Here is a 72,089-nt window from a genome sequence, read left to right as displayed (position 1 = left end):
CAGAGATACTTACTGCCTTACTTTACATCCTGGCTTCAACATCATACCTCTGTAAACTTATATTACAATAAATACTTACTTGAAACTACCACCTCTGGACCCTTTTATCATTGTAACAGTAAGTTCAGGCAACCAATATGGTCCTTCTCTTCCTACTTATATACAGATACATCCATGGGCACAGGAGACAGCACCACGGACTTGGAGGAGACACAGAGCCAACTTAGGCCAGCAACTGAGGAGTCGGAGGGACCTAGTTGCACGTAGGGTGAGGGGAGCCACAACAAGGACTGCAACACCACCACCCTGCTGGACAACCTCGCCAACCTCGGACTCAAGCAACTGGTGAGCACCACTACACCAGACACACGCTTGACTCCGTCTTTTCCTCCAGCAAGGACGTCTCCTTCAGTCACTCCACCGGACTCCGCTGGACAGACCACAGGTGCGTCCACTTCAGCTTCAGAAGGACCACGACCCACCACCACCCGCAACAGGTTCTCCGCAGGAGCTGGAACAAGATCACCCCCAACCAGCTCTCCACATCCCTGAACCTGAATCCTCCCGCCAGCTCAACGGACCCCAACCAGGCAGCCAACAACCTCACACAGTGGATCACCAACTGCGCTGATGACCTCGCACCCCTGAAAAACTATCCCAGTAGACCTGGCAGCAAGAAGGCTTCCTGGTTCAACGACGAGCTCATGAACTCCAAGAAGAACTGCCGCACCCTCGAGAAAGCCTGGCGCAAAGACCCGACTACAGACAACATGACCACCCTCAAGCACGCCACCCGCAAACACCACCAGTTGATCCACGCCACCAAGAAGACAGCATTCAAGCAACGACTAGACAACAACGCACACAACAGCAAAGAAATCTTCAACATCGTCAAAGAGCTCTCGAACCCCAACGCCGGAATCAACAACATCACCCCCTCTCAAGAACTCTGTGACTCACTCGCCTCGTTCTTCCACAGCAAGATCGCCGACATACACAACAGCTTCGGCACACAGCCCATGCACCCAACCACCGAACCGACGCCTCCCACCACCACCCTCCGCGCCTGGACCCCGGTCAGAACCGAAGACACCATCCACACGATGAACACCATCCACTCCGGATCACCAACCGACCCATGCCCCCACCACATCTTCAACAAGGCCGCCTCCGTCATCGCACCCCAACTCCGAGACATCATCAACTGCTCCTTCAACACCGCCACCTTCCCGGTGAGCTGGAAGCATGCCAAACTCAGCACCCTCCTGAAGAAACCATCAGCTGACCCCACCGACCTCAAGAACTACCGCCCCATCTCGCTCCTCCCGTTATCTGCTATAGTCATGGAGAAGACCGACAGCTTGCCACCTTCCTCGAGACGAACGGATCCCTCGACCCCTCGCAGTCCGGCTTCCGAGCCAACCACAGCACCGAGACCGCCCTCATTGCAGCCACTGATGACATCCGAGACCTGCTCGACAACAGGGAAACAGCTGCCCTCATCCTCCTGGACCTCTCCGCAGCATTTGACACTGTCTGCCACCGCACCCTAGTACAATGCCTCAGCAACATCGGAATACAAGAGAAGGATCTGGAGTGGATCATCTCGTTCCTCGCCGGAAGAACCCAGAGAGTCCGCCTCCCCCGTTCAGATCCGAGGCCACCGAAGTCATCTGCATCGTACCACAAGCATCATCACTCAGCCCCACCCTCTTCAACATCTACATGAGCCCCCTCGCGGCCATCGCATGCCAACACAACCTCAACATTATCTCCTACGCCTACGACACTCAGCTGATCCTCTCCCTCACCAACGACCCAGCCACCGCCAGAACCAACCTACACGAAGGGATGAAGGAAGTGGCTGAGTGGATGAAGAACAGCCTCTTGAAACTCAACTCAGACAAGACGGAAGTCCTCATCTTGGGACCATCTTCCTCCACCTGGGAGGACTCCTGGTGACCCCCTGCCCTGGGCAGCGCACCCAAACCAACGGATCACGCACACAACCTGGGCTTCATCCTGGACTCCTCCCTCTCGATGACCAGAAAAGTCAACGCCGTCTCGTCCTCGTGCTTCAACATCCTACGCATGCTCCGGAAGATCTTCCGATGGATCGCCACCGAAACCAGGAAGACGGTCACACAGGCACTCGTCACCAGTCGACTGGACTACGGAAACAACCTCTACACCGGAACCACCGCCAAACTACAAAAGAGACTCCAACTGATCCAGAACGCCTCCGCACGACTCATCCTGGACATCCCCCGCCACAGCCACATCTCCGGACACCTGAGAGACCTGCACTGGCTCCCCGTCAACAAGAGAATCAAGTTCCGTTCCGTCTCCTCACCCACGCACACAAGGCCCTCCACGACCTGGGCCCCAGGTACCTCAACAACCGCCTGACCTTCTACACTCCGACCCACCAGCTTCGTTCGACCAACCACGCCCTCGCCGCCGTTCCACGCATCCGTAGAGCCACCATGGGAGGAAGATCCTTCTCCTACCTGGCAGCCAAGACATGGAACTCCCTCCCCATCCACCTCCGTCAGACCCAAGACCACCTCTCCTTCAGGAGGCAACTCAAGACCTGGCTCTTCGAGCAGTAGCAGACCCCCCTCCCCCAAGCGCCTTGAGACCCTCCGGGTGAGTAGCGCGCTATATAAATTTTTTGATTGATTGATTGATTGACCGAGGTGTCCTCAGCACCATCCACCTCAGCTGGGCTGAGCTGCACAAACACATCACAGGCTCACTCAGGACATTGGCATGACATCCCTGTACACTTATATTTAGCTGAAGTTGTTGATGAGCTGTTTTAAGACGTCATCCTCATCATCATCATCACTGGCCTCGTGACCCAGGCCAGGATCCTCCACAGGTGGTGGATGTTGGTCGTCGTCGTCCTGGATGAGAGGCACCTCCTTCCGTACTGCCATGTTGTGTAGCATGCAGTAGACAATGATGATTTTACACACCTTTGCAGGCTCATATGGGAGGGCCCCTCCGGTCTTGTCCAGGCAGCGGAAGCAGCTTTTCAGGAGACCAAAGGTATGCTCGATGACTCACCTGGTTCTGCCATGTGCCTGATTGTAGCGCATCTGGGATGCTGTCACAGGGTTCAACAGGGGTGTCAGCAACCATGGCATGTTGGTGTATCCAGAGTAATCTACATACAAAGAATCAAACATAAGTTGAGTATAGTAAGGGGGTGGGAGACAACATTGCAAAACACACACATTGGTAAACTACACACCAACAAGCCAGGCACGCTGGTTTGGCATCTGTGACATCTTCAATGGTATGCGACTCCTCCTCATGATGTAGTCTTTGTGGGCTGAACCAGGGAAACGTGCACACACATGTGTAATCACCATGTCCGCCAGGCATACCACAAGAGCATTGATAGAGTGATAATGTTTCCGGTTGCAGTAGGTTTGTTCCTGTGCCCGTGGTGGTATCACAGCCACATGTGTGCCATTGATTGAGCTAATTGCGTTTGGCATCCTACCCAGTCCTCAGAAGGGATCCTTGACCTCTGCAAGTTCACCAGGTGTAGGAAACTTGATGTAGGAGTCCAGGTGAATCAATATTCCCTCCAAGACATCTCGTAGCACACGGCTGAACATAGTTTGTGACATACCACCAACACTAGCCACAGTGTGTTGTAAGGTACCGGTGGCAAAGAAGTGCAGGCTGCCATCACCTTTACCTTTGGTGTCAGTGCTGTCGAGTATGTGCGGACAGGTATCAGATTTGGTGCCAACTGCTCTGCCAAGTCATCAATCATGCTCCTGGTGAAGCAGTAACATCGGATGCTGTTGCATTCCACCATGGTCTCGAGGTCAAGGAACCATCTATGGACTGCTGTACAGAGATGGCTAAAGTACAGAGATGGCTAAAGTAACATTATACATGCAGCTACCCATGTAGCACAAACCTTGTAAAACAGTCAAATTATACATCATAGCTATTCACAATTGAATAAGGTGTGTGCGGTTGGTTATGGACACATATGTCACCTTCATGGCCATCACCTCACATATCATTGACACATGTGTGCATGAGTTCCTTGTGGTGCAATGGCACATCATTGGGCTGTGGCACAGTACCCATGGTTTACAGTCATATTACAAACACAAAACACAGTCACAAGTGAGGACTGATGTTTCACAGGCATCACAACTCCATGTCAAGGAGATAGCCATTGTCCCTGTATTACCACATCTGCACTGGAAACACATGTTGTATCATGGACATCCCACAACCAATTATGAGTCCCACAGTATGTGGCCCCTGTGGACCCTGCAGGCCATACATGGACGCCCCTCAGACACATACACAGCATAAATGTGGATGCACAAGGCACATGGTGGACCTGTCTCACATTGGGCACATGGAACAACAAACATAAGAGACACAACATGCCCACACAGACTTTGTGTGTAGGTCATGATTGTAGCCATGGGTCTGGCTGTGACGTACATGACATGCAACCATGTGTGCATGTTGTGTGTGACAGGTCATACACATCTCCAAACTGGTACTGTGTCCATGACTCATGCACATAAGCCAAAACTTTGAAATTACTTTTGTGAGGTGCACCACACCAAAACAAATCTGTCCCCATTAACTCCTGCCCAGCCTGGGAGTGCCTACACCTAAGATCGATTCAAGTATACAAATGTTGCCCCCCCCCCGCACACACTGGTGATACAGCCCTACATGCCATGGGATACAGGGTGGGACAATGTGGTGTTGAAGGTGTGGCCATTGCACTTAAATCTGTGTGAACACTGTCTGCAAGTCACACCTAAGGGATCCGACGTGGCTGACCTGTATGCAGATGCGCCATACATGCATGTACCGAGTTGTGCACACACCTTGTCCATTGACTATACGATGCGTATGCATTACAGTCAACCGCATCGGATCACATTGATGCCAATGAGCAATGCGTGCGTACGGCTCGGTTCATGCATGTAGGATGCATATGCAATCTGACCCGACGCGGGTGATTTCTGAGCAGACGTTTCATACAGGCATGGACCGAGCTGTGCGCATGCATAGCCCATAGAATCGTATCAAGACGGATGCGTCTTGTTTAAAAAATAAGCGTTGGATAGTCATTTTACCGAGCCGGGCGCAGTCATTGGCAATGGGCTGTCATGGAGACAGACGTGAATTCAAAAAACACTTGAGTCTTGGGCTGGAAATACAGTTGGATGCGTACAACAATATTGCAATCCTAGGGCATTCTGAAGGTGAGTGATTTGAATGATGCGAAAGATGTGTAGGAGTCCTTCATTTCCATGGATTGGACAGATTAGATCAGTGAAGGTCAATGTCACAGAATATGCCTCTGCAGCACAGATTTAAGGCTGCCAGGCCCCCAGGGACCTCACTTGCCTGCACTACATGCTACTGGACCACTTTCCACAATCCACTGCTGCTGCTGTCTGTGCTTCCTCTGGATCCTGCAATGGCACGTACTTTGGAGAAGGCCCCAGCATTCACTGAGGAGGAGAACCAGGCCCTGCTGGATGGGGTCCTCCCAGAGTACAGCAAGCTGTATAGGACACCAGGGGAGCAGGATAGTGTGCATTCCACTGCCTATCATTTCATGCAAGTTGTCTGACTAAGTAATGGAAGCTTGCACAGCAGTGTGAGGCATATGCACTGGGTACTTTCAGCTACCTATTGATGCAGGTACATGTGTTGAACAGGTGTCCTGCTGCAGTAGTGCAGTAGTGCAGGCCTTACTGTCCTAGCCAATGTCACCATGTCAGACCTGCAGCAGAAATGCACATTTCTATGGGTGCACTACCTGTGTACCTCTTTTGGCTTTGTGATGACTACATGTATTTTCAATTGTATGCAGCACAATTATGTGGCATGTGTGGTAATGTCATCTTCACTTTGTCATCCTCACAGGTTGATTCCCACCAGAAGCAGGAAATCTGGCTGACCATCACCCGGGCAGTCAGATCAGTGGGGTCTACAAGCGCTAGATCCGCAACAGCCAGAAGAGGTGGCAGGACCTACATGGCTGGACCCGGAGGATCGCGAGGGTCCAGCTGAAGATGTTGCCTCCTCTCTGTAGGGGCGGAAACGGGACCCTGACCCCCCACATGCTGCGGATCCTGCCGGTGGTCTTCCCGGATTTGGATGGGCAACTGAAGGCCAAACAGCAGCAAGGAGGGGGTAAGCCCATGCCTGATTTGTGAACATGTCTGACATGTTATGTGCAGTGTTTTGGCCTGGTCATACTCCCACATTAAGTTGGTCTTGGAATCCAGGACTTGTGTCCCTCTATTGTTTAAGTGACACTCCTCACCTGATCCACAGTTGTGCCCTCTACAGTCTGTGACTATTTTCAACTTGGGCACTGTGTCGTCCCTTAAATGAGCTATTATGATGGTCCTGCACAGCACATGTTACTGTGACTCTGATGTGTGCGTCGTGGGTGGGTCTCATCTTTGCACTATGCTTGGTCTCTGACATGTGTTCTGTGTGTGCCTTTCGTAAGTGTTCAAATTGCTGGTCTGTGTCACAACATGTGTGTGGGGTTCTTAAGACATACCCATGCAGCAGGTGAGTCCATGTAGTGTCCTCAGAGCTATGTAGTGGACGTATGTCACACTGGCCCAGACACCTGTCCACTGTCCATGCCAATACACTGTATTTGGTTTACCTGCTTTGTCATGCCCACACCACGGCACAGTGAGTCTCTGTACTCACACTCACGTGTAAGGACCTACTGGTTGTGGTTCCTGAAATGTGCCATCAGGTGCCTGACACAATATCATTGTAGTGTGGCTTCCTATTTTGTGACAACTGGTGTGTTGAGGATTTTAGTGTGACCAGGAAATCTGAGTTGCGACAATGGGGATGATACCTGTGCAACATATAGGGGTGTGGTCAGTTGAATGACCACAATGCTGTTTGCTAGAGTGACTTTCACACGGCTATGTGTCATTGGCAGCAGCCTGTGTGTTGCTCATGTTCAGGTAGTTGTGTTTGCAGGCACTCATATGTCAGATTTAAGTGATGTAGGATCATCATAGTGCAAGAACAGTGTGTGGCAGGGGACAGACTGGTACACTTGTCAGCTGCAGAGTCTGGTATGGGCATGACCTATGAATGTGACACAGTGCAGACTGATGTTGTCTGAATGCATTGCCCCATGACATGTGACAGTGAAGACTGACCATGCATGTGTGTGCCAGGGCATTGACTTGCTAAGAGGGATCCTACATTGGAGTCTGAGGTGCTCCATGCACACCATTGTGTCATTTACTATCAGGACATTAGGACATCATTGTGTGTTGTGCTGCTAGGCATCACAAGATTGTGAAATTTGAGTGTGGCCATACATTCATCCAGACACCTGTACTGAGTGATTGGCATTTGATGTGATGTATGTTAATAGTGATGTACTTGTACATGGTCATTTGCATGTACAACAACTGTGTATGTGGTGCATTTGTGTGCACTTTGAGATATTAACAGCCAGCATGCAACAGACATATGGGTACCTGTCCAGGAGGGATTTGGGTGCCATGGTTGATGTTCAGACTGGGTATTGAATGATGTACCCCTGTGTGTGCATTTTTAGTAAAGATCAGCTAAGGATGCCAGTGCATGACGGTAATGTTCTGTATTGACAGTGTTGTGGGCATGTAAGTGTTGTATGGTTATTTCTCTATCCTCTTTCTTCCCCTGCTCTCTGGTCTGTTGTATGGTTATTTCTCTATCCTCTTTCTTCCCCTGGTCTCTGGTCTGTCTTGGTGGAATGTTGTACATGTCATAGAATGTTGGATGGGTTAACAGATTCAGTTGGTGACTGAAGGCTGAGCTGCCAGGAGGACAGCTCCTGGTGGGGCGTATTTACAGAGATACTTACTGCCTTAGTTTATATCCTGGCTTCAACATCATACCTCTGTAAACTTATATTACAATAAATACTTACTTGAAACTACCACCTCTGGACCCTTTTATCATTGTAACAGTAAGTTCAGGCAACTAATGCGGTCCTTCTCTTCCTACTTATATGCAGATACATCCACGGGCACAGGAGACAGCACCACGGACCTGGGGGAGCCTCAGAGCCAGCTTGGGCCAGCAACTGAGGAGTCGGAGGGACCTAGTGGCACGTAGGGTGAGGGGAGCCACACTGAGGTGTCCTTAGCACCATCCACCTCAGCTGAGGACCACAGCAGCTTGGAGGAGGACTCCCTTGTGGGGGCGGGTGTAAGCAGCCAGGAAACAACAGAGGGTGAGGCTGTCACCGCCACCATCACCATCACCACCGTCCCCTCGGCTCCCATCCCAGAGGTCCGTGGCAGCTCCCGTGTTCGGGAGCATGTCTCCTTCTTGCCAGGCACTGCACCCCCTGCCCCATTGTCCCCTGCTGCCCTGAGTGTAGAGTCTGTGGACCTACTTAAATTGATCCATATAGGGCAGATATCAATGCTGAGTGTCCTCCATGCACACACCGACCGGTCTGTTGACACAACTGGTGTCGTTCATGGAGGGCATCTCATCTGACATGTCTGCCCTACAGAGGACCAGTCAGTCCATGGCCTCCTCACTGACAGCAGCAGTATCCATCCCACAGCAGTCCCTGACCCCTTCAGCCTCAGCCCAAACAACTCCTTCTAGCACCCTACCTGTCCTGAGCACACGCACATCTGCACGGTCACCCAAACTGACAGACACAGACAGCACACAATCACCCACACATAAGTCTAAACGTGCACGCAAGCAAAGTCAGGGAACTGATTCCACACACACAGGAGATGTGGCTCAGACATACACACAGGCATCCACAAGCACTCCACAGTCCTCCGATACCTCTCCCTCCAAGAGCCCTACACTTGCCTCACCTGCAACCCCATCTCCTAAGAAGCTCTTCCTGTGTGACCTAAGCCTCTTCCCCTCAGATCCAGCATATCCAGACTACAGGGGGAAGGAGAAGTCCCCACACACAGGGAAGAGTGCCCCTCACACCCATACACCCTCCCCCAGGTGCAGGCAGACTGAGGCCCCCTCCTGCAAGTCACCCCGTAGCCGGAAGAGCAAGACTGCACCACCACCACCCAGCTCCACTGCAGTCTCCTTCCTCCATCCCTCAGGTCAGCAGACCACAGGTTCCCCTGCCACACCCTGTCCCAGGTTCCCCCACCCACAGATACGTCATCCCCAAATTGCTCAGACCCTCCCCCCTGCCACTTGCTCTTCCACTGACACCACCACCAGTCTGTCTGTAGCTGCGACTACTGAAGGAAGCGTGCCACCCCCAGCTGTCCTGCCAACCACACCTGCACCCCTTTCCACTCGCATGGTGTTATTCACTGCAGTGGAGTCCACGCCCACCCAGTCTGACATGGGAACTGCAGTGGGGACCATGTCCACTAAACCTGACCTGCCCACTACAGTGGTTCCAGTACCCACCCCATCAGACATGTGCCCACGGTTGTGATGGCACAACCCATGTCAGACCCCTCCACTGCAGTTGCCACAGACTCTCCTGCACCCAGCACCCCTTCCCAACATCCTGCTGAGCCCTGATCCTGTCCCTGCGGTGCCTGGCCTGCCCAATGTATGCCCCTCAGATTGGATGTCCCCCAGTCCTTATCAGTGCAGGCAAGCAATGGGTGACAGGTGCCACTCACACCATCGTTGGACTTTTGATTTTAAAATGGACATTGGAGTACATTTCTTTATTTATTTTCCATTCCAGATGGAAGATTGCTGAATAAAGCATTATTTGTTCTCCTTTTGCATTTGATTTAGCTGTAGATTTTGTTGCTGGTGTTTACCCTGACCTTGGTGTGAAGATGCAGGATTTACAAATGTCTGTTACTGTGGTGTTGATGTGGTGTACTCCATGTGGCCCATGAGATGAGTTTTATGTTCATGTTGGTATCCATGTCATCCTTTGCAGCTGAGTGGGGGTCTAATGATTTGGCACAGGGATGGTAACATTTCATTGGCATGGCCACATCTGTGGCTTGCACGCATGCACATATGATGTGCTTCACAATGTCCAATTTGACACTTACACTGTAAGTAAGTAAGTAATATTTGTATTTGTATATGATTAATTAAAATCTTTACACAATTGAAAAGTGTCCATAGTTATTGTTGCTTAAACGTAACAAAAATTAGGGTGCATAAAATTACAGTGATATTTACAGTTATAGGGTTAGCATCATAGGATTAAAAAGTTCATCTAGCATGGTTAAGTCTCTTTCTTATTAGGTCAAAGAACTTCACAACTTGACAGTTCAATTTAGTGTCGCTAGTAGAAAAGCACAATATGGCTGCCTGTCTGCAGGTCCGGACGGCATAAAGGTTAAAAAAAGGGACGTAAGAGATTGAACCTCAGGTCCTTTATGCTGGGACAGATGCAAATCACATGAATTATGTCTTCCTTGCCGGTTTTGCACATGCGACACTGATGTGAAGAGTTATTTCTCTCCCAAGGTGGAAGATGTGGAAGTATGGGAATTACATTACACTTACACTGACTGTTGTGCCATCTGAACTGTACATGCAGGTGTGGACATCATTGGTGTAAAGTCAACTGTGTCCTCTGTGCAACTGGGTAGACATATATATTGTCTATGTGCAGGTGACTTAAGGGGCAATACCGTACCCAGATGTATGTCACAAGTGCCTACATTGGGTGGTAGATGAAGGTTAACTGTACAGGTGTTGTGCCGACATGCCCGGAAATCATACATACTGTTTGGCACGTGCTGCTATGTCCATGATGACACCTACCTTGTGGTCACTGTGATGATGTGTGACTTTCAACCTTTGCAACAATGCTCACGTTTAGCTGCACTTTGTGTCCACACATTTTATATTGGATGTACACACTGATGGTGTGTTTTCACACATTGGCCTAGTGCTATTTCAATGCTTGACTTGTGTAGCCCACAAGGTTTACTTCACACATGTGATGTTAGGTACTTTGTGTGTCATGAATCAGGATCCCTGTTGGGGCTATTTGACAGGCACTACACACTGTTGACATGATGTTGTTGTGAAATGTATTTGGCTGATATGCCTGTGAATCATGTTTGATGGATGTGTGTCACATCTTCCTCCCTCAGGGTGGGTGGCATCAGTGATAGGCAACATAACACATATGGGTGGGGTGGCATCAGTGATAGGTAACATGGCCCTATGGGTGGGTGAGGCAGTGGTGATACACAACATGCCCCTATGGGTGGGGTGGCATCAGTGATAGGCAACATAACACATATGAGTAGGTGAGGCAGTGTTGATACACAACATGCCCCTATGGGTGGGGTGGCATTAGAGTGATAGGCAACATAACACATATGGGTGGGTGAGGCAGTAGTGAAACACAACATGCCCCTATAGGGGGGGGGGGGGTGGCATCAGTGATAGGTACCAATTTACAAGAGGGGTGCCAGGCTGTTCCTAAAGGAGTGCTAGTTTGGTTGGAGACAGGTTAGGGCTGCTGTAGGGCAACGTGGGGTACCTACAAATGGGCATCCATTTTGTTGGATGTAGTGGCCTCACACACCCTTGCGAGTGTCATGCTTCATCATCGGCAATGCTCCTCGTTGGCTCGGCGGTGCAATACCCAACGGGCAACACCTCAAAGAGGGGCTCTTTGGCAGAGATCTTTTTCCAACTGCCGTATAGGTGAAGTGCGGGTGTGGGGCCAGGAAAGTGTAGACGTGAAAGTGGTTTAAAATGGGGGCAAGGGTACCAGGATCAATTTTATTCTGGAGGTCCCTTGGGTCCAATTAAAATTTAAACAAGGACTAGACTTGTAGGGAGATAATGTACCCTAATGCAAGGCTAACCTGGTATGTGACTGGGTCGATATGTTTCTCGCCAAATAGTCAAATTGACTGGCGATTCATCAGGACCAGTGTCTAACTATATTGTTTAAAAGACAACTATATACAGTATGGCTGTTCCACTATTTTGCATTGTCAAAATAAGGGGAAATCGTGTACCTGTGTTGCGCTCTGTATTCCTGGATAGGGGAAAAAAGGAGAAAGCAATTCACACAGTGTGAAATCACCTGTAACAAGGTAGGTGACCTGATAGCACTCAGTGTTCCATGCCTGTGATTGTGTTAAAAAAACGATGGATTTGGGCCCAGATCTTTTGACTGGGTGAATGTGTGACATTGATCCACATTCGGTCCATCACTTGTTGTTTTTGCAATTGCCGCCCTAAGTGCGCTGGGGATGCCCAGACGTGGGTCCCAGGCACTCCACACCACTTGGAGTCAAGCTAGCCGGGCTGATGAGAGGTGTTACCTCGAAACCGGTCCGGTCCTCGGATGCTTGATTCCGTTCTGGGAAGGACATGGCTTTTGTAGTTCGGACTGGACTGTTCCCATGGGGCAACAGGGTCAGAGCTGATTTGCATATCGCCATTGTCTAACCCAGGGTGGTGTGGAGTGGAAAAAAAAACGATGGATTTGGGCCCAGATCTTTTGACTGGGTGAATGTGTGACATTGATCCACATTCGGTCCATCACTTGTTGTTTTTGCAATTGCCGCCCTAAGTGCGCTGGGGATGCCCAGACGTGGGTCCCAGGCACTCCACACCACTTGGAGTCAAGCTAGCCGGGCTGATGAGAGGTGTTACCTCGAAACCGGTCCGGTCCTCGGATGCTTGATTCCGTTCTGGGAAGGACATGGCTTTTGTAGTTCGGACTGGACTGTTCCCATGGGGCAACAGGGTCAGAGCTGATTTGCATATCGCCATTGTCTAACCCAGGGTGGTGTGGAGTGAAAAAAAACGATGGATTTGGGCCCAGATCTTTTGACTGGGTGAATGTGTGACATTGATCCACATTCGGTCCATCACTTGTTGTTTTTGCAATTGCCGCCCTAAGTGCGCTGGGGATGCCCAGACGTGGGTCCCAGGCACTCCACACCACTTGGAGTCAAGCTAGCCGGGCTGATGAGAGGTGTTACCTCGAAACCGGTCCGGTCCTCGGATGCTTGATTCCGTTCTGGGAAGGACATGGCTTTTGTAGTTCGGACTGGACTGTTCCCATGGGGCAACAGGGTCAGAGCTGATTTGCATATCGCCATTGTCTAACCCAGGGTGGTGTGGAGTGAAAAAAAACGATGGATTTGGGCCCAGATCTTTTGACTGGGTGAATGTGTGACATTGATCCACATTCGGTCCATCACTTGTTGTTTTTGCAATTGCCGCCCTAAGTGCGCTGGGGATGCCCAGACGTGGGTCCCAGGCACTCCACACCACTTGGAGTCAAGCTAGCCGGGCTGATGAGAGGTGTTACCTCGAAACCGGTCCGGTCCTCGGATGCTTGATTCCGTTCTGGGAAGGACATGGCTTTTGTAGTTCGGACTGGACTGTTCCCATGGGGCAACAGGGTCAGAGCTGATTTGCATATCGCCATTGTCTAACCCAGGGTGGTGTGGAGTGAAAAAAAACGATGGATTTGGGCCCAGATCTTTTGACTGGGTGAATGTGTGACATTGATCCACATTCGGTCCATCACTTGTTGTTTTTGCAATTGCCGCCCTAAGTGCGCTGGGGATGCCCAGACGTGGGTCCCAGGCACTCCACACCACTTGGAGTCAAGCTAGCCGGGCTGATGAGAGGTGTTACCTCGAAACCGGTCCGGTCCTCGGATGCTTGATTCCGTTCTGGGAAGGACATGGCTTTTGTAGTTCGGACTGGACTGTTCCCATGGGGCAACAGGGTCAGAGCTGATTTGCATATCGCCATTGTCTAACCCAGGGTGGTGTGGAGTGAAAAAAAACGATGGATTTGGGCCCAGATCTTTTGACTGGGTGAATGTGTGACATTGATCCACATTCGGTCCATCACTTGTTGTTTTTGCAATTGCCGCCCTAAGTGCGCTGGGGATGCCCAGACGTGGGTCCCAGGCACTCCACACCACTTGGAGTCAAGCTAGCCGGGCTGATGAGAGGTGTTACCTCGAAACCGGTCCGGTCCTCGGATGCTTGATTCCGTTCTGGGAAGGACATGGCTTTTGTAGTTCGGACTGGACTGTTCCCATGGGGCAACAGGGTCAGAGCTGATTTGCATATCGCCATTGTCTAACCCAGGGTGGTGTGGAGTGAAAAAAAACGATGGATTTGGGCCCAGATCTTTTGACTGGGTGAATGTGTGACATTGATCCACATTCGGTCCATCACTTGTTGTTTTTGCAATTGCCGCCCTAAGTGCGCTGGGGATGCCCAGACGTGGGTCCCAGGCACTCCACACCACTTGGAGTCAAGCTAGCCGGGCTGATGAGAGGTGTTACCTCGAAACCGGTCCGGTCCTCGGATGCTTGATTCCGTTCTGGGAAGGACATGGCTTTTGTAGTTCGGACTGGACTGTTCCCATGGGGCAACAGGGTCAGAGCTGATTTGCATATCGCCATTGTCTAACCCAGGGTGGTGTGGAGTGAAAAAAAACGATGGATTTGGGCCCAGATCTTTTGACTGGGTGAATGTGTGACATTGATCCACATTCGGTCCATCACTTGTTGTTTTTGCAATTGCCGCCCTAAGTGCGCTGGGGATGCCCAGACGTGGGTCCCAGGCACTCCACACCACTTGGAGTCAAGCTAGCCGGGCTGATGAGAGGTGTTACCTCGAAACCGGTCCGGTCCTCGGATGCTTGATTCCGTTCTGGGAAGGACATGGCTTTTGTAGTTCGGACTGGACTGTTCCCATGGGGCAACAGGGTCAGAGCTGATTTGCATATCGCCATTGTCTAACCCAGGGTGGTGTGGAGTGAAAAAAAACGATGGATTTGGGCCCAGATCTTTTGACTGGGTGAATGTGTGACATTGATCCACATTCGGTCCATCACTTGTTGTTTTTGCAATTGCCGCCCTAAGTGCGCTGGGGATGCCCAGACGTGGGTCCCAGGCACTCCACACCACTTGGAGTCAAGCTAGCCGGGCTGATGAGAGGTGTTACCTCGAAACCGGTCCGGTCCTCGGATGCTTGATTCCGTTCTGGGAAGGACATGGCTTTTGTAGTTCGGACTGGACTGTTCCCATGGGGCAACAGGGTCAGAGCTGATTTGCATATCGCCATTGTCTAACCCAGGGTGGTGTGGAGTGAAAAAAAACGATGGATTTGGGCCCAGATCTTTTGACTGGGTGAATGTGTGACATTGATCCACATTCGGTCCATCACTTGTTGTTTTTGCAATTGCCGCCCTAAGTGCGCTGGGGATGCCCAGACGTGGGTCCCAGGCACTCCACACCACTTGGAGTCAAGCTAGCCGGGCTGATGAGAGGTGTTACCTCGAAACCGGTCCGGTCCTCGGATGCTTGATTCCGTTCTGGGAAGGACATGGCTTTTGTAGTTCGGACTGGACTGTTCCCATGGGGCAACAGGGTCAGAGCTGATTTGCATATCGCCATTGTCTAACCCAGGGTGGTGTGGAGTGAAAAAAAACGATGGATTTGGGCCCAGATCTTTTGACTGGGTGAATGTGTGACATTGATCCACATTCGGTCCATCACTTGTTGTTTTTGTGATTGTGTTACTAGCATGTGATTAAAACAATCATAAGTCATCCATGGTGAGCACAGTGCACAGCATGCTCATGTGGAAAGACATCATTAAAAAACATCATTAAAAAACGACGCAGCAGTATTCAGCTAACAATGTAAGTTATTATGGGCACTCACCTATCAGGTAGTGGTATGCTACAACAACAGTACCCGGCGGGTAGAACAGCGGGTGAACCTCATAGTGAACAGGCTGGTTGATACACAACTGGCATTAGTCTTATTTCAAAGTTGGACATCTTGCATATGTATATTTACTGTATCAAAATCAGGGTCACACTCGCTGCTACACTGTGTTATAATATCAGTAGACTTGTCCCTTCGGATAGCAGAGGTGTTAGGAACAATGTAGAGTTATAGCGGCTATTAGAGGCTTGGAACTGAGGAGTCTCTTGTCTTTGGACCCAGTTCACTCCTTATGATGAGCCTCCATGTTAATGCATGGTGCCAAAAACCACCTACAACCACATACAGACATTCAGTCACATTGATTGAATTAAAACATATCACACTCTCGCAGTATTCTAGAGTCAGCAAGATGTATCAAATGCCGACCCTGCCATGAGCCTCAGATGCCCTCTCAGTAGTACTTAGTGCCTGGTCTCACCCGAACATTTGACTCATCATTCGTGCGGTTGATAACAGTTCCCAATCGTACTAGTATCTAGGTTTAGGCAAAAATTGTCAGGTCATCTGGTTATTATGCGATGACAAATACCCACTGGGAAAGGGGTGCTGGTCTAAAGCGCCCGGCTGCAGATCGTGCGCCGCGGTGCTGCTGCCTTAATACTGCCTTGCTAGCAACCGCGTATGTCGGTAAAGTAATCACAATTTTGCCGACCGGCCAACTCGGGTGCTGTCGGGCGCCTGGCATAAAGAGGAGACTTACTTTCCTTATCCCGCGTCTTCTTGGTTAGACCTACCCCTCACCGCCGGACCCGGGTAGATGGGCTCTTGCTCGCCTGTGCCTATTTTGTAAAGAGTCATCCACGTGACCGGGGGCGTGTTTGCTTGTTCCGGGGCAGAGACGGCGCTCACCCGGAAGTGGTAGTTGTTGTCACTTATGGCGGCCATTTCTCAGTCGTGCTTGAGAGACCTGATGTATAGCACTTCGCAATGGGGACCGATAAGTGTTTATTCAAAAAATTGAAATAAAGTTAAACCGGACCTCTTGTAATAGGAACCCCATGGCGGCCATCAATCAATGATGTTTTTAGGCTGGGATATTTGTGGTAAAGGTGCTGTCCCTGGTGTACCGAAACGGACCCCCTATGTCTTTGAGTGTCTGTTAGGTCTAATCTATAGCTCCCCAGAAGGTTCCCAGAATACTCAGAGGGGAAGCTGTTGCTGGTTCAAGGAAGTGAGATGAACTGATCATGGAGTATCAACCATCCACGTAGATTGGGGTTGGTTTTTAATCGTGATAGCTTTATGTCACATAGATGTGATGTGGGTGGGACGGTAAGGCACAATGTATGGGTAGTTCATGCTCAGGCTTGAAGATGAGTTTGTATCAGGTGCTATCGACCCTGTTTCACAGACCGGACCAGGGGATATCCTCGTTAAGGCCCGTGGTATCCGTGGACAATCAATGGATCCACCTTTGTTCTTTGTAGAACAAGCTTTGTTTAGTGGAGCCTGCATTTGCTTCCAGTACCAGCCACTTAATGGAGTCAGCGCTGTGGCTGGATTCCAAAAAATGCTTGCACATCTTTGTGTTGTCCTTTTTGCAGCGAAAGTTACTGCGATGTTCCGCCAAACGTGTCTTGATTGGGCGTGTGGTCATGCCTACATAGTATAGGTTGCAGGGGCACATTATGAGGTAGCTACATTTAGCAGTGTTACAGTTGGTGTGGCCTCGTAGTTCCCACAGAAAGGTTGGGGTCAGTTGAATGGATTTGTATGTACCTGTGAATGGACACACGCTACAGGACCCGCAAGCGCAATGACCCGTAACCGGTGGTAGATTCCACAATGTGCGTTGGCTACCCAGTCTAGGTTTCTTAGGTCTTGTGTGTATCAAGATGTCCTATACATTTTGTGACCTTCTGAAGGCGAACCGTGGGAGATCAAAGTTCATGTACCCGGTGTTCAAGATTTGCCAATGGCGTTTGAGTGCCTTTTTGACTGCGTTGGACGCTGGTGTGCATCAGTGATAGGTAACATGCCCCTATGGGTGGGTGAGGCATTGGTGATACACAACATGCGCCTATGGGTGGGGTGGCATCAGTGATAGGCAACATAACACATATGGGTGGGGTGGCATCAGTGATAGGCAAAATAATACATATGGGTGGGTGAGGCAGTGGTGATACACAACATGCCTCTGTGTGTGGGGTGGCATCAGTGATAGGTAACATGCCCCTATGGGTGGTTGAGGCATTGGTGATACACAACATGCGCCTATGGGTGGGGTGGCATCAGTGATAGGCAACATAACACATATGGGTGGGGTGGCATCAGTGATAGGCAACATAACACATATGGGTGGGTGAGGCAGTGGTGATACACAACATGCCCCTATGGGGGGGGGGTAGTTTAAACAGTAAATTACCTGGTATCCTTGTCATTTAAACTTTTTTTTAACATTCAACAAACCACACTATATTTTTTTAGTGATTGGGTTATTTATTCACCCTGTTTCTTTCAAATTTTCATCATTGTTTTCTAAGGAATCTGGCCTTCACATAGCTACACAACCAGTTTGAAAACATATACAACAAACATTTACATATACATTATATATACACAATTTACATTTATATATACAAAAAAAATCACATTTTGCCCAATGAGCAAAACTTTTACAATACTTTTTACAATACGACCACATAAAACAAACCAATGTGGAACAAAGATTCAATTTTTTTTGTAACACAAAAAATGGGGAAGAATTTTTTTTTATAAAATTAAACGCTATGGGTGGGGTGGCATCAGTGATAGGCAACATTACACATATGGGTGGGTGAGGCAGTGGTGATACACAACATGCCCCTTTGGGTGGGGTGGCATCAGTGATAGGCAACATAACACATATGGGTGGGTGAGGCAGTGGTGATGCACAACATGCCAATATGGGTGGGGTGGCATCAGTGATAGGCAACATAAAACATATGGGTGGTGAGGCAGTGGTAAAACAGAACATGCCCCTATGGGTGGGGTGGCATCAGTGATAGGTAACATGCCCCTATGGGTGGGTGAGGTAGTGGTGATACACAACATGCTCCTATGAGTGGGGTCAGGATAATTAAAGATTTAATGTTGTCTCAAAGATGCCAAAATCAGGGCGCCCGGAGCGATCTGTGTTAATCAGAAGGGACTCACATTCTCAGTTCTATGTATTTTTAAGTTGAGGAAGGCTGCACAAGTTGTGCGCTGTACGGAGGAAACGGGCCACAGTCTGCTTTAAAACGGCTGGGCGGGAATCAATCTCGCTGTCAGTTGCAACCTTCCAAGGTCAGAGTCCATGATTCTTCATGTCTGCCGGTCAGAACCTGACCGGCAGACATGAAGAATCATGGACTCTGACCTTGGAAGGTTGCAACTGACAGCGAGATTGATTCCCGCCCAGCCGTTTTAAAGCAGACTGTGGCCAGTTTCCTCCGTACAGCGCACAACTTGTGCAGCCTTCCTCAACTTAAAAATACATAGAACTGAGAATGTGAGTCCCTTCTGATTAACACAGATCGCTCCGGGCGCCCTGATTTTGGCATCTTTGAGACAACATTCAGAATAAATCCAGTGGTCTGTCCACTTCTCTCGACGCAGCCAATGTGTTGGCTGAGAAGGTACATCTTTACCCAGTCCTCGTCCTGAGGAGAACCTAGACTAAACAAGGTTCGAAATGCGTTGACCCCCCAGCCTGTGTCAAGAATAAAGGGTGCAGCTAGGGACAAACTCATACCACATTTGTGGGCCCTATCTGTAATTTCTTACAACTCACTATTCACAGGTGTTGTGTGACAGGCAGGCTATTCCACCTTAGTTCCGTCCTGTTCACAGGTTTTGTTATCAAAGGACTGGCTTATTTCTTTATTGAAATGTAAAAAAAGTGTTTAACTTGCAATTATGTGCTATTGATTCCGTATCTCAGACAATAGCTGGTGTCATCATAATAATTTGATTATATGTGTTTTTCATTTTTTCATTGCTTCCTTAATTGTATGTTGCCTTGATTGTGACATTGTTGTATATATTTGTATATATTCTTTCATGTTTTTGTATCAACTGTTGTGATGGAGTGTCTATTCGATGCCATTGTTTTCATGAAATAATACAAAAGCTTTTTTCAAAAAATACTTTAGTTGTTGGGTAATAATTAAACCCTTGGTTGCACAGCACTCTTTGGCTGTGTAGTTCCATAACTATCCTGATCAGCCATCTGGTTCTGTTTCTTGATTATTGAGGTCCAGGTTGATCAGTAGTAGGACCCCACACCTCTATTTGTATATTGCCTATGAGTGGGGTGGCAGCAGTGATAGGGAACCTAACACATAGGGGTGGGGTGACATCAGTGATAGGTAACATGCCCCTATGGGTGGGTGAGGCAGTGGTGATACACAACATGCCCCAATGGGTGGTGTGGCATCCGTGATAGATAACATGCCTCTATGGGTGGGGTGGCATCAGTGAGAGGTAACATGCCCCATATGGGTGGAATGGCAGTAATGGTGGCCATGGGTTCCCTAAGGAGGCATGGTACTGGTAGACACGGTCTGGACCCCCTGAATTAGTTTGTAGGGTGGGTGTCCGACTTACCGTCTGCGCCGTCGGCGTCTGTTCCTGATCCGGTCATATATGTACAGGACTGGTATGACCTGCGCGATTGGATTCAGGCTCTGTCTCGATCCGTTGCTGGCTGCTCCAGTTGGGATCCGTGGAATGAGTTAATAGTGCGAATCGGAGTTGATATACAGCTCTTCCTGGTGTTGTGACGTACTGTACATGGCGACCTGTCCGGAACATAGGAACTGCGCATCGTACTTGACCCGCCGGAAGTAGCAGTGTTTAGGTTGCCGTGCAGCGCGAAATGGGTGTTTCCGGGTCAGGCTTGGACGGAGATTGATGATGGAGTCGGAGCGTGCGGATTGGTTGGCATTGTGGCACTTTTCCGCACCGTACTTCCTCGCCCGGACGGTCTCGCTCCTGGTACGGTTCGGCCGTAAGGTAAGGGCTACTGACATGTTTTGGAGGGCTGACCGACCGGGATCAGAATCGACCCCTAAATAGGATGAGTTAGGGAAATGACTAAGGAGAAGTTTATGGATGGAGAAACTAATACAAAGCACATATCCTCATAAGAGTAGACCGATTTGCAATTTATCTGGGGCACATTTATCAACCTTTTACCCAATACAATGCATCAAGTCACCTTGCTGTGCTGCATGAAAGGGCAGGAATGTACTGTGTTTAAACGAGGTTCACTGACAGAATATCGACTACAAAACTAAAGATGTAAAAAATATTGAGGTAAAAAGACAGAATACAAAAATATTGACTACCTATACTTAGATAGGTAAGTAAACGAATATTGGGAAAAGATATTGTTTACAATAACATAGTTGTATTAAATATCAATTTTGAAATATACATATAATTTAAAATAATAAAATAAACAAAAATTAAATACTAACTTTAATTTATAAAAAAATGTATGTGTATTTTAACATATACAAGAAAGAAAATTCCTTTTAAAAATGGACACACACACACATACATAAATATATATATACATATATATACATATATATATATATATATTTATATATAGTTATACATATATAAAAATATAAACAAATATTTTAAATAATAATATAATTTAAAAAATCTTAAGTAGCATAATATTTTTGAAAATATATGTAAACATATTTAAATATCCCAAAATTATAAAATATTAAAAAAGGGAACCAATTTAATTTAAAATAAAAATTAAACAGCTTACATATTTTACAATTTAATTAAAAATAAGTTACAAGCAAAAAATATTGCAAATTCTAATTCTAATTAATCAAACACATAATTATATAAATTACAACATAAAAAAAATATTAAAAATTAAAATAAATACATATACATTTCCCACCACACTAAAAAGAGAAGGAATTCTACTAAACGAATATAAAATAATGACTCCTACCTAACACAACACAACAATAACAAAATACTTTAAACCACACAAACATAAGATTTACTGTTGTAACTACAATAAATATAAAATTACATAAAATATAACATTACAAAATACAACAATTTACTGTTCCCACTAACTTAACACAACAATATAATGTATAATTAACAAAAAATAACAATTCCCAGTCCACGAAAGGGTAAAATTTACTATTCCCACTCCATCCAGTACAACAGTAGGGAAAGTTTTGGATTGCGGAGGGGTAAAAATTACCAATCCCACTCCAGTGAGTGCAACAGTAGGGAAAGTGTTGGAATGCGTAGGGATCAAATTAACTATTGCTACTCCAAAAAGTGCAACAGTAGGGAAAATGTTGGATAGCGGAGGGCTAACATTTACAAATCCCATTCCAGTCAGTTCAACATTAAAAACTAAATATCTTCAACAAAATAAAAATATTTTTTAAAAAGTAAATACATATATATAATATGTTTAATAAATAAATACAAATATATTTAATATTAAATATTTAAAAAAATAAAAACGTATTATAATGTTAAATGCATATCACAAATACCTACAAATATTTTTATAAATTAACTACAAAAATAATTTTCATACAAATAAATATTTTTATTTAGAAATTATTTATTAACAAAACAATTAATTATTATAGAAATTTCAATTCTATTCAATTCAAACTTTATTTCGGTCTTTAGACCATAAAAGACACATATGAAAAGCATTCCCATTATATATTTCTCTAACAGTTGATTTTGGCACAAGGTGGAGCATTTAACACAACTACATGATCCATTCTAATTATACAGTTTAAGAAAGCGAAATAGCTACATAAATACAGTAAATATTTTAAAAACATAAAATACTAGACGGAATAAGACCAATTAAAATCCATCTGTCGCCATCCATACAATTTGTTCAACAATTTCCAAGTTATTTGATATCTCCGCCAGGTATGGACATAGAAAAGATATCTCATCACTGGGTTATCACAATCTTTTAAAGTGCAAGTACAAAGTGTGTGAGATGTTTGCTGAGAAGGTGCATACTTGGCTATTACAATCTCAAACCCTTTTGAACTCTTATGATGTTCACATGAAATAGAAATCTACTTACACCAAAAACCACCAATTGTGTGGTATCTGTCCTCAATATACGCTCAGCCTCTCTGCAATGTCTAATGTTCAGATTTTTGCAGAGAGGTTTAATTCATTTTCTCCTCGGGATGTCGTATTGAGGGCAAAAGAATAGTATGTGCAAGTCATTTTCCTTGGCCTCATTTGCACATAACATACACTTCTCATAGTTAACATCATCGCGCTTACTACCCCATCTAGATTTCTTGGCATTTGTTTGTAAGACCCCATATCTGAATTTCAGAAAAAGAGATTTCACAAGTTGGGGTCGTACCTCATCTAGAAATGGTTCAAACTGGGCTATATCTTTAAATAAAAGAAATGTTGATGTTAAGGAACCCAGACTAGAGTCATGTAGCAGGTTATCATTAATATAAGCCCATAAATTTAGTTTAGTTACTTCCCACCCTATCACACCACAAAACTCACAACTGCATCTACAAAATTATTTACACTATTAATATCAATATTCAACAAATTAATATGAATTAAATCAATATTGAATATTAATTTAAAAAAATCTTGCCACAAATAAAATACAAGGAGCAGTACGTAAAGTTAATAAAATATGCTCTGAAATGGTGGAATCACAGCAGTTGAGGAATGGGTAGTGGAAGCAGTGGTTTGCATTATGACAGTGGAGAAACAACAGAATACACAGGAATCTCAGTTGGTGGGTATGATGTGGAAGTTGGAGGATGTCGAGAATCACCAACAAAGAAACAACCTATGGTTTCTCTTCCTGGCAGAGAACTTGGAGGGAATTGACATCAGGTCTTATATGCTAGACTGATGAAAGGAGCATTCCCTGACCTAGCCCACTGGGACTGGGAAACTGAAGTACAGAGGGTACCTCAATTTCCCTTAATGCCCAAGAAAAAACAGCGTCAACAGACAGCGAAGCCCAGAGCTATTTTGGTAATTTTCTTTTACGACATGCGATCTCTGATAAGGCTAGACCAGAATCAAAATGTATGTCCATATGATGGGCATACATTTTTGTCGGTCCAGATTTCTGTCAGGTGACAGTTGAGAGAATGTGGCGTCTACGGCAACTGTTTTCTCCTTTTCAACAACTTGGTTGTGAGGCCTTCTTGCTAAGTCCCGCCTGCCTCAAGGTCGTATTTAAAGGATGAACACAGACATTTCTGTCAGAGATTAAAACACAAGAATATCTGAAAGAGATCACGGTTGAGGCTAGACTGGGTTAAAAGCCTTTGGAAGCTTCATTTTCTGCTTTGGATATGGGATTCTGGCGAGGGTTCTTGAGAGGGTGTATTGGGTTGACATGTCTTTTTTTCCTCTTTGTCTCTCTCTCTTTTTCAAATTCGCTACAAATGGATTGGCTGGGTCAGAGCCAATGGGGCGGTATGCTGACAGGTGGGATAATTAGAGTCAGGATAAACCCTCTTGCTTGCGGTAGGGGGATGGTTGGTGATGGGGGGTGTTCCTGGGAGGCTGTGGGGGGTGGGGTGCATCCAAGCAACTTGTAGGATTTTTTGTGTTTGGACAGATGGAGGTCAAGATATATCGCACAATGATAGATGAGTAGGTTAAGAAAAGCCTCAAATAATATCTGTGTGTTACTTAATTTTGGAAAAAAACAAAGGGTGAATCTAAATTTACAATATTTAAAAGCAGATATTTTCTGTATGCAGGAAACACACATCGAGGGGGCGCAAAACATTTGCTGCAAATTTTAAGGGTATCACATTATATCTAGGACCCTGCAAGGAAACCACACTTGTGGTGTGGCGATTTTTGTACAAATGGGTAGGTTTCGATTCTCTAGAGCTAAGGCAGATAGTTATGATAGACAGGCTGTTGTAGAATGCCATTGTTTTGGAGGCTCTTTTACATTGTGCTATATATATGGACCTGTCACGGATGATTCATCGCTAGTAGGTTGGCACTGTGTTGAATTAATGGGGTGGACGCTCCCATTGGTGATCTGTGGGGACTTCAATATTAACATCAATGGAGAGGGCTGAGGGCAGGCACTGCAGCCTATCAAGGATGTAAACCTAAGGTTTTACGGTCTCTGACTCAGCTCACTGCCCACGGGCTTTTGGATGTGTGGGCTGAAAAGGAGCCAGCAGATCCCGGTTAAAAATACTACTCTGCCTCCCATCAGGTGCATGTTCACCTTGATAAAAAAATGTATATCGAGGGGTCTAGTACAAGCCTCTCGAATATTTAAATATCCTCAGGGGATGTCTGATCACAAGCCCGAAGTCTTAGATTTAGATATACAATCCATTCCATATCGGACTAGGGGTAGTACATTTGAGAGGGCTCTGTACTGATGATGTTATGTAAATCACATAAAGAAGTGGACCCCAATTTTTATGGCCGAAAATATTGGGAGTGCCCCTATAGGTATAACTTGCAATGCATTTAAAGCAGGGGTCTGAGCGGAAACCTTGAGATTTATCTGAACTAGGCAGAATAATGAGAAGCAACACCTTCAGTAACTTTATCAGGCCTTATTGGTGGCTAAGAAAGGCTTGGTAGAAGCTGCCTCTAGTGGACTAGGCACCGAAGATGCTCAGTTACGCGTGGTAATCAAGCCAAAGCTGCAATAGTGAATATTTCAGCTAAGAAAGCCGCAGACAACTATACAGTCTGCAAAAATAAACGTTACCATTTCGTGCCAGACAGCGACCTTTGGGGACATCAAGCAAATTTGAGATATTGACCTAGGACTTATCTATAATATAGGGGGGATACGGTCTGCATTTCAGAAATATTATCAACAACTATATGCTGAGAAGGCCGTAGAACCAGGGGAGATAAGGTCATATTTGGAGTATGATATCCTGGAAACATTAAATGGAGAGGATTTTGAGTTCCTAGAACAACCCATTTTGATAAAAGAAATCACAGTGGTCATTTCTGGATTAGCGCCCAGGAAGGTAGTTGGGACCGATTTTATTTGTGGAGAATTTTATACAATTCTTGCCACCAGTCATAATAAATATATATTTGAGGTATTTCTGGCTATCCAAAAGGGCACCCCCTCCCCTTCCGCCAACAAAGTGGTGTTTCCTAAAAAGGGTACATCTGTGTTGGAGCTGGGCTCATATCGACCTATCACTTTAATCAACTCTGATACCAAAATCTAGGCTAAAATCCCCATCAAGCGTTTATCTGGTATAGTTAAAATGATTGTGGGGGGCGTGGCTTAGCCAGCGACCGAGATGGCCGCGCTGGGCTGAAGCTCTCCGGCAAAAAGTAATCATCCGGCGATCCAGCGTATAGGAGGCGGCCACTGATGCTTTCATAAACAGTACCAGACCAGCGCAACACCAGCCGGAGCAATCCTGTCCCAGAAACCGTCCCAAATGACCTTGATATTGGAGCAGGTGGTCCGGGGGAGACGCGAGGCTGAAACACCCAAGATGGCGACCAGACTTGCGGAGCAGTCCTAGAGTTCCATCGGCCGGCTGCCGATTCGGTGGCATAGTAGAAGCGGGACACATCATGCGCTTCCCCCGCCCATGCCTCATCACAGTGGGGAGCAGTGATTACGCGTCTGTTGACCCCCGCTGGGCCGCCGCCCGGCTGCCTGACTGCCGATCGGAGCTGCACCGGAGGGGGAGGAGAGCTGCGGTGAGGTGCCGGTCATTAATTCCAGTGGCAATACACGGTGAGCAATAATTGCACCTGCGGGCCCCCAGGACGCCTTGGGGACAGCGACGCTCGGTTGGTGGCTTCCCCCCCATTACCAACCACCTCATTCACCATCTACAGCGTGCACGGCTGGGGTACCCAGGATAGCGGCCTGCTGGGTGGAACAGATATCACGATCCATCAGTCAGCTGTCGGATCGATGGAACGGGCAGAGCAGTTTGCACCCTATGCTTCTACTGCCCGTGCCTCTACACAGCGGGAGGGGACCCTTACAGATCAATCGAGCCCCCGCCGAGCCGCCGCCCTGCTGCCTGAACGCCATCCGGAGCTGCGCTGGGGAGAGAGGGAGACCCGCGAGGGGGCGCCGGACAATATTCTGAGCGGCAGCGAATAGTGAGTCACAATTGCACTTACGCACCCTAGGGGCAATTTGGGAGCGGCGTCAGTCGATGGGTGATCTCCTCCCCTGGTGCTAACTGCTGCATGCATCATTTATGCCGAGCAGGTTGCCTGCACTGTTTGAACCATGCGCCCTACAAAAGCGGGCTCCCACTACCTCTGGCATACCTAGTGCGCACCCCATCAGCCTGCGGGCGGACAGCCCCGCGCAACACCAGCCTTTCTCCTAGACTGCCATAACTCTATTACCAACCTGTGCCTACAACAACGGGCTATATATTTTTTGACCTCCTACCTGCTCAGACCATGGCATGCCACTACCACTCGGGGCACTAGCTGGTACCGGAACAGCAACTGGTCTCCCTACGGACAATCACGGGTCCTAGGACACTTGCCCCCCTGCATAGCCTGACCCAGACTGGTGCGGCATGGGCCACAAGGATCTGAAGCAAGGCCAGCTCTCATTTGAGAGACCAGTGGATACGAGCAAGAATCCAACGGCCACCATGGAGGCGGGCGCCCCAGCCCCCCTGCATCAATGGAGGATGCTGGCCAGCTAGGTTCCTTACTGCAGGAGATGCGAGCGGGATTCAAGGCGCTAGACGTCCGTTTCAACGCCTTGGACAAACATATGGCCAACCTCAGGGTTAAGATCCAAGTCCATGACCAATGCCTGGACATGGTGGAATCTCACACATCCGACCTGGAGGACGACATGGCTCAATCCCTAAAGAGAGTCGACAGGATGGAAAGAATACTGAAAGAAGTGGTGATTAAAAAGGAGGACTTGGAAGCCAGGAGTCGACGCAACACCATACGCCTCGTAGGCGTGCCAGAATCCACACCGATTGGACGAATGGACACTCTGGTGGAAACCATACTGCTATATCTTTTTGGGAGTGAAGCGTTCACCCCCAGTTTTGTAGTGGAGCGCGCCCACAGATCGCTCGGCCCCAGACCTAACCATGGCCTTCCGCCAAGACCCATCATTGCCAAGATAATGAACTTTAGAGATAGAGACACTGTTTTGTGGATGGCCAGAGAAAAGGGAGAATTCTCTTGGCAAGGCTCCAAGTTGTCACTGTACCCAGACTTCACCACTATGGTTCAAGATGCTAGGAGAAAATTCCAAGGAGCTAAAGCTACCCTCAGGAAGCTAGGGTTGAAATATGGCATGTTATATCCCGCCAGGTTAAGAGTAGAAGTAAATGGCCGTTCTTGTGAATTTGAAACCCCGACGGAGGCGCAGGAATTCTGCAGCACCTACGAACTTAACAACAAAGGCTCGCCTGACGCCGTCGCCTCACCCCTCCCCCCCCCCGCCCCCCCAGAGTGGGTCTGATGCCAGTGCGGACCTGTTCTCCACATCGGGACTCAGCTGAATGTCCGGACTCTGTATTTTCCCACCTCAACGGATCCTTTGTAACATCCTGTGCTAAGTAGTTTATTGTTTATTGATTACTAGATTGCTGGATAGCGAACGTCCCCTTATTTGGTGTACACCTATAGATTGTGTTTCTAATGTTCACATGTACCCTGTAGGAATAGTTTTACAGACTTGTCAATTGTATTGGGCACTGTGGGGTTATGCTGGTAAATGGGTATTGCCTTTCCGATTTGGTGGGGAGGCTGGGTTGGGGGAGGTGGGAAGGGAATTGAGATTTATGCATTGAACTGAGTTTGTGATTTACCTCCTAACAGGCCAGTTTGTCAGATACAGGTATTGGTTATTCTTCCTCTTTACAAACCTTATGCAGGTATGGTACAGATAGGTTGCAACAGAGGCCCCTCTGGCATTACTCTGGTAACGTGGAACGTCCGGGGTTTGAACGATACCCGTAAAAGACGGCAGGTTCTACATTACTTGATTAGAGACAAAGTAGACAGGAGACCCATCTTCCTATTCATGACCGGTCCCGCTTTGCATCCTCATGGGGTCCAAACTGCTACTTCACCAACTATAGCAACTATGCCAGGGTCACTGCTATCCTCATACATAAGCGACTCCCCTTCAGGTGTCATTCAGTTCTCTATGACGACTCTGGAAGATTCGTCATTGTAGAGGGCACACTTTTTCATTATAAAATTTCCTTAGGTTCTGTCTATGGCCCTAATATCGATTCCCCTGATTTCTTCCATGCTCTCCATGCAAAGCTGCTACAGTTGGGCACCACACCCCTGTTAGTTGGAGGGGACTTTAACTTTACGTTCGATCCGATAGCAGACAGCACGTCGCTGGCACCTGACCCGAAACCGAAAGCGCCAAAGCCCTACATTCTATGTGCGACCGCCTCACATTGCTAGACATGGGCAGAGTCCGCGATCCTATCCACACCACCCACACACACTACACTGGTGCAAGTAATACTTTGACGCGGCTTGATTACTGGTTGGCCACCCCCGAGTTCTCCAGGTGGTTCCACAACATACAAACTTTACCTAGATCTTATTCAGATCACTCCCCGGTGCTGCTGAGGCTGCTTGTCCCCCGCCAAGAAGGGTATGAAACGATTCAGAAAAGGGGGTGTTGATGAACAGAGTGTCTGAATTAAGCAGACCCCTCTTACCCAGTCCAAAGATCAGGGCTTGATCCATCACCGTTATTTATCTCACTGCACCATCCCAGCTCAGAACCTGGCTATATGCAAATCAGTCTGTCCCTGGCCCAGTGCATCATGGGAACAGGGCAGACTAAACTACCAAGCCAATTCTTCACCAGAAAGGAGACAAGCTACCGGGGACCGGTTTCTGGCATTTCAGCCGTCTTCGGCCCGGCTTGCTTGAATCCTGATGGTGCAGTGAGAAAGGGACTCATGTCTGAGTATACCCTGCCACACCTATAGTGGCCAAAAACGATTCAGAAAAGGGGGTGTTGATGAACAGAGTGTCTGAATTAAGCAGACCACTCTTACCCAGTCCAAAGATCAGGGCTTGATCCATCACCGTTATTTATCTCACTGCACCATCCCAGCTCAGAACCTGGCTATATGCAAATCAGTCTGTCCCTGGCCCAGTGCATCATGGGAACAGGGCAGACTAAACTACCAAGCCAATTCTTCACCAGAAAGGAGACAAGCTACCCGGGACCGGTTTCTGGCATTTCAGCCATCTTCGGCCCGGCTTGCTTGAATCCTGATGGTGCAGTGAGAAAGGGACTCATGTCTGAGTATACCCTGCCACACCTATAGTGGCCAAAAACGATTCGGAAAAGGGGGTGTTGATGAACAGAGTGTCTGAATTAAGCAGACCACTCTTACCCAGTCCAAAGATCGGGGCTTGATCCATCACCGTTATTTATCTCACTGCACCATCCCAGCTCAGAACCTGGCTATATGCAAATCAGTCTGTCCCTGGCCCAGTGCATCATGGGAACAGGGCAGACTAAACTACCAAGCCAATTCTTCACCAGAAAGGAGACAAGCTACCGGGGACCGGTTTCTGGCATTTCAGCCGTCTTCGGCCCGGCTTGCTTGAATCCTGATGGTGCAGTGAGAAAGGGACTCATGTCTGAGTATACCCTGCCACACCTATAGTGGCCAAAAACGATTCAGAAAAGGGGGTGTTGATGAACAGAGTGTCTGAATTAAGCAGACCACTCTTACCCAGTCCAAAGATCAGGGCTTGATCCATCACCGTTATTTATCTCACTGCACCATCCCAGCTCAGAACCTGGCTATATGCAAATCAGTCTGTCCCTGGCCCAGTGCATCATGGGAACAGGGCAGACTAAACTACCAAGCCAATTCTTCACCAGAAAGGAGACAAGCTACCGGGGACCGGTTTCTGGCATTTCAGCCGTCTTCGGCCCGGCTTGCTTGAATCCTGATGGTGCAGTGTGAAAGGGACTCATGTCTGAGTATACCCTGCCACACCTATAGTGGCCAAAAACGATTCAGAAAAGGGGGTGTTGATGAACAGAGTGTCTGAATTAAGCAGACCACTCTTACCCAGTCCAAAGATCAGGGCTTGATCCATCACCGTTATTTATCTCACTGCACCATCCCAGCTCAGAACCTGGCTATATGCAAATCAGTCTGTCCCTGGCCCAGTGCATCATGGGAACAGGGCAGACTAAACTACCAAGCCAATTCTTCACCAGAAAGGAGACAAGCTACCGGGGACCGGTTTCTGGCATTTCAGCCGTCTTCGGCCCGGCTTGCTTGAATCCTGATGGTGCAGTGAGAAAGGGACTCATGTCTGAGTATACCCTGCCACACCTATAGTGGCCAAAAACGATTCAGAAAAGGGGGTGTTGATGAACAGAGTGTCTGAATTAAGCAGACCACTCTTACCCAGTCCAAAGATCAGGGCTTGATCCATCACCGTTATTTATCTCACTGCACCATCCCAGCTCAGAACCTGGCTATATGCAAATCAGTCTGTCCCTGGCCCAGTGCATCATGGGAACAGGGCAGACTAAACTACCAAGCCAATTCTTCACCAGAAAGGAGACAAGCTACCGGGGACCGGTTTCTGGCATTTCAGCCGTCTTCGGCCCGGCTTGCTTGAATCCTGATGGTGCAGTGAGAAAGGGACTCATGTCTGAGTATACCCTGCCACACCTATAGTGGCCAAAAACGATTCAGAAAAGTGGGTGTTGATGAACAGAGTGTCTGAATTAAGCAGACCACTCTTACCCAGTCCAAAGATCAGGGCTTGATCAATCACCGTTATTTATCTCACTGCACCATCCCAGCTCAGAACCTGGCTATATGCAAATCAGTCTGTCCCTGGCCCAGTGCATCATGGGAACAGGGCAGACTAAACTACCAAGCCAATTCTTCACCAGAAAGGAGACAAGCTACCGGGGACCGGTTTCTGGCATTTCAGCCGTCTTCGGCCCGGCTTGTTTCCTTCCCAGTCTAAGAATTGCCTTTTGTAGTTTGGTTTGCCCTGTTCCGATCATGCACTGGGACAGGAACAGACTAATTTGCATACAGCCAGGTTCTGAAACTGGGATGGTGCAGTGAGCTAAAAAACGGTGTTGGATCTAGCCCTGATCTCTTGACTGGGTGAGAGCTTTCTGCTTAATTCAGAGACTCTGTCCCTCACCACCCCTTGTTGTAAATATTTTTGTCCACCCTAAGCGTGGAAGGGTATTCTCAGATGTGAGACCCTTGCTCATTGCACCATCAGGATTCAAGCAAACCGGGCCGAAGACGGCTGTAATGCCAGAAACCGGTCCCCGGGAGCTTGTTTCCTTCCCAGTGTAAGAATTGGCTTTTGTAGTTTGGTTTGCCCTGTTCCGATCATGCACTGGGACAGGAACAGACTAATTTGCATACAGCCAGGTTCTGAAACTGGGATGGTGCAGTGAGCTAAAAAACGGTGTTGGATCTAGCCCTGATCTCTTGACTGGGTGAGAGCTTTCTGCTTAATTCAGAGACTCTGTCCCTCACCACCCCTTGTTGTAAATATTTTTGTCCACCCTAAGCGTGGAAGGGTATTCTCAGATGTGAGACCCTTGCTCATTGCACCATCAGGATTCAAGCAAACCGGGCCGAAGATGGGTGTAATGCCAGAAACCGGTCCCCAGGAGCTTGTTTCCTTCCCAGTGTAAGAATTGGCTTTTGTAGTTTGGTTTGCCCTGTTCCCATCATGCACTGGGACAGGAACAGACTCATTTGCATACAGCCAGGTTCTGAAACTGGGATGGTGCAGTGAGCTAAAAAACGGTGTTGGATCTAGCCCTGATCTCTTGACTGGGTGAGAGCTTTCTGCTTAATTCAGAGACTCTGTCCCTCACCACCCCTTGTTGTAAATAAGAAGGGTATGAAAGACATTGGAGGTTTCCGTCTCGGGCTCGGGGCGATGAACTATTTAGGAAGGAGCTCTCTATGGCCATAGAGGACTACTTTGTAGGTCATTTGGCCGAGATATCTGGACGGCGGAACCCCTGCTCCACGGAGACAGCGTATTTGAATTAAGACTAGCCAGCACCCACCTGGGTCATTTACTGCCGATGGAGGACGGCACATAGACTTGGACCCCATGAAGAAGAATCCTCATTATACCTAGATACCTGCGCATTAGAACCCCATTCTAGGAACTACTTCGGTTACATTGAAGACTATAAAACCTACTTACCTTTGGAAACAACGGGACGTACATTAAAAGACAGTTTTGTCTATCTGAACCAGAGGCGCTGGCTGGAGGGATGTTCTGCCCTACCCAAAACCTGCCTGAGAATTGTGAGCCTTGAAAGAAGAAAACATTACGTTGAAGCGCTGGTAAACAAAAGGCGTGGATCGATCTGAAGGTTCACCCACTATAAATTATCCCTGATTCCCTCCTGACATCCTTTAACTGGCTGAATTAGACACATATACAGATTGTGTCTTCTCTCCTGTGCCCCCTCCCAGTATACTGCCCTTTGCCCTGACGAAGGTGTGGCCCCATTGGCCTTCCACCGAAACGCGCGTCGGCTTATGTCCCCAGGAAAATGACTATTGTCCCTTTTACATCAGGACCTGTAGTCAGAACCACCCCCCTGGACTAAAACATCCCGATTTGTACAATACGTGAAACCATCTTTGTGTTGTATTCGCCAGGACTAGATGAATGGATGTAGCATGAGTGGTGAATGAGATCAAATAGAATAGGTTGGTTGGTGATTGAAGTGAGTGAGCCTGAATGTGTGTTGTGTGGCCGTTACTGGGCAGGATAGAATTTTTCTTATTTATTGCTTGCTTATCCATGTCTATTTTACTGATGATCTATTTTGTACATATGAGACTTTAAAAGAAACTTTATATTTATATCACTGTTATTCTTTATATGGAAAAAAATTATAATAAAAAAAGAAATATATTTTCAAATATGAATTGTTTTGTTTATCCTTGATTTGACCATGTGATTGTGTTGTGTTATGTCAACCCCTAGGCTAATCACCCCTTTACCTACACCTGTTGGACCCCTTTGTTAGGGCCTTTATATCCTAAGGCAGGGTTTTCGTTCTTTCTATTTGTATTGGTCTTTCCCCCCATTACCTGCCTATATCCTAAAGATACCCTTGGGGAACCCCCTTCTGTGTCTATTGACTACTTTGACATAAACATGGGTTCCCTGGACTCCGAAGCGACACTTTGGGAGGGGTTTAAGGCTTACATAAGGGGATATGTATTTCAAAAAGTGCTGGGTACTCCGAGATTTGCGCAACACACTCTCCCGATTGGGAACTGAACTAGCTATGTTAGATGCAACACAGAGGGTGGCTGCAGACCCGGGGTATGCTGTGAAGAGGTCGTCTCTTCTCCTTGAATATAGGACAGTAGCAGATAAGGAAATGTTATACATGGGAAACTACCATAGTGCCAAGGTTTATGGAGAAGGGGACCGCCCTGGCCGGTTCCTAGCCCAGATGCTCAGACCCCCCTATGTGAAATCCTATGTTGCAGAGCTACACTCCGCCTCTGGTGCCAAGCTTACGGACCCCCTGTTGATTCAGAAGGAGTTTCTATCCTATTTTAAATCGCTATACACTACCAAGCTAGGACCTGACCACACTGAACAAGAGAAATATCTCTCAGAAGTAGCGTTAGTTTATCTAGAGAAATTTATGCAGGATTTCTTGGCGGAACCCATAACAACTGAGGCCAGTAACACCCTGAACACGTCTACGCCCCCCTGGACTGGACGGATTTACGACTGAATTTTACAAAGCTTACAGAGACTTGTTGACCCCACACTTATTAGATGTTTATGCTGAAGCCCTGGAGATACAAAAACTCCCCCCCACCCTGAGAGAAGCCATTATTATATTACTTCCGAAACCCAGTAGAGATCCCTTACAATGTAGTTCATATCGCCCACTATCATTGTTGAACTTAGATTATAAAATACTTGCTATGGCCCTGGCCTGTCGCCTCTCCTTGCTCATCGAATCTATAACCTCCCCCGCCCAGTCGGGGTTCATCCCACACCGCTCCACCGCTTTTAATCTCAGAACTCTGTTTAATAAACTGCACAGACTAGACCCGGAAATGCCTGCAGCGGCTGTCCTACTAGATACCGAAAAAGCTTTTGACTCACTGGAATGGCCCTACTTTCTTTCCATAATGCGGCGCATGGGAATGCCCCAGGGATTTACATCTAATACTATATACACAGCTCATGGCTAGATTCCCCCTTAACGGCACTCTCTCTGCCCCTTTGCTTTAACATGCGGCACGCGGCAGGGTTCCTTCTCTCCCCCATATTGTTTATTTTAGCGATGGACCCCTTGATGAGGTACTTCCAAGAAAAACATCTCCACAGGGGTTTGGTATTTAGAACAGGTCCATTATTAGTCTCCTTATACGCAGATGATACCATCCTTTACGTTCACAACCCCCACACGAATCTCGATCCACTATTAGGGAAATCCTCCGATTTGGCACTTTCTCCGGCTTGGGAATCAATTGGTGAAAATCTGTTATTTTCCCTCTCACAACAGGGACACCTCACTGGACCCCAGAATTCCCGTTAGATTGGTACACCGACTCAGTGAAGTACTTAGGGATCCATATCCACCACGACACTGAACAGATAATACGCCGTAACTACGGGGTAGCAATATCACAGCTGGAAACAAGAATTGACTCCTGGCTCAAGCTTCCGCTTTCCATGGCAGGACGCATAGCTTTGATAAAAATTGTAGTATTACCCACATTTTTATACTTATTTCACAACATTCCAATCCCTCACCAACAATGTCTTTGGTACTCTACAGTCCCTATTGATAAAACTGGTTTGGGGGGGGCAGGACGCCCAGGGTGTCATGGCAAGTAATGGCTCTTCCCTACGATCGGGGTGGATTTGTAGTTCCCGATTTACACTTATATTACCTTGCAGCGCAGTGTAGTTTGGCACATGCATAGTATCACCCTGACGCTAGGATCACCTACCTCCGTTCTGAATCTGATTTCGTTCTCCCTGATACACTTGCCTCCATTTTACCAACCGGTATCCCTAAAGATTCGAAAGATATACGACCTGTCTTCACCACCAGTTGGGCTTGGCTCAAGCTACGCAGGATCACCACACACAATCACTGAATTCCTCTTCCATACCCCTCCCAAATACCCACTTATTACCCATAACCAGCGAACAATTAGTGCAGAAAACCTGTGACAAATTCAGCATCCACAAAATGGGAGATATCTTCCCCGCGGGACATGTTTTTGACTTGGAGGATATGTCCACGTTTGCGGACACTACGTTTATGGACAAATTTGTCCTGACTAGACTACGCGCAACATTATGTAGCAAGTTTCCACACTATCCACTGTAACCCCCCTCTTTTCCCCCTCTTACACTGGTGATAGACAGTGTCAAGGGTCTCCACCTTATATCCCAATTATACGGGGCTTGCTCTGACATGATGCCGGTGGACGACTCTAGGGTGCGCTCTGCATGGGAGGCGGACTTGGGCAGTTCGATCACAAACGAGCAATGGCTGGACTGCTGTAAAGTCAACAAGACTGTATCCTTGAATAGCAAACACAAATTGATGCACTTCTTACGTAGACTCTATGCTACACCCGCTCGCACGCACAGGATAGACCCCTCCAGACCGCACTTCTGCCAGCGTTGCCAAGCCCCACAGGCTGACTTCTCACACCTGGCCTGGAGCTCTCCCCGAGTATACGATTTCTGGGTGGAAGTCCATAGACTTTTAAGCACATTGATTCAGATCCCAGTGAAGCCTCTCCCCGAGATAGCATTGCTGGGGTATGTGGTACAAATTCCTCTGAAGGTTCGCAGATATGCTGTCATCTCCTTACTCTTGGCAAAAAGGGAGGTTGCAATCTGCTGGGGTAGCAAAAGAGCGCCAAAGCCATCTGGGTGGCTCCAAAGCTTAGCGACCTGTTCCACAAAAAGCAACATGTATGCCAATACTATACCGGCGCCCTCCAGGCCTAAAGATATATGGGGACCATTTCGAGATTTCCTAGCTTCGCAGCAGCAAAACCCTCCTACTCAGCAGGGACAGGGCTTGGAACCAATGGGGATGGGATGAGGGAAATACTGTATTTTTAAACAAAAAACGTTTCTGTGTATACTGTTCATAGTAGGATAACAGGAGCTGAAAAAATTATTGGAACAAGACGATCAGATGGCGGGTTGGGAAGGGTTTCCACTGATTGTACCCCCGCCACGCCAACTACTGCAGTCTTAGAATGTAATGATTATACTATGGTTGATGTTGCACCGATATGCCATACCTTGCTGACCGTAATGGAAATAACAATGTTGAAATGTAATTTGTATATGAACTGCAAATTGAACTCTGTGCTCTGCTTCCTTTTTCTCAAAAATTGCTATATAAAGTTAAAAAAAAATTGTTAAAATGATTGTTTCCCTGGTACAACTCAGATTTATTCCCAAGATGGGAACAACAGATCACATTTGGTGGGTAATTACCCTATTTAATGTGGCTAAGCTCTCAGGAGACCCTAAGGCATTAATACTTCTAGATACCGAGAAGGCATTCGATAGGGTTTCCATTATATGGTGCATTCCTGTCTTTTCCTTGCACTGGTGTACAATGTGCTGCCTAGCACCATTGCAGGCATCCTTGCACGATTATGAAAGGGTGCCAGCATTGTTTTTGTGGGTTTTGGTGTAGGTGGGACACCTTCCTGCACAAAAATAAAGCTCAGAATTAATTTTCCTCTTTCTATGAGTGCTGCAGAATGCAAGGAAATAACAAGGAGAAATAAAGATTTTTCTTCTCATTACGCCTCGCCTGGGGATTAATTCCTAGGTCTACCAGTAATGTGGCAAAATCCATGGGAGGATGCGTGGGAACACCAATGGAAAACCACCCTGGGGCAGAGTGAAACAATGCAGCAATTTGCACTGCATAGTGTTACTCGAGATTCATCTTACCATGCAGTGTGACACAAGTTGGCCTTGCATGGCTTGATAAATCTGACTTAGTTGATGCTTCACCCTGGCCTCCCTCTTGCATGGTCTGTCTATCTATCTATCTATCTATCTATCTATCTATCTATCTATCTATCTATCTATCTATCTATCTATCTATCTATCTATCTATCTATCTATCTATCTATCTATCTATCTATCTATCTATCTATTTCTCTAATGAAAGTTAAAATGACATTATAGTTAAGTTTTAAAATAATATAAACTAACATTTAAAAAACATAAATAACTGTCTATAACTTGCACTCGCCATACACTGCTTATGACCTCACATATTACATCATGCATGACATGTTAAATCACATTATTGATGACATCTCTGATGACATAACTGATAATGCAATAACCATTTACATCATAGAGTTACTGAATGTAAGCGCGCAGCTCCATAGCATTGAAATAGTTTAATCCTTGAAGTCAATTTTAAAAATTGTTCTTATTGAAAGTTATATGATGCACCATTTACAAATCACTAACGTTTGTTGCAGTGCTCTCAGTTTAACAAGGTAAAGTATCAGTACACATGATGTCCGTTGTACAGTTATGATTGAAAATAGGTTTTTGGTTTAAAGCCGAAGCCCGTTCCAAAAATTTGTGAGATAGGCCAAAGCTGCTATTAACAATAGATTATCCACCAGTGAATATTTTGCCACATTCCCATGTTAAATAGATGCAATGTGGTGGTATACACAAATTCTATTTATTTAGGGTGTTTATAAAGTGTGGAAGGTTTCTTTCCATAACTTTGCTAAAGATTGTCATACATTGCAGATTGTAGAACAATATACAACTTAGGTGTATCCCATTTGGATGTGGTTTATCTTATAATGGTGCTGTTAACATGGCTCTATGTTGTTATGCTACTGTGCCGATCTTAGGAATGTGTGCAATATATTATACTAAGCAATGGGAGGTCCATAAGGCCTCGCAGAAGGTGATTTTTTAGTGCTAAATGTACACCTTACAAACTTGTGACTTAAATGAGGAGTTCATATGAAGTCTTTAATTGGGTAACCTCTTTAAGGTGAATAAAAAATTGTGCTGGATTACCTCAAGTCCACAAACCGTATAGGACGGTGTCGCAATGATTGCATGATGTCAATAGTAATGTCCTCAATGATGTAATTTGAGATGCCATCAGTGATGTCATCAATTAAGCCATTTTCCATTTCATGATTGATGTACTATGTGAGGTCATAAGCAGTGCATAGCTGGGCCCCGGTAGGATTTCCCACCTGACCCCATTCTTGGCCTGATCCAGTCGAACAGGCCGCGACCACGCTGCGCCCACAACCTAGTAGTGACATCCCAGCCCACCACCAATCCATTAGACAGGTGACCTGCCTCTAAGACGCTCAGACGGAGGTCTCCCCCTTACTGCACCATTGGTATTCGATCCAGACAACCTGCTGGACCACAGCCTAGATCATCTTGGAAGCCACGCCAAGCCTATCAACACCCCCCCCTTCCTCCCCCAAGTCCCACTGGTTTTGTCCTAAAGAAGACCCGCAGCCGAGGTCTCAAACACCCCTAGAGCACTAGGGTCGAAACGTCGACGGTTTACCATATTTGGCCTGTACCTCCCCCACCCTAATCTTATCCCCTTTTTAATTGATGTGGACAGGCGCATATTACAGCGGATAGCTTCCGCCCCCCTTTTTTGTGTAAATACTATTATTGTACATTATAATTATTACCTCTCCTTTCCTTCCTTCTCAAAATCACGAGAGCACCCCTTTTTCTTTTTCTGACTGTACTCTGACAGTCCTGTGCGCCGTATATATTTGTTTTATGATGATGTAAATAAATATACAAAATTTTGGTATAACAAGAATACAGAGTGTGGCTAAAATCCATCTTTCCTGTTTAGCTTAAATTGCTATTTTTGGGTACTGTTTTACATTGCATTCAATGTGTTTATAAATAATATCAATGCTAATATATCTCCCTCCCTTTGCTTGAATCAATGTGCTTGAATTTAATCGCACAAATAAGACATAATTTATACTTATATATTTTTGTTTGAATCAATATCGAGGACCACCTTGTTTTATATATTACCTATACCCAGGTCCTTTGATTCTGTGGGTGACACCCCATTGATTTAATGATGTTGTCAGCATAGGACACAACTGAGAAACCACAAGATTTGATGAGCTTAGCCATTGAAGTAACATAAAGGCTGAAAAGGGAAAGGCTTAGTTAGGAGCCCTGTGGTACCCCACATGGCAGCCTCAATTGATCAGAGGAAAAGCATCCCATTGCTACGTGTTGTGCCCTATCTGACAGGAAGTAGTTTAAGAGTAGTGCCTTTTAATCCAAATTCGAAAAGTTAGTCAGTTAGGATGTCATGGTTTACCGCCTTGAAAGCCGCCGACAGATCCAACAGGATCACAGCTACCTTCCCACTTCAGAAGAAACTGTATTTATTAGAAAGATATATACTTAGTGAACTTCATTCTTTCCAACTAAACTGCCACATCTAAAAATAATGTTTAGAAGATGCCCATGCTATGAGTCAACTGTTAAACTTACTTATCAACTAAACATGTTATATTCCTTTTTCATACCCTTCACTGAGCTCAATTTTCATGCCCGGAATATTTCCCACAAGCATGCATATGCACGGCATACATATGTGGCAAGCATTCAAAGAAATATTACATTATAACAAAATTCAATCTTTGGATACCTTTCTGCACTTCAAATCTAGTATACTACTGAAAAAGGACACCAGAAAGCCTTATGTTACCAAAACCAAAATTATATTTAAGCTGTATAAATAGGCTCGGCTGAACAGTGACTGGGGAATCATATCTCAAAACCATACTTGCCTCATAACCTCTGAACTTGAGCTGAAGTGAAGCAGATCTGCAAAACAAATGTCCAAGAAAATGCCATCAGAGAAAAATCTAAATAAGAAATAAATAAGAAAATGAATGGAAAACTAAGTCTCTGTATAACATTTTCAGTAGAAAGAAATAACTTTTCTCAAACGTTTCATGTCCTCAACAACTCTTTGGTGATGAGCTTTAAGACCTACTTGGGGAAAATCTCTAGTGAAAATGGGCTCCCAGTGACCACTGAAAGGATATGGGGGTAAATTGAGAAATGGATCGTAGGAGGAATATGTGGAGAGACAAGTGGTAGGTGTGAGGTTATTGAGACAAAGTCAGATTGGCCACCCCTGCCTCCTGGATGGTCTCAACAAAAGTTCAACCTCCGATGTGGACAAAAATGCAATGAAGTATGCCTTTCAAAAGACCAACATCTCTCTCAAGTCCTTGCATAAGTTTGGTTAGTCTACAGGAAATCAAACATGAATGTATCCTGCCCTTTTCAGAAGACACCAAGAAAACATGTCTAGGACTTCCTGATTTGCAAAGAGTGGTGGGATTGGGAGGGCTCCCAGAGGTACCATGAACAAAGGGTACCCCACCCAAACTTGTCTTGTTTAGAAGCATGCTCCTTTCTGATGGAGTAGTGGGAAACAGGAGAGGCTACATCACCTTGAGCTGGTGTTCCAGTGCAGTTGCACTCAGTGAAGTGACTAATGACAGATAACTCTTCCCCTTCCTTCTATTAAGTTAATTCTTCCCATGGCTGATATTCATGCCATCCTCTCTCCATCTGTGACACACAATTGTCCTTCTGTCCTTCTGGTGACTCTAGATCCTGAGGACCCGAAGACCCAGTACTCTCAAATTCCCGAAGCACCATCCTGAAAACAAGATGCCCCATGTAATCACTATTTGTATGAATAATGCATGCCACAATTTAATATTACATAAACATCTTAAAGTCATTTTATCATCACAGGGCCACGCTGAGAAATAAATAATCATCTTTGTGTTCACCACACATGAAAATCTCTCATGAATCTCATTTGAGATATGTTGACTGCTGTTACTAGACTACACATATCTTCTATTATTCCCCCAGACGTTTCAGCTATTTAACCAATGCAAAAATGTTTCTGTACATTTGCCTACAACATGGTAAAGACAAAATCTGTGGTCTAGCCACACCAGGTAAGAGTGTTAAAAAAGTAAATCAGGTAGTAGTTCATGTTTAGCACAAAAAGAGCAGCTCCCAGTCTGGTGACCTAAGTGCTACAATGTTATTTCGTGAGTGCAGGCATCTCACAAACAGTGAAAGACTGGTCTCACACACCACCTGGTGTCATGCTTCATCAATAACCAGTCCTCGCCCTCTAAAAACTTGGTTTAATAGAGGGCGGGCATACACCTGAAGACAGGAGTCCACTACTAAAGCTAAGTGGGGGCCCTTACAAAAAAAGGGAGATTTAAAAAGTCAATACAGATGTCAAACTCATTTTAATGTAACTGGCATCTTTATGATAGTTAAAAGAAATGGTTGGTGTGTTGGGGATTCTATTGTCCCCCCACCATGATGTGAGTGATCGACATGTTTCTGCCAGTTGGCCCAGTCGGGTCCGTGGCATTCATCGGGACCTATAATAAACAGAATCGGGCTCCACCCTTACCGTACTATGGTGAGAAGGTTCCACTGAGTCGGGTGATCAATATCATGCTCCACTGTTATGCGGCAAATGTATTCAAGTCTGTGAAGAATAAAACAAACAAATTGAAATCCAAAATAGCACAATTTTCACAGTTTTAGTGAAGAATGTCCAGTCAGCAACATACACGTGCAAAACATAGTGAGTGGCTATAAGTGCAACAAACGTGTCATTCATCTGTGCACTTATACGTTGTAGGAACTGTAATCCACAATGCTTAACCTATCAAATGGGACCTACTAGCCCCATAGGAGGGTGAGCAAAAAGAACTCTTCGGTCACGCGCTGTCTATTTGAGGAGAAAAAGGAGAAAACTTCAGGAAACATCCAGGTGAGGACTCTGGGAGAATCATTCAATTATACTTAATGGTTGGGTATAACACGAAGAGCTCAGAAACACAGTTGAAAAATAAACATACACATTCATACCAACTCTCTCATACTCTACTGTTCAAAGGTGTGTCTCCCGCTTCTACACCTATGTCTGAGCTCCTCGCCTCCTCGATGATAAGTGAAGGGAGCGAGTGTAGGCTATTTATAGTGTTTGCGCCAAATAGCCGATGTTAATTAGTGAGGTAATTGGGTCTGATTAGCTCTAGTTACATGGAGATCATGCGTCGCCACAAAGCGGTGTTAAAAGCTGTGGGCGGACATCTTTCTCCCTGTCCTGCTCCTCCCTGGCAGGCGCAGTAGTTAAAGCCGAGGCTCACTGGTTAGAGGCGGCAGACCCGGAAGCAGAGAACGGCCCGGGACCAGGGTTCGATTCCCGACGCGGCAGGGTCGTGGACCAGGGTCAACGGACTCGATAATTCTCGCCTCGGTGCCTACTCTAACCAGGGATCACACTCGGCAACTCTGGTCATTAAGCTTGCCTCATCTCTACAATGGCCCCCCACAGACGCCGGGGATGCCTGGTTTCACCTTGGAGATACCCAGAAGGGACCATCTCACAGGGAAAGCCAGGACGGGTTCCCCAGCGGTCTTCAGCGCCAGGACACCCCGAGATGGGGTAACAGTGCGCTTTACAAGTATCATCATTACATTTTTAACTACCGGGCGGTGACAAGGCTGAATTCCTGGTGCATAGGCCACAAATCAGGATGGCACCTCTGTTAGCACCGAAGTGAGTCGGAGGTGCACTCAACCCATTGTGAAACCTTCGGCCGGCGCGGCACCCCTCCCCTCCGATTTGCGCCTGCACACAGTGGCACAGGGTGTTAGTTGGAGCTCCTGAGCGGTGCTTTGGAGTGGGCCACTGACTGTTTGGAAAGCCCTCATCGATGGTTCTGCGCTGGTATCCATTTGCACATTGGGACAGCCCACTCGGAGTGACGTCGTGGTGGAGTCCGTCCTCACTGACCCTCTGTGCATACAGTCGGTGGAGGCTACTGGGTCAGGAGTCCGGCGAGTCTGGTCCCATTACGGGGTCTGCTCGGCTGTCCTCCCCAGTCAGCAGAAGCGGCCGGGCTAGGCCTGGTGCGTCTTTCTGTCAGTGAGGCCAAAATCCATGCCTGCCCTGATTGGGGTGACTGCCGCAATGCTTTGGGATCCACATTGAAGATTATTCCCCTGGATATGCGAGTCAGCAATGCTGTGAGAGAAGGTTCGGGTCTATCCCTCCTCGATGTTTTCTCTCCCTCTTCCATTCCAGCCTGTTCCTTCTTCCCACAATGGACAAAGATAAGCCGGGAATGGATGCTTCCAAGCAAAGCACATTGGACCACCACACCACTACAGGTCCAGGGAATGAAGGTGCCAGGGGTCCGTCCCCAGATAATGCTGCCCTGCTGGCTGCAATTAATCAATTGCAGACTGCTCTTGAAACGCAGATCGGGGCAGTCGGATCCGAGGTGTCCTTCCTCAGTCAAGACCTCCGCAAGGCAGTGGACTGGATCACGGAGGCGGAAACCAGGGTCTCCATTGTAGAGGACACAGTGATAACTCTCCAGAAGAAGGTTAACAAACTTACAGTTGTGACACAAGAGTTAGCTTCATGGGTCAAAGACGCTCAAGGTAGGGGTTGGCGCAACAACATACGCCTGGTTGGCTTTCCCGAAGGATACAAAGGCACGGCCATGGACGATTTTCCTACTGGCTGGTTTAAATCCTTACTGCCATCCGATGTTATTTCCCCCTGCTTCGTGATTGTGAGGGCCCACCGTGGCCTGACTGAGATGCCACCACCAGGAGAACGACCGAGACCCGTGATTTCCTCAACTATGCTGACCGAGACGCCATCCCTCGGTTCACCAGGAAACATAAAGACCAAATGCTCTTTAATTCTCACCAAATCATGGTATTCCCTGACTTTACCTTTGTGGCTGCAAAACGTAGACTTCGAAGAATGAATCTTTTCTATATGCTGCTGTACCCCGCCAGAATGAAGGTAATCTTTAACTCCAAGACGCTCTTTTTTGACTCTCCCGAGGAGGTATTCACCTTGACTGATGAAAAGGTGCATCTCAAACACACACGCCGCAACCACCACATTCCGAATCCTCGCAGGGCTCACACAGGAGTCGACAGAACAGAGGCACGTTAAGACAGCGGCACAGATCTCGCTCTAACTCGAGAGCCCACGATCAGGCCAAGGCCATTGAGTGATCCAGGCTCAGCCAGACACATAGCCCAACAATGCGGCCGCTGGCCACTCCATTGGGGATTTGGAATATAATATACTGTGATCCCACATACAGGCTATAGGCGATGAATGAACACTCCACGCCCCTGGAAATTTTTGTGTTATGTTACATAATGTTGGGATGGGTGGATTCTTTTGGTGGCACTGCTTAGGTCTTCACGTTTGGGGCCCGAGTAATGTCTTCTCTGCGACAGGTATTCCTTGTTTTTTGATGTATTAGGGAGGGGAGTTGTTGTTTTTTTTGTTGTTAACACTGTTTTTAGCACCGTACACACTGATACACCTCATGCCACCAATATTGTGATTACAGACATGGACTATGACATGGGCTGATGACACAACAAACAGGTAATTCTCTGTTTGGAGAACTGAATGCTATATCGTGGAATGTACGTGGTCTGCTGAACAAAATCAAGGGAGAGTCGGTACTCCGCATAGCAAAGCTTTACAACACAGACATTCTTCTCTTGCAGGAGACACATCTCTGGGCAATAAAACTCCATGTCTTTGTAGGTTTGGTTATGCCATGGTATATCACTCCAGGTTTACACGGGGTGCATGGGGCACAGCGATCCTCATTCATTGCTGCGTGCCGATCCTAATTTCCAAACATTGGTTAGACCCTGGTGGTCAGTTCACCATAGTCTCCGACACGGTTGCGGGGTAACAAATAATGATTGGGAGTATTTTTGCCCCCTCACTGGGTCAAACATTCGTGGACAAAATGTCACCGCTTTGGGGTGGTCTGATGGTCTGACGATCCTGGGCAGTGACTGGAATGACGTGATGGCTCCCCAAGATAGGTGGCGCGCAGTGCTGTCATATGGTTATTACGTTTCTATATATTGTGTTAAGTTAGCATGTGCTTATTAAATGTTTAAACGCCATATTTCTTTCTGCTTCGGTTTTGCACACGACACCTAGTTGTTATTACAGCTTTTAACCTAGACGAAAGATGTGATTTATTTGAGAATAATATGTTATTGCACTGGTATCAGTCGTGCCTGGAACACTTGGTACAACTGTCTGCACACTGAGAACTGCACACTCTCCGAATAACCTAACACAAGGTTGCTGCAGGCCTGATCCTCGCACCACGTTAGTCATAACACAAATAATGTTTGTGCCAACATTTGGCTTTACGTGAGTTCAAGATACAGTTACAGAGAATGAGACACACACTTGATGCTGGACATGCTGAGAGCTGGTAGCTGTCGATGTGATCTCCTCCTACTGAGAATTCGAGGTATGGGTCCGCCCAGCTAAGAGCCCAGATGAGACCTTCTTAGATATAATATAATATGCTAACTAGGGTGCGCGAAATATAGGTGATACAGAATTCTATAGATTTTTGCATCATAATATGTTATCACCATTTGCTTACTATGGATTAGTGACTATGCTGCTGACTCTGATTTTTATAATATGTATGTTGATATTATACAAGATACTGCGTTTGAGAATGCTGCATTGAAAAATAAACATTTCAAACTTGCACGTGTTTTCATTGCCTCCCAGTTTCGGTTTGGAATGATAATATAACGAAAGAGTGTTCATGTGTTCCACGATACCTGAGGTATTCTAAGTTCATGTTCTGGATTGTCTAAGACATTGGGAAGTATATACTACCGATGCGACACTGTAGCTAGCTAGGTAAGGGGATTTCTGAAACATAGGTGAGTTGTGGGTCACCCTGGCTCACCCAGGTTCTAGATCTCTGTGCACAGTTCTGTGAGAGAACGGAAACCCTGCGACATGGCGCCCATACGTTGGTTGGCCTTATAACATGACACTCGAGTAGTATATCATTCAAACCTTAACGCCTACATTCCCGTTTCCGGAAAGCGGCAGTGTCGGAAAAACCTACCTATTTTTGAAATAGGTCCTTTTCAAGCTTGAATCTATCTAAAACGGTTTCTTTGAATTTCTACCCAGTTGTGCTACAAATTATAATTTGTTTTTTCTCAATCCTGTGCTAACATGGCTCAAGCCGTGGACATCCCGCAGCATAGTCGCATTGCAGTGCGTGACCATTTGCGGATGTATGATGTTCCTGTGGAAGGCTTGGCTGTGATTCTGGTGGTGAGTGCGGAACATGCTTACCCGTACGAATTGTTTTATTCGTGGGTGACATTTCCGCCAGTGGACGCTAATTCTGGTGTGTTCCACACATACACTGCTTCAGATGTACCGGCTGCGTACGCTCCGTACAGAGCACTGGAGGTTCCTATTGACGCTTGGCAGCATGGAGTTTGGTTTGGTGGCGCCCTACCGCACGCTTTAACCGCTCCGAGGTTAGGTCCTTTGTCCATTCCGGGCACTACTTGGCCTGCTTTGGCTGGATTTACTCCTCACCCTCAACGTGCCACTTGTAACGTGGCTGATCTGCGGCGTCTTCATGAAGTCGCGGTGGGAGTGATTAGAGCGCTTGTTCATTACATTGGCCGTAATGTTCAGGACGCGGCCCCTAGAGGCGCACAGCTTCGAGCAGAACATGCTGGTCTGAAAATCAACCCGGTCATGGTTAATTCCGTGATGGGTAAGAAGCCCCAGGAAAAGGACGATTTTCCGTTCTGGCTTGCTGAGAAATTCGGCCAGCTGGAAGCTGTGTTTCCCAATACGAGTCCGGGTGATAAACACCGGATTCTTACACTGAGTTTGCCGAAAGATCTGGCTCCTGACCTTGCTGACTGTGAGACCTGGGGAAAAACTTTTGCAGCGGTCTATTCGAGGTGCTATGGCTCCCCGTCTGTGACCAATCTAGGTGGGGTCCTTAAACGTGTTCAGGACGAACACGGACCGGAGGCGGCTGTTGAATTGGGCATGCGCCTGTGTGGCTCCTTTGATGTGGTTTGCAATCTGATCCTTGCGAATGTCAAGGGGGATGCAGTGAACTTTCAAGTTGCTAACGCATTAGCGTTGGTTCCCGAGGCCGACCGACCCCGACAGTTGGCAAAGATTATTGTGACTGCTTACAAAATGGTGGGCCGCAATGCAAAGGGGGTTAAATCTTTTCCTGACAAGGAGAAGAAACAGCCCCAGGGTCAGACATCGGAAACTAGTGGTCAACAAAAGTCCAAAAAACAAAATTGGCCTAAAAAGCAGAATCAGGGTAAGCAACAACAACAACAAACACAGGTTTCTGCTCCTGCGTCTCCAATGCCTGCGCAGTCGGATCGTGTTTATGATTTGCGCGACCGCGCGATGATTAAATCGCCTGAGAGGTTTCAGGCTTCTGACCAACGCTCTCCTCGTTCCTTTCAGGACTCATCGGCTCCGTCAACCGGTGGTGGAGGGGGCGGCAAGGGCCGGGTGGCCAGCAAGGACGTGGTCAGCCCCGCCCGCGTGCCAGTGGAGATCAGCAGGAAGGCTCTACGCCCAAGAGACCACAGTTTACCACGAAGAAAGTCGCTGCCCTGACCGCGCATCGTTATGCCGAAGATAGTGAGAACGCGGCTTCGGAATCTGACGTGGGCTCTGACCTTGCTAGACAGCGCAGCAGAGATTACCATAGTGAGAGAGGCCCTCCGTCCACTGTTGAAGGTGACAGCGACTGACACTTATGTTGTGATTGAAACAGCAGATACGCATGTTGCTCCCCCTGAACGACTTTTTGAAATTGTCCTGTTAATTGAAGGTGACATGCAGCGAACTGTAAAAGGGGTATTTTGGGAAAATCTCTCGTCTACGTATGACATTTTGCTTTCGGAGGCTGACTGGCCCCCACCTTTTGTTCTCGCAGCTCCGCAGTACCTATTGCTTACAAGTCACACTTGTACACTTCGGCTGAATTGCGTTTTTCCACTGTGGAGAAAGTTTTAACGGCTGTGCAGATGGCAATTCTTAAAGAACGTGCCCTGTCACAAGGAAAGCGCATGTTGGTTGTTACCCCGTGTCCTGTCCTGCCTTAGAGGCGGTTACAAAAGCCAGTGTACCTAATTCCAAAGCTTTACACCCTCGGTGGATTCAATGGGCTGCGTCCTTGACGTCCCAGGATGTCACGTTTATTTTTGATGCCACTTTACGGTCACAGGAGTATTTACAGTATGAATTTGTTCATCCTGCTCCATTAGCAATGCGGCCGTTGGAGGATTTCCATTGCATCATTTACACTGATGGTTCGGCGCAGGTTGCGCATGGTTCTAAACATGCCTACGTTTCCGCTTGCGCCATTGTGGTCGGTGCCATGGTGAACGATGAGTTCGAGTCCAGTGTCGTGCACACGCAGACGCTTGGTGACTGCACCGCACAATTGGCAGAACTCCGTGCTCTGATGCTTGCATTAGAGTACGCAGATCCAAGTTTGACGACTTTGATCGTAAGTGATTCTTACTACTGTGTCCAGTCTTACAATGAAAACTTGTTCTTTTGGATTCAGAATGATTTTCGTGACTCCAAAGGTAGCACAATAAAACATAAAACGATCTGGGTCCGAGTGGCGGAACTTAAAGAGAAGCTGCCACTCGTGTTTGTAATTCATACTCTCGGTCATCAGCGCGTGGGGGTCCACGCTGTTGGCAACTCGCTTGCTGATGAAGCAGCGAAGTCAGCGGTATCAAAATACTTAGTTGCAGCAGTCACGAGGTCCAAGAGCAAAATAGATGATGACATCTTGGCAGCTATAGCTGCAACGGAGAAGGGAGGTAAATATCCTGCGGGATTCCCTTCTAAATACACATACCACTTAAGTCCTGATAAGGTTCCTTATGTGAAAATCCCTGGACTTGGCGAGCGTTTGGTTCCCAACTCGGATCGCAGAGCTGCTTTGATTACAGCGGCACATGAAGGTGTGGCGTCTACGCATGCGGGCGTCTCGGCAACTGTAACTCAGCTACAACAGAGATTCTGGTGGCGGGGACTGTACAAACAGACGCGTGAATATGTTCTTCAATGTGACATTTGCCAGCAGATTAAACCTTCGACTGCTGCGCGTCCGCCTCAGACACGGTTGTACATCTCGAATAAACCACTTGGATGTGTTTATTTGGATCACTGCGGTCCATTTTCTTCTGATACTGCGTATAAGTGCATCTTAGTAGCAGTTGATTCATGCACACGCTTTGTGTGGGTATGGCCGCATCGGAGCGCTGATTCACGTACTGTCATTAAGGATTTGCGAGTCTTTGTGGGAATTTTTGCCTGTGGTACCTTCCATTCGGATCAGGGTCCGGCGTTTGTCTCTAAGGCGTATAAGGATGCTATGGTTTCGATGGGGGTCCAAGTCAAATTTTCGAGTCCCTACAGACCTGAGGGTAATAGTGTAGTAGAACGAATGAACCGCGACTTAAAGCAATCTTTGACAGCTCGAGTTGTAGGCACTGGCAGTAACTGGTTAGCCCACCTCATAGGCGTGCAGCGTGCGCTTAATAATCTCCCTAGAAGGTCTCTGGGTGGGCGGACCCCATACGAAATGCTCTTTGGTATCAAGATGTATGTACCTGACCTTGATGGGCCGGACTACAAGGCCCAGGCCGGGGCCTTTGACGTAGATGAACATTGCAATGTTTTACAGAATCTACAAAAGACCAGAGACAGTCTTGCAAAGGAACATTTGCCCTCCACATCGGATGATACGTTGCAGATCCCGGTAGTTGGCTGGCTACCCCAAGTTGGAGAACTGGTTCGAGAGAAGATCGATAACAAGAAAGAGTTTGGTCCCTCGTATCGAGCACCAGTTCGAGTCCTTGGAGTGAAGGGCACAAGAACAGTCATTTTACCACCACTTCCAGGTCGTAAGGAAAACAGATTTATTTCTATTGACAATGTCAAGACACACAGGGTGGCCGATTCTTCATAGCATGACACCGGCTGTATCCTGTCCTTCCATGGTGAGGCACTCTGTGCTGGCTATTACATCTGGTGTAGAACAGGAGGTGTCCCTCGAGATGCCTGCCATATCCAGTCCTTTATTAAATACTATTCCTGATACTAACATTGATGAGCTAAACTACACTTATCCTGCTGATTTATCGATGCCTGATTTACAGACCCGTTTGGCAGGCCAGTCCAGATTCTCTTTTGACTCTGTTTCGGAAACTTCAAAGAAACCCACAAACATTGCAAGATATGCCACGTTGTTTAAAAAACATTTTTTAATTCCGCCTTGGACATACATTTGGTTAATCCTATTTTCATTCTATCTTTTTATGTCAATTGGTTTTGTGTTTTATTTTTTCCGCCTGATTGATGGTCACTACGTTAAAGAAAGAACAGGAATTCGGTACCTTAATGGAACATTGGCCCCTCTTTCCTCTTCACATTCTGCGCACAGACTGAAACGAAACTTAAATACAGTTAACATTACTGCTTGGCCTGTCCTTGATGGGATTGTGTGGGATGCGGTTAGATTTCAGATACATGGGCCTACTGAAGTGATTAATGTTCCAAATGTGCTTAGAGTAAACATGGGAGATGTGATTAAACAAAATATACGTTCTGATGATTGGGATATTCAGGCCGTAGAAGCATTATTCTCGGATTTGAAGTATTATGCTGCCTTCGATGCTGAGGATCTGTATACAGATTCTATTAATTATGGTGATTTGTTTTGTTTTCAACACTATGGTAATCATTTTTTACATAAGACAAATTCCAGGAGGGTTGCTGTAAATTATACACAATGGGAACATTGCCCTGCTCCATTCAGTGGCAGTTCCAATACATTTCTGAAAAAATATACCTATTTTACAGACTTTGATCAGTCTAATCCCGAGTCATTTTATTTTAAAATGACACAAAAGCCCATTTCCAAAGTTAGACTTACCAATACAAAATTACTGTATTCGAAGTCCTTTTTAGACAGGTTGGCTGTAGATGGCTACGAGTTCTGGAAAGGAACAATTGACCTTAAATCGGTTTGGGGTACCAAAGATTGGCAGGTACAAGGCACTGAGGCTTTGCACCGTGCATGTCTCATCCCGAATCACATGTTGTTTTTAAATTCGACCATTTTCCAGACAACATGCTTTGGATTGGCTACTTCTAAAAAATTAAATACACCGACCATCCCAGATTTAAATGAATATACAGGTTGGGGTAATTTCACTGGTTCCTCCATTCAAGAGTTGCAAACTCTTTTACACAATGCGTCCTTCAACATTTCCAGTTTGGATTCCAAGGGTTGGCTGGTATGGCAAAAGAGTGCTGATTCTTGCCAGCGCCGTTTTATGGGTTTGGCTGAGGGGTTCACAAAACTCAGGCCCGATCCACGTTTTGAAGAGGACTATACTGTCACGACTTATTCTGTGGGGAAGCTGTGTCAAAACTGGTTACAACATTCCACTTTAGCTGCAGTTAAACTACATCTGTCTCAATTGCATGATAATGTGGATCTGAACGATTTTATTAAAGGCCCGGCTTAAGGTAGATCTAAACGATGGCTGTATGCGATTTACAATGAAATTTGGAAAGTTACCCAGTTTGAGGCTGCTAAACGCCTGAGAGCTATTGATCAAGCTAATTTAGAAAAAGTGCTTGCAGTAGTTGATAACAGCATTAACACGCTTTCTTCCCGAATTTACACGTTAAATAATATTGTGTCTTCTGTTGTTGACATTGTACATGATGAAGTGTCCGTGTTATATCATGGTCAAAATCAATTGCGTTCTGTAATGCAATTCGCATGGACACTACAGACTCTTAAGTCTGGTCGAGTGCCATGGACTTTTATGAACGTCTCATCATTATTTGCCCCGTTTAATCTGACTGAAAAACAGCGCATGTTGTCAATGAGAGATGCAACATTTTCTATGTTACATATTGAAAAATTAGAATCCCTGCCATTTTCGGTGGCTGAAGTGACTGCAGCAACATGGCTTATTCATGGTGTTATAACATTGCCTTTTGCTTTGTATAAATTTACAAATTGTATGAAATATATAGCCATTGGACGATATGAACCATTAGGCAGCGCTTTCCTCCATGAGACATGGTCTTTACCGTACACTTACAGATGCCTTAAGGAGGGGAATGAAGTGAATCTGAATGGTGAAGAATGTACACAGTCGCCTGACCGCTCACTTATTTGCAGACACATCCAGTTGCATGGTTCTTGTAATCAGGACAAACCAAATTTGGCCTGTGTTTTGAAAGGGACACCAGTTCCTGCAATAGTTCCCACGTTCACGTTGTTGTCCAACGGTAGTTATTTACTTTTGAATAACGAGTTTTGTTGTGGGTTAGAGGCCGGTATCGCATATGTGGTTACCATGTCTGAAAGGGTCGTTTGCTGCAAGAATGTGTTGTATCCACCCACGCATGGGAATTCAGAAGTTTTAATTTGGCCAAGAATACCAACCTTGAAAGCTGAGTTCAATGGTTTAGGCCGTATAAGAGCCCTTTTGTCTCAAAAACAGGTGGCCCTGAGCTCTGCCCGCGAAACTTATGTCCTTCACATAGCAAACACACGCACAGAAGTACAAGCACTTTTAAGTACTGATTTGCCGTTTCATTTTTGCGAGCTGGTTCATCAAATCTTCAATGCCTCCTCCACAACGAGCCTGGCTCATTTTTTTAAAATGGTTAGCAGTGGTCTCGTGACTACATTTGAAAAAGTATTTGGTATTATCCCTGCGTTCTTTCATTCTATATTCGCTAGCCTGTTTGGCGGATTTCCTGTTTTGCTGGCTTTGGCTGCAGGCGTTCTGGTGATATTTTATTTATTACTGATGCAGTTTCGCAACCGGATGCTTGATTATTATGGATCCCTGCCGCTTGCGACCTTAAGCACGGCTTTTGGATTATCCTTCAGATTTTCCTATTTCACCTGTGTCCAGCCTGTGTTTCATTGCCTGAGCTGTGATTTCGACTGGGCCATTGATTTGTGTCTCTGTTTACCGACTTCTCCTGACGTCAACTTTGATCAGCTGATGTCCCCCGTAGTGGCTCATGAGTTGGTCTGTTCTGGCGAAAGGGTTATGGCTGTGGCAGCGATGCATGGACTAATGGGTCAGTGGGACATATTCGCAGCAGCGCATGACTTTCTGGCACAGAGCGTTCTCGAGAACCCGCTGAGTTGTCCTCTGATGTTGCTAGAGGATTCGGTGCTGGAGGAGCACGTATGTTCTTTCCCATTGCTTAATTGGATGGCTGAACTGTTTTCAGATGATGGCAGTGATTTCATGTTGGAAGCTGTTGCTACCTATTTTGCATATTCATTCAACGAGGAATGACTCTGAATACTTCCATCATTATGGCACGTGACTTTTTAGTAATTCTGAATGGTGCCAGTTTCAATACGAACATTCGATTTTTTCATATGTTCTAGGCCTATTATTAAAAGTTAGGCCTCAAGTTCGACTTTTTATATTTTGTGTGGCCACTTTAGGCATTCATACATATAATCTTGTGTTTTTGATTTTTACATGCATTTACATACATTTAGCTTGGCTCAATATCATTGAACTCTGCTTTCATGTCTTGCCTCTCATAGAGTATTGGCTTATATTTTTGTCTTTTGACCGTCCTCGGATCATTGGGGGGGTGTCATATGGTTATTACGTTTCTATATATTGTGTTAAGTTAGCATGTGCTTATTAAATGTTTAAACGCCATATTTCTTTCTGCTTCGGTTTTGCACACGACACCTAGTTGTTATTACAGCTTTTAACCTAGACGAAAGATGTGATTTATTTGAGAATAATATGTTATTGCACTGGTATCAGTCGTGCCTGGAACACTTGGTACAACTGTCTAAACACTGAGAACTGCACACTCTCTGAATAACCTAACACAAGGTTGCTGCAGGCCTGATCCTCGCACCACGTTAGTCATAACACAAATAATGTTTGTGCCAACATTTGGCTTTACGTGAGTTCAAGATACAGTTACAGAGAATGAGACACACACTTGATGCTGGACATGCTGAGAGCTGGTAGCTGTTGATGTGATCTCCTCCTACTGAGAATTCGAGGTATGGGTCCGCCCAGCTAAGAGCCCAGATGAGACCTTCTTAGATATAATATAATATGCTAATTAGGGTGCGCGAAATATAGGTGATACAGAATTCTATAGATTTTTGCATCATAATATGTTATCACCATTTGCTTACTATGGATTAGTGACTATGCTGCTGACTCTGATTTTTATAATATGTATGTTGATATTATACAAGATACTGCGTTTGAGAATGCTGCATTGAAAAATAAACATTTCAAACTTGCACGTGTTTTCATTGCCTCCCAGTTTCGGTTTGGAATGATAATATAACGAAAGAGTGTTCATGTGTTCCACGATACCTGAGGTATTCTAAGTTCATGTTCTGGATTGTCTAAGACATTGGGAAGTATATACTACCGATGCGACACTGTAGCTAGCTAGGTAAGGGGATTTCTGAAACATAGGTGAGTTGTGGGTCACCCTGGCTCACCCAGGTTCTAGATCTCTATGCACAGTTCTGTGAGAGAACGGAAACCCTGCGGCAGTGCGACCTGACAAAACACCCCCTACATCCAAGCTGAATATCCATGCGCACACATTGGGATGGTCCGACACAAGGCGTGTATTTCACCCTACGAACATTGCGGAATATCTTCCATTTAATGTAGACTCATCCCCATCGCGTATAATACTTTGGGAGGCCCTTAAGCCAATGATTAGGGAGCAGACATAGGCTTCTGTAGAAGCTGGAAACGCAGGCGCTTGACTCAGATACTGGAACTAGAGGAACATCAAAGTCAGTTGGAGTTGCAAATGTCAGAAGGGTCGGACCCAAGCTCTTGGCGCAATCTCCTACTTATCCAACAGCAAATTTATCAGCACCTTACTGATGAGGCCAAGGAAGTGTGGCTGGCAACCCAGCACAGGATCTACCAATGGGGCAATAAGTCCAGCAAAATACTTCATTGGCTGTGTCAGGCTAGGTTAACCCCTGTACAGGTACCCCTCCTGAGGGCCCTGGATGGTGCGCTCTGCACCTCCCCTGAAACGGTAGTCCAAGGTTTTGCATATTTTTATTCCAATCTCTACTGACAGCAGGAGCTGATATCGGAGTCCCTCATAGAGGAATTTCTATTATATATTCGTCTTCGTAAGCTCTCCGATTAAGTACAGGACTTTCTAGATAGCCCTATAACGATAGATGAACTAAAGACGCTATTATTAAGCATCCATCCAGGCAAGCCCCAGGTCCGAATGGCTTTCCAAGCAATTTCATGGTTTCGCATATGGCGACCTTAGGCCCACATCTGCTCGAGGCACTGCATGAAGCTCTAGAGCAGCGTATTCTGTCCACGGACTGGTGGCATGCAGAGATCGTGGTGTTCCTGAAGCCTGGCCGTCCTCCTGAGGACCCAGCCTCATATTGTCCTATCTCATTGCTCAGTTTCAAGCCCAAGCTCCTGTGGAAGGTCCTGGCAGACCGCCTCTGTTCATGCATCCAGGATCTCATTCACCCTGACCAGTCTAAGTTTATGTCACAGCGTTCTACCAGATATAATATTAGGCGAGTTCACAATGCCATTGCAGGTGCCCACAGACTTGGTCGCCCGGTGGCCATTCTGCTGGCCAAAATAAATAAGGCATTTGACTCCCCAAGCTGGACCTACCTCTTCAAGCTCCTTCATGCCATAAACCTGGGTCCTCGGTTCATAGCCCAAATGCGGCTGTTGTATACTGATCTTTCTTCATCTGTTTGTGTGTCTGGTTTTTGATCAGCCCCTTTTTCCATCCGTCGGGGTATGAGGCAGGGATGCCCCTGTCCCGCCTCATGTTTGCCTTAGCCAAAGAGCCCCTAGCAGTGTGGGTGCATCAGAACCCGCTGATCCGGGGGATGGACTGGACACAGGAGTATTCAGATAGAATCACGCTCTATGCTGATGATGCTCTTTTCTTTATGTCAGACCCGTGGTTCTCGGGCCCGTGTCCTTCAGATTCTTCAAATTTGTGGTGAAACTATGGGATTGAGCACCAACCCATCGAAATCCACACTCTTCCCTATATTCAGGGGACAGAGGAATCAGGCTTGGGCCTCCAAATTATTCATTGCCACTACAGGCTTTAAGTACCTTGGGGTCTTTATATTGCCGTGCCCTATAGTCTCATGGGCACACAATATCGCCCCACTACTCCCGGCTGACCACAATGAGATGATGGTTTGGTCCCAGCTGCCTTTGCCTTTGTCTTTGTATGGATTATCTGCTATTATTAAGATGGTGTCCTTGCCAGGCCTATTATATCGGCTTCAGCATTTTTGATATACTATTCCTTCAACATGGTTTACGCAACTCAATCCTCAATAGATTCCTGTGGCAGGGGGGTGCGATCCGGGTTGCGCTTTGCATGTGTGCACAATCCACCTACTGCAGCGGCATTGCAGTAGCTGACGCCCATGCATTGTATTCCACCTCTCACCTTTTGGTGATTAACGAATGGTGGTATGGGTCCCAGTCGGATCCTGCCTATTCAGTCGAGCGGGAGGCCATGGCTGGCACCCCCTTGCTGCATCTACTGTACCTAATATCTAAAGATTTGGGGAGACCCAATAAACCCTTGTAGGCTTGGGCAAAGGATGATTAAATTAAGAGATGACTACAAGGGATTTTGTTCATTGACTAAGTACATCTAGTTCAACACACGTCAATCACAGGTTTTTAGGCAATTAAAACTGTTTGTATCCATAGGATAACTGGTACAGTTTAAACTTGATAACCGCTATGATGTATGATGGAATACCTTAACATATGCATTTGAAAAAACATAAAGAAATATATGGAATGAATATGTTTTGAAGACTAAAGTCATATGGAACAAGAAACTTTGTCAAGCATTTTTTGTTTATTCTTGCTGTAGCTCTCAGCAGCTAACAACCTGTGCCCAGAAAGACATCCCATAGGCGTGGGGTTGCAACTATATTCATATAGAAACACGCTCCCGAGCAGGGAACGATTTTCTGGAGCACGGTGCACCAACATAACCAACGAAAAAATCTACGCAGTGCACGACCTCACACTACTCTGGACATTCCAGGGTAGACCACAAGGAACATGTAGACATTTGTATCTTCAAGCAGACTTTTAACAAACAAATTATTTCAGTAATAACACTAGGAATGTAATATGTATACCAAATAGTGAATAGGAAGTTTCAATTTGTGGTTTTACTCATTCCTTACAAACTACTTTTCCACTTCCTCTACGATGCTCCTAAATGCTTTCTACAATAACTCCGTGGGAAGAGTAAATACCAGGATAAGGAATTGCTGTGACTTCGGACACATGAGAAGACAGATTGTCTCTGAGTTCAATGCGTTCCTGAGCTATCAGATCCCTAACCATTGATGCATTGAACTAGATCTCAGTATAACAAGATTAGCTGGGAACAGATCAATCTCATGGCCAAGAGGCACAGGGTCAAGACTGATTTGCATATGGCCTGGTCTAAACTGGGGTGGCATGGTGAGCAAAAGAATGATGGATTAAACCCAAATCTCCTGACTGGGGGTGAATGCTTTGATTTGTTCTGCATTCCGTCCATCAATTGGGTGTCATTTGCACAGAAAATTAAACAGGTTAGTAAACAAACAAGGATCGCACCAGACAGCTCAGTATCAGATGCTGCACTACAATGACCCATTTATATAGAACATATGAAATACATTATTACTGCTGCTTAGACAGTGGACTAAATGATTGACTTGGGTTAGGTGTGATGGCCATAATACCAGAACACTCTTCTCTTCTTAATGCAGCACACATAGAAGTTGCAAAACTGCATTTTGTTTACATAATTGCTTATGTGCAGGAAGGGGGACCTGCTGCACATAAACAATCATAGGCAATTTGCTGTTTCTCTTGCACAAGGCAGCACACATGGAAACAGCAAAAAAGAGGAGAAATGAAGCATTTCTCCTCATTTTGCCTGTTTAAGACAAGGTTTTCCCTGCTCTTAATGTTGGCACTGCCTCCTATTTACGCTGCCCTTGTAAATAGGGGGTAGCGTCAAAATCAATGGGGCATATTATCAAGCATGGCGTTAAGATTATCGCCGCTTTAGCGGCAGAAAACTGCCGCTAAAGAGGCGATAATGGGCTTGATAATACCCGAAGAGATTTCCCATAGAAGCCCATGTTCACACCATAAGATGAGCTTCTATGGGAATTCACAAGGGCATATTATCAAGGCCATTATTGCCTCTTTAGCGGCAGTTTCTGCTGCTAAAGCAGCATTAATGTGAACGTCATTTCTTGATAATATGCCCCAATGGATGTTGCGGTGGCACGTCCACAGTAAAACCCATTGCACTCCCCTTTCACACTAAACACAGCATGAAAGGGTGCCTTATTTACCAGGTCGCATTAAGCCACGTTAAGTGTCTTAATTGTGCCTTGTAAATAAAGTGAGGCCCTTATTGCCATCACAAAGTCACTGAAAGGAACCTTGATGTGGTGATAGGGGTTTGTAAATATGGACCTGTGGGTAACTACAAAATCATCAATACACCCTACACCATTCATAGTGGTCGACTATTCAGGGGATCTATTCGTTTACTGAACATTGCTGCCCATTCCGCCACATCCTCTGTCAAATGGTTGTTCCTCTTTGAGCTCTTCATGTGTTGCTCATCTGCCATCGCCCAATCAAGTTGATCTTCATTCCAAGCATCGTGTCCTGGGACCTGTTAGAATGAATACACAGAAAAGAGACTTAACACATGATTATATAAAAATATTTTTCTCTATATAGTATATATCATGATACCAGAACATTATAAATCATAAATATTGTGCTCAAAATGCCAAATTATTATTAAAAAAACTCAGTAGTCTGATAATGCAAGAATCAAAATGATATACTTTATACCATACTTTGCAAGTTGTGCAGGTTTAGTGAAGTGGCTCCTAGTTTGCAATACAACAGGAATTATATAGCCAATACCAGTAATGCAAGTGAATAACTCATCTGGCCAATGACATAAAGTAGGGCAAAACAACCAAAATTATATTAGCAATACAGATGATAAGCCTATATGGTAATACACTAGATCAGCATAAATATTCCTAGGCCTCAGGGGCATCTGTCCACCTATTGAGAGCATTACAGTAGTTCTAGTAGACAGCCCCCACAGCTCCTTCCTGAATCCGGTGAGGATTCTCCCCATCATGCTGCGGCAGCAAATGCCCTCCCAGCCATGTCACAATGGGGGGGAGGTGAGGTAGGGTCACCCTTTAGATGAAGGACGGAAGATCTCATTTGGTCTCCCACAGGCAAGGACAGAAGCAGCGGCAGCAGCCCGCTAACGTGCGTTGAAACATGCTGCTGATGCAGACAGTATGGCCAAATGCAGACAAGAAAGACCTCCTTGGCTTCCTTCTGGTGACTTGCTCTGTCCTCTCCATGGCTGGCCAGGGTGCTGGATTCTGGGTTTCCCTTCCAGAAGCCTGGCAGTATGAGAAGAACACAAGCTGCTCTCCTCCATAGTGCGGTGACACAGTTGCCGGAAGCCGCTTCACAGAGGGGTTTCCTCTGAGGCGATGGCACTAGGCAACCACAAGCCGGGTCTAGGAATTTGTCCCAGAGGCAGCCTCCTTCATCGATGAAGATGAAGTGCCCACCATGGGCTAGTTGTAAGGACTGCGATGGCAGACTCAGAGTCCCATGGACAATTCTGGGGCAGCCCTGTGCCAGTGAAACTCTTGAGAGGGGCACAAAGCAGGGACCAGTAGGCAGACAGACCAGCACAACATGCAGTAGTTCTAATTTCGATCTTTCCTGGCAGCACCGCAATGCCTTGGTGGAACAGAGACAGAAAGCAGCTGCAGCAAGGCAATTGCAGAAAAAGAATCCAGTGAGTCATTTAGGCTACCCAGCAAGTAGCACGCAGCAGTGCAACAGCAGAAGAGCAGTCCGGATGAGTTATTTGAGCAGGGCAGCAGTCCTTCTGACAGAGGTTTCCTTCCAGTTCCAAACGTGCTTTGAAAACATTGGCTCAGAGCACCTGTACTTATACTCAAAATTATTTTTGTTCTAGGGGAAACTTCAAAGGAAACCTTAGAAGTGCAAAATACTCCCTTTCTGTCAGGGTCCGCTCCGCAGGATACGATCAATGAACAAAGGGGTCCACCTCCCGATGTTACCAACACCCTGAATGTAAACACAGGGGGTTCGCACCATCAGGCGAGGGATAAATAATGAAAAGAGACCGGGGAGGGGGAGGGGTCAGCAGGGACAAGGGATCTGAAATGACAAAACATAGGAATTATAGCACCAATCTATGTATAATTCTACTCTCAATAATTCTCGCTAGAAACTATAATACCTTATGAGGCTGTACATATTCCTCCAACCACAATAAGACAGATTTAGTCCAGCTTCCTGCAATGAAACACATTTGTTATCAAACTAGTCGCTATTCAGTACACCCCCAAACCAGCTCAGTAAAGCCAATACCAGTACACACCATATCATGAGGAATAGGACTTTTCTTTATGACCCCATAGAACTGCAGTTCTCTACTTAATCCAATAGCAGAGTTCACTTCCCCAGTAGTTCATAAACCATAAAAGAGTTGAAGAGAGGAAGCTCTATAATCACTCGAATATGCTACTGTCATTTCACTGCAATGGGCAAGGAAAGAATAATGCACCACAGACGGAGAACAATAGGTTAGTGTTCACCCTTTCTCATGTGTCCATGTTTAATTAACGGTAACGTGTGGTTGCGACCACCACGTTCCGCTACAAGCAATAATACACCAAGTTTTCTATAGCACCGGCGGTAGGTAGTTGAGACCACCACTCTACCCCGGTGATAACGTAATCCAAATCACACCCGGTGATTAACACGGAAGCCCGCATTCAATCCGCTACAATCCCAAAGCACAGGATAATTGCCAAATCCAAGAAAACGAACTTCACGGCAACTGGCAGCAAACGCCGCTCAGTTCCGCGGAAACAAAATCTATTTTACTGTTCCCCCCTTCCGAACTAGCACGCGTCAGCCGACACGTCTCCTCCAGTTCACAAATGGGGAAATAGCAACAAGCAAGAAAAAGCACGCCAGCAGAGCGGCTCCCAGCGGCTATAGTGCACAACACTGTACCTCAAGAGGACGGGTGATGTCGGGTCCGTAGCTCCAGCCGCATAGCGCAGCTTCACGCCACAGCAAACAGAACTCTCTCCAATCTCGACAGAAACAAAGCGAAGGCTCAAAATTACGTGCAACTTCCTTCCTGTCTCCACCGCCGATATACTTCCTGCAACAGATGCTCATGGGAATTGTAGTTTCTTAACAAATTGGGTAGGCGCGGTGAGGCTTGATCCTGACACTTTCCACCCCAGCACTGGCTCCAGACATCCCTAGGGGGGTAAAGCAGCCCTTTGTGCGAGGGCAGGGCACATCCTATGCAAATGTTAAGTGTGAATGCCCCTCTCTCTCCCAGCCCAGGAAGACCATCAGGATGCAGATAAATACAGATGTAACCCTGTCACACCCAACCCTTCGTTTGTTGTGGCTGTCGGGAAAGTATGCACCAAGTGTAGCTTTCACCCAGCCCTAAACGTGGATTGGAGTCAGGCGCGAAGCACTTAGGAGTATGGATGGATCCTTCCCTCAGCTACGTTGGCCACACGAAGAAAATTGCGGCCTGTTGCTTTGGTATCATACGGTCGCTTCGCCCGGTTTTGAAGTTCTTTGACCATCGCACCAGGCAGCTGATAGTCCAGGCTACAGTGTTATCCCGCCTGGACTATGCCAGCTCTCTTCTGGTAGGGTCCAACGTGGCTGAGGTTACCCGCCTCCAACGCGTCCAGAACGCTGGGGCGAGAGCCATTGTTGGCCTTCCCCGTACTTGCTCTGCCTCCAGCACTCTGAGATCACTGCACTGGTTGCCTATCAAGGCCAGAATTCAGTTTAAAGTGCTGTGTATGGCGTTCAAGATTTTGAGGGGAGTAGGTCCCCCCATTCTTGCGGACCTTCTGTCATGGTATGTGCCTACTCGGCCCCTGAGATCCTTGGGTCATGCACTTACTGTGGTTCCCCGATACAGGCTGTGTCGGGTTGGTGGCCGTTCCTTCCGGGTCAGAGCAGCCGAGCTCTGGAACTCCCTTCCTGTAGAGTTGCGACTGTTAGATGATCTGCTGGTCTTTCGTAAAGCCTTGAAAACCTTCTTGTTTTAATAAATTCACTTTTCTCCCTTCTGTTCTGTTTCCTGTGGTGTTGCATTTTTACCTGCCATGCGCCTGGACGCCCCTTAGCTGGGGCAGCAGTGCGCATTACAAATGTATGTAACATAACATAACATAACATAACAAGAGTCATAAGCACAGATAAATACCCACTTTCTAAAAGTGGGCATTTCTAAATATTAATGTAAAATCCAGCTACATCAGTAAGAAGGATTTATCACTACCAATCTAAAAATACCAAACATGGCAATGCTACTCTTTTCAAATCAGGAATTACCACTTAAAACTACATAAGGGAATTCCCAATGCTAGCCTAAGAGAGGAGTAGGCCTCACTAAAGTGAGATACAAAATGGGCCATGTTTTACTACCCGGATATGCCAAGCAATAAAGGCAAATGTCCTACCTTTCACTGACACAGCACCCTGCCCATAGGGCTCCCTAGAGTCTACCTTATGGGGACCTGTATGTAATAAAAGGGGAGTTTTGAGGCTTGGAAAGTAGTTTTAAATGCAAAGGCAAAGTGGCAGAAAACTGTGCACGTAGGTCCTGCAGTGGCAGGCCTGAGACCGGTTTGAAAGGCGATGTCATAGGGTAGCACAAGCAATGCAGCAGGCCCACTAGTAGCATTTAATTTACAGACCCTGGGTATATGGGATACCACGGTATAATTGACTTACAATTAATTAACAATGCCAAACAGGTGTAAATTAATCATACCATGTTTTAGGGGAGAGCAAGTGCACTTCAGCACTTATTAGCAGTGGTAAAGTGCCCAGAGTCATAAAGCCAACAAAAAGGTCAGAAAATTAGGATAGGTGGAGAAAGGCAAAAGGTTTGGAGATAACCCTGCAAAAAGAGCCAGGTCCAACAGGGCTGTTAGACCTGGCACCTTGGCGTGGGTCTCCCTTCCATTTTTGTTCTGTTGCCTGTTGTGCTTTTGCTGGCTATAGATGCTTTGGGCACTGTGCCACTGCTGTCCAGTGCCACAGTGCAAGCGCTCCCGAAGTTAATTGATGTATGGATTAGTGACTCCATGATTGGCTGGTTTGGTTTACTTGTCAGACCCTAGTACAGTGCAGTGAGTGTGCCCGGGGCTTATAAATTAACTGCTGCTGGTGGAATTGCAGCACTGGTTGTGCCACCCACTGGAGCAGGGCATAAAGTGTGTCTAAGACTTGCCATTGCAGAGCCTATGTGCATTCTGGTACTGCCATGCTGACTGGGAAAGTGCAACCACTTGCCAGTCCCTAAAACATTCAATTTTCTTCATATCAGACACCCCCTTGGTAGGCCCAAGGGCAGGGTGCATTGTAAGTATAAGGTAGGACATGCCGTGATGTGTGTGGCATATCCTTAAAGTGAATTACAGCCATTTTCTTTTTTCACTATTGCAAGGCTACCTGTTCCCCATAGGCCAGAATGGGCAGTTTGATTATTACATCTTATAATCCTAACTGACTCAGGCAACTAGGTATACATTCGAGTTTAGTATGCCTGAACTCAGAATGATAAAATGCATCTTTTAGTGAAGTTGGTTTTAACATTCTGTGTTTGAAAATACCACTTTTAGAAAGTAGGTATTGTCTTGTCTAACCATCCAAGCCTGTCTCTGCTAGGTTGTGTATTCCTTGTCTGGCGTTTGAGTGACAGGGGCTGGGGGATTTCAGGAGACAGGGTGAATCAGAACAAGGCTGTATAGAGAGATAAACATGCAGATGGGTGGGAGGGGTTGCACCTGGGACCAGAATAGGACTGTGCCTTCCCTCCAAAATGTTGGCTACACCGCCTGTGGTGCACCTGATGTCTCTGCCCTGCACTGTGAAAGAAAAGAAGGAGACAAGTAAACAAGGTGCTCCAGGACTGACCAGGTTTGGACTAGGCAAAGGCCTCTCTGCCCCCAGAGAACAAAGAGAAACTGTGTATAAAAAGGGGGGCCCAGACCCCAGAGTATTAGATCTCCTATGGGAAACTAGAAGAAACCTTTGCCGAGGAGAGGAACCAGAGAGACTGAGAAGAGACTATCCCTAAGCATGGGGGATTGACCTGCAGTGGTTGCCTTACTGCCAAAGAGAAGAGAAAGAACTTTATGCTACTTTCATTCAACTTGTGAAGTATCTACAAGGTCTTGAGATAGAGATTGCCTCCTGCTGAAGTCTCAGGGACAACAGACTTCACCATCTATCTCCCGAAGAGTTCTTCTGAAGTGCCTGCTGTTGTGTTGGGCTTTTTGAGGAACTGCGTGTCGTAAGGAGCTGGACGCGCGACTCGCGGAGAAGAAGCGCGCCGCCGCCCTAGCCGCTGGCATCGCCGGAGAATTGGATCGACTTCGCATCAGATGCCGCCGCATCAATGGAGGAGCCTGTCACAGTCGCTGTCATTGCATTGCCGTAGAAGAGGATCGACGTCGCATCAGACGCCGCTGCATCAATGCAGAAGTGTGTCGCCACTGCTGCAGCTGTCGCATCATCGCCGAAGCGCCTCGCATCGCCGGAGAAGAAGATCGACGTTGCATCAGATGCCGCCGCATCACCGGGAAGCCTGTTGCAGGGCCTGTCACAACTCAGAAGAATCGCTGAGTCGCCGCACGGCTGTCGGTCGTGTACGCATCGTGTCGCACCAAAAAGAAGACGCCATCTTTGTTTCTTTTCACCGGATCTTCTTCGCATAACGGTGCTGCTGGTTGCATCGCCACGGAAGCGCAGTATGAGCCCGAGGCATCACCTCCCTTGCAGAGAAGAACCAACGCATCACCTTCCCCTACGCAGCAGTAGGGAACCAGCGCATCACTGTTCTTGCGTGTAAGGAACCGACGCATCACCTTTCCTGCAACACTTTCGTTGTATAGCCTTACACATCCAAAGGTACATTGAACTCAAAGTGTTGCATTTTACATCTGAAGAGAACTAAGCTAATTCTACCATTTTTTAAGTACAGTATTCTGGATTTTTGTCGTTTGTGGTTTTGTGTTAAGTCTATTTAAAAATACTTCTTTTTATACTACAAATTGTGTGGTGCCCATCTGTAGTGTTGTCACTGGGTTACTGTATGTGTTCACAAATGCTTTACACACTGCCTCTGAGATATGCCTGTCTGCTCATGCCAAGCTACCAAGGGGGTGAGCAGGGGTTATTTTAGGAGTGTACCCCCTTACCCTGACTAGACGCAAGGGTTCCTATTTGTCAAAGGTACCCACCTCTGCCAACTAGAGACCCCCAAATCTAACAAGGGCCCTAGTGAATGTCCAATGTATATCTATTCTGCGCTTAGCCAAGATCCATGCACATTCTTGAAATCTCTGGTTACTGTGACAGTCTAGAAAATCAAGCCTATACATGTCAGATGTCTTAACTACCACCACATATTTTGACTAGTTGTTCCCTTTAGAAGTAAAGAATTGGTGTATATATTATCGTAGCATAAAATGCTCCAACTTGTCCCTTACACATGTGTTAAATAGTAAGACAATCTTGTGTGAGCTTGAAGGAGTGTGTAATGTATATTTGTCCATAAGAAGGTGCTCGATTCTTTATATGCCCTGTAAGTGTTCAAATATGTGAACATTCGTTTTTGGGCAGGTAAGGATATGTACCATGCTTTCAGTCTTGTAATGGATATGCTTTGAGTACTCAATAAAACAGAAATGCCTGTTTCACAATATTAGCTTCAATCACTTTGTTTACTTCACCTGTTTCTGATTCAGACAAGAGTTAAATTTAATGGCCCATCACATATATGATTTGGGAAAACGGAGAAGTTGTAATGAGAGTAGCCAACAACTGACAACCATATCAGAGTTAATCTATCCCCCTTAAACCACAGACATCATAACACATACCAGCATTAATAGCACAAAAACATAATCCAGACTAACCTAGCAATTGCAACTCCAGAAATATATCAATATTAATCACTGTATCTTCCTTTTTGCCAAGGAAACTTATTTCGAAGCATATCGCAGGAACAAAATCCTCTCAAGTTGCAGTATATTGCCTTGAATATTCACCTATAAAACACATAGAATGCAAAATACATCCCACTAATATCAGTTGCCTTTTCGCATATCAAATGTTGAGTAATCAATAAACCTGGTCCGGCTCTAAACTGATGAAGGTCCAATAATAAGGGCCTGAGGCTGAAACACTTTGACAACATTAAGGAAGAGAGGATGAATAAAGAGAGCAATTAAAGAATCTATTGACTAAGTTAACTTAATGCCCCCTAGCTAAAATGATCAGTGTGACTTCTCAAGGAAATGATGTGTTCAAAAATGTGAATAAGCACTTTACAAACCTTCACTATGGATTACGTTATTTGTATTCTATTTGTTACATATGTCTAACAATTACTTTCACCTCGGTGCATTTTCTTCTTCAAAATAGCACGTGATTACACAGCACAATAGAAATAGTATGAATAGTACCACAAAAAACAAAAAATAACTATGCATGTTTCTCCTCAAAAAAGGGAAAATGTACAACATGAATATAGAGGATTACGAGTTTGGTGGTGTGGCAGCACACATTGCGAAAGTCATCCCCACACCACAGGCCAGATTACAAGTTCATTCGTGGTCTGGCGGGCAGTGCTTTGGCAGTCCCAGGCAGAGCCTTTCAAGCTCATATTTGAGCCTATAGAAAGACACCGCAGTGTAAGCGTCAAAGTCCGTTCCTGCATGGAAAGAAATGCAAAAGTGCAGGGTGCACAACATGTGCGCTGTGCATGCATCTCGGGCCTAGAGGCAACAGTGGTCCCAATAAGGGCCCCTGAGTTGCCTCACCACCATTCTTTCCATAACGGGCTCACCGCCTGAAATGATGGCAGTGAGGCAACTCGTAATATGCTTGGCGGTGATACAGTAGCACCCAGGCGCGCAACACCCATTGGACTCACCGGGCTTCAGCCCCCCCCCCATCGTGTGTGGCAGCCCGGGATGAGACAGATCCCGGGCACACATAGAGCCGCACCCGAACGTTTCACAGGTCTTTAAAAGACCATTTGAATGTTCATTAGGCCTTGCAGTTGTTTCACCCCTTCTGAGAGCCCCTGCGGCTCCACTCTGCCTACTGATTAAAGGTTCAGCCCCCCCCGAAATTTTTTCTTAGCCCCCCCCCCACGAAATTTGGCTCTAGTTGCGCCTCTGGTAGCACCACCAGCATATTGCTGCCTCTGACAGCTGTGCACTCACCACGGGATCATGAATCACCAGTGGTTGCTGTGGTCCTGTGGCTGTCCAACCACTAAAGTTGTAATAGGGTGGGTGGACCCCCGTCTGGCTCTCCATGGACCGCCACTGCGACTACAGTTGTCCTCTGGACCCCCATAGTCTTAATAAGGTCCTTATAATTTCTCTGAGAGAAAATACTTATAGGCCTTTTCATAATGCACGGTATACACACAAATGATACTATTACTCAAGGATTTAGCACTTTGGTCATCCTTTTGAACAATTCTTTAAGGTAGTAACATTACTTCATGCTTTGTTTTACGTTTCTACCAGCAGTATGTAATACAAATCCTGCCTCGTGTTATTTCGCATCGTCAGTCCAGTTTTTTGTAACAACCCTCAAGTAAACCTGAAAAATGATCAGTAATAATCGTAATTCTCATTTCTCCTGACAGAGTTTAAATGAGCCAAGAGCCCGGGTAGGAGACAACTGATAAGATGACTCTGTTAGTTCAGGTTGAAAAGAAGATACTTCCGGGGCGTGGCTTGGACGGCAATGGAGACGGTCGTCTAGGTCCGTCAGCTCCACATCCCTGAGGGGTAAACAACCAGCCAAACCGGACAGAACAGAAAAAAAAAAGGCAGCACAAGGCGTGGGAAAGATCTGCGCAACTGATCGGCGAGCAGGAGGTGAAGAGCGCAACCACGGAAAGAGGAATGAGCCCCTGAGCCCACCGAGCACCAACAAAGGCACAAGAAGCAAGATGGCGGTGTGAGGCAAGAAGGGGGAGGCCAAGGAGCCACGGAGCGAGAGACAAGGAAAAAAAAAGGCCCCCACCCACCTCTGAAGCACGGCAGCAGCAGCAGCAGCGGCGCCTGGAGACCTACCAGGACAGGCTAAAAAGCATGGTCCGGCCGCAATAAGGCAAGTCTGATGAGCCCGAGCGGAGCACTGCCCACAGCAAAAAGAAGGAAAGAGGAAGATCGGGGCACAAAGGAAAAGGAGCGGAAGCAAGCGACCCAAACCTCTCCTGAAGCCGAACTACCGCCAGCGTCGGAGGACCGAAAGCAAGCGAACCGGAAGTAGGTGGCTACAAGGCGCCATCGCCGGAAATCTTCCCCGACTTCAAGCGGAAGACGGAAGGTAGGCGGCCAAGTGACCCGGAAGCGGAAGGGGAGGCACAAGGCAGCAGGAAAGCGACAGCGGACAGGGAGACGGAGAAGCGCGACAGTCGGCAGAGCCGAACGCGGATGCTGCAGAGAGAGGTGCGGTAAGCAACTGACGCTAGGAGCTGCAAGGGCTGAGGAGCGAGATCGCCGTCTGAGAGGAGGGGCGCGCTGAGAGAGTCAGGCGAGAGCCTAGCGAGCGCAAGACGGAGAAGAGCCCGGTCAGCGCGTCGATCATGCAGACAGGACCGGAAGGGGCAATGAACTAGTTCGAATAGGAAAAGTGGCATATTCATTCACTGTGCAAGCAACGGGGGACAACGCGATATATGACACCCTGGGTGCACGCTAGACGCAGAGAGGGGTCTGAGAAAAGGACAGCACCCCAGCAAAGGCAAGAGACACTAAGTCTGCTGAATCTTAGCTACATCAGCCACCCCTGTAAGACAACAGGCAGAGGGGATCAGAAGGGGCAGAGCAAGCACTCCCCGCCCAAGCATCCATAGCCGAAACGGCCTCAAAAACAGCCAAAACAGCCAGTGCAGCAAAACACGCAACGCAGAGATCGCACAGAGCGAAGGGAGTGTTAAAAATCTCCGCTGTGGTGCTAAACACCACCACTGCATCAACAGCCCACGGGCGCTCCCTGTACATCTCCTCGACGAAGGCAGAGACGCAAAAAGAGCCAAGGGTCCTGTGAACAGGGCAGCCTGCACGCTGGCAGGACCTAAGGCAAAAACAAGAACAAGACACATCAGGGAACCGAGCAGATACAGACAAGCTACCCAACCGCCTACTCCAAAAGTAACGGGCACACCAAAGGTAGCACAAGCGGGAGGGAGGCTGGTCAACATCCTGTCAAGAAGGGGCATCAGAACAATGGCTGGCAGTGATGGGAAACCAACAGGTGAGCAGCAGAAGAAACCAAAATTTGACAACCAAGGGTCCCCGTCCAAGGCAAGAGGCGAGCCTGTCACTCTGGAGACCATTCTGCGGAAAGTGAACGAAGGCATTGAAGTGGGAAGAGAGACAAAACTCAAGCTGGAGAACATGCAACTCGAGATGGCGGCCATAAGAGCGGACCTCCACAAAACAAACACGAGAATAGAAGCCGCAGAAAGCCGAATAAGCTCGGTAGAGGATGAAACTAGCAGGCACACCAAGGCCATAGCAGAGCTGAGAACGGCCACAAATGCTGTACAGAAACAGCTGGCGGAGAAGGATGACAGGGCAAGAAGGGGCAATATAAGAATACTTGGAGTGCCGGAAGGGGCCGAAGATAAGGCAGGCTCCTGTGTCGCCATGCTAGAGGAGATGATCCCACAACTTACAGGCATCACCTTCCAAAGAGGCTTCGAGGTACAAAAGGCATACAGGGTACCAGCAGGGAAACCATCCACAGGCAGAGGCCCAAGAGCGATAATTTGCAACCCACTGAGACTAAATCAGACGGAAGCCATATTCGCCTTCGCCAGGAAAAATCAGAATCTGACGTGGGCCGGCAACAAGATAGTATTGACCCAGGACTATTCAAAGCCGACAGTGGAGTTAAGGAAAGGCTTCCTGGCACAAAGAGACACCTTGCGGAGAAGAGGAGCCACGTTCAGCTTCGTTAGCCCAACAAAATTCAAGGTAACAGACAAATGGAAGACGATGTTTTTTGAATGCCCAGAGGCTCTAAAACGATACCTGCAAGGTCCAGAAGTGGTGGACATGGAGGAGAACAAAAGCCCAGGGGCAGCAAAGAGGAGCGCGTCGCCGCTGAACGAGCAGTCAGAGTAAGAGACACACGTCTAGTTCCAGCACGGGAACAGAGAACAGCGTATCTACCTCACAATGTAAAGACAAGGAAGTGCCTCGGCAGCGGAGAGACTGAATGGCATAAAAGAGACCCGAGCAAAGAGACACACCTAAAAAGCCAAAGAAGAAACCGACTCTACCTCAGGGATGATGCGGGCAGAGGAACTTTGTCGTTGCACACCCTTTTTGCAAGTAAGGGAGGGAGGGGGGCGGGAAGCCGAGAATGGGGGAGTGGGGAGGGGGGGAGAAGGGGAGGGGGAGGTTCTATACATGGGCTTACTGACTATCTTTCATTTCTCTGCAACTCTTGCATCTTTTACTTCTCTTTCATCACACTCGCACCGAGTAGGAGCAAAGGTAAACACGAAGACATGAATAGGCACAGGAGAGCAAAAGAGCCTAATGGTAGCCCACCAGCACAGCGAACACAAAGCAGCATTAATGACACATAACAGCCAGAATAGCATAGGGTCAGACATCAAAATAGTCTCCCTAAATGTCAAGGGGCTGAATAGCCCTGTAAAAAGAAGGAAGGTGCTCGAACACCTAAGGAAACTCAAAAGCGACATTTACGTGCTCCAAGAGACGAGACTAGAAGAGGCAGACATCCCACGATTAAGAGCTAACTGGATAGGGGAGGTGGTGGGATCTCCAGCCCAGAACAAAAAGAATGGGGTAGTAACACTAATCAGCAAAAACTCGAACCTGTCTATTACAAGCTACCAAGCAGATACCCAGGGTAGGACACTAGTGACCAGTCTCAAGAGAGCAGGAGAGACATACCATGTCGCGAACATATACGGCCCTAACAGTGAGGATAAACAATTTTG

The sequence above is a fragment of the Lissotriton vulgaris genome, chromosome 6 (genome assembly GCF_964263255.1).
Source record: "Lissotriton vulgaris chromosome 6, aLisVul1.2, whole genome shotgun sequence".
Taxonomy (NCBI): domain Eukaryota; kingdom Metazoa; phylum Chordata; class Amphibia; order Caudata; family Salamandridae; genus Lissotriton; species Lissotriton vulgaris.
This window is presented reverse-complemented; position numbering follows the sequence as displayed.